Source organism: Mobula birostris, chromosome 10, assembly GCF_030028105.1.
Source record: "Mobula birostris isolate sMobBir1 chromosome 10, sMobBir1.hap1, whole genome shotgun sequence".
NCBI lineage: Eukaryota > Metazoa > Chordata > Chondrichthyes > Myliobatiformes > Myliobatidae > Mobula > Mobula birostris.
In genome coordinates this window covers 4,100,815-4,172,903 of record NC_092379.1, presented here as the reverse complement: position 1 = coordinate 4,172,903, position 72,089 = coordinate 4,100,815, and the positions used below count along the sequence as shown (strand labels likewise).

Below are 72,089 nucleotides of genomic sequence, written 5' to 3'. Positions count from 1 at the left end.
ATCACTATTTTTTTATTTCTGTTTTTGCGCTACATATTTAACTATTTAATATATACACTTACTGTAATTCACAATCTTTTTCTCTATTATTATAGTCATAGTCATAGTCATACTTTATTTAAATAGTAATATGTAAATTATGCCAGTAAATTATGAAATAAGTCCAGGACCAGCCTATCAGCTCAGGGTGTCTGACCCTCCAAGGGAGGAGTTGTAAAGTTTGATGGCCACAGGCAGGAATGACTTCCTATGATGCTCTGTGTTGCATCTCGGTGGAATGAGTCTCTGGCTGAATGTACTCCTGTGCCCACCCAGTACATTATGTAGTGGATGGGAGACATTGTCCAAGATGGCATGCAACTTGGACAGCATCCTCTTTTCAGACATCACCGTCAGAGAGTCCAGTTCCATCCCCACAACATCACTGGCCTTACGAATGAGTTTGTTGATTCTGTTGGTGTCTGTTACCCTCAGCCTGCTGCCCCAGCACACAACAGCAAACATGATAGCACTGGCCACCACAGACTCGTAGAATATCCTCAGCATCGTCCGGCAGATGTTAAAGGACCTCAGTTTCCTCAGGAAATAGAGACGGCTCAGACCCTTCTTATAGACAGCCTCAGTATTCTTTGACCAGTCCAAGTATTGCAATGTAGTGCTGCCACAAAGTTAACAAGTTTCACAACATATGCTGGTGATATGAAACCATAGAAACCATAGAAAAACTACAGCACAGAAATAGGCCTTTTGGCCCTTCTTGGTTGTGCCGAACCATTTTCTGCCTAGTCCCACTGACCTGCACACGGACCATATCCCTCCATACACCTCCCATCCATGTATCTGTCCAATTCTTAAATGTTGAAAAAGAACCCGCATTTACCACCTCGTCTGGCAGCTCATTCTATACTCCCACCACTCTCTGTGTGAAGAAGCCCCCCCAATGTTCCCTTTAAACTTTTCCCCCCTCACCCTTAACCCATGTCCTCTGGTTTTTTTCTCCCCTTGCCTCAGTGGAAAAAGCCTGCTTGCATTTCACTCTATCTATACCCATCATAATTTTATATACCTAAGATAGTTGGTATGTTTATAGTTTGTTTATTTATTTATTGAGATGCAGTGTGGAACAGCCCTTTCCGGCCTTTCGAGCTACACCACCCAGCAACCCCTAGCCTAATCATGATTGCAGTGACCAATTAACCTGCCGACTAGGTCTGTGGGAGGAAACCAGAGCACCCGGAGGAAACCCACGTGGTCACGTACAAACTCCTAACGGGCAGCGATGGGGATTGAATCCGGGTCGCTGGTATCGTAAAGCGTGTGCTAAGCACTACACTATTGTGCCAATATCTGTAGCCTCTTGTGTCTTTGTAGGTCCAATCAACTCAATGTTGCCTTCCCAAGAATCAGTCCATGGAACCTATGATGCACTTCCTCTGTGGAATGGCTCCTGTGTTCGGGTACTGTCACCCTGTGGGAACCTCTTCCAGTCCAAGACGCTGTCTGGCTCTCGGGCTTTCCAGTAAGCAGGCCATCGACGAACCGCCTTTCCTCACCATCAAGGTTTTCTTGGCACCTGTACCTTGCCATCACACGAGGGCAGCTTGAGCAAACTAGGGCTTTTCTGTTTGGAGCCACAGAGGAGGAGAGGTAACTTTATAGAGGCACAGGAGGCCTTTTCTCAAAGTACAAAGTACATTTATTATCGAAGTACGCACATATTATACAACCTTGCAATTTGTCTCCGAACAGGCAGCTACGAAATAAAGAAACCCAAAAGAACCCACAAAAAATAAACACTAGGCCAAACAGGGCCATTAACTAAAACTCTCAAGTGGAAAACGAAGCCTACACCACAGCTGAAAGGAACAACTAAATATAAAACGAATACCGCGAGTCTTCAGAGTCAGTTGACTTGACAGTCCAATTTCTCAGGCAAGGCCTAATACAGGCAGCGAAGCATTGTTGTGTCCAAGTCTCGACAGATACTACCACAGAATGGATGGAGCTAAATACTATCACAATGGAATAGTAATTAGCTGACACGTGCATATTCACGAGCACAATTGCCGAATCTGCCGCGCTCCGAATCCGTGGTTGTCAGAAAACGTCATGGAGCATTGATGTAAACAAGCCTGTCTCTCACCTCAGGCCCTGATACCCTCACCTTCTCAATCTGGCCTGGCACCTAAATCGTTGCCCATAGCCTAAATCGTCACCTAAATCATCATCCGATCATTGCGGTAATGGCTAGTGCAGTAATTGCTAATACCATGAAACGTTTGTGTAAGGTGAGTGGGGGGACGTTTAGAGGATATGTCAGAGATATCAGTTGCTATGGGCACATAGGTGATGGGTGGAGTGCTATTTAGGAGAGAGGGTTAGACTGATCATAGAATAGTTTCAAAGGTTAGCCCAGTTGAACCACAAGAAGATGCCCTTTGTAAAGAGCCAAGCAAAAGTCACAGTTCAAGGGCAATTAGGGATCGGGCTCAATGTTCAGGAACTCTGAGGTTTGATTTTTAATAGTCTGCATGTTTTTCGCTTGTCTTTTTTGCCACGCGCATGATTTGTCTTTTTATTTTGTGCATTGGGTGTTTGATGCTTTCTTTGAATTGGCGTCCATGATGTTTCTTTGTTTCATGGCTGTCCGTGAGGACGACAAATCTCAGGGTTGTGTACTGCATGCATGCTTTGATCAGAAATGTACTCTGAACTTTGTTGTCCTTGCTCAAACATTGGAAATAAGTTCAGGAATGGACTCAACTTTCCTTCGGGGGGCGGGGGAACCTTTATCCTGGATTTCAACTCCCCAAAGAGCTCGCTATCCCATGGACACCTTAGGGTGAGTAGCAAGGACACACCTGTGGGGGACCTGTGAAAAATTCCTGCGGGAGGAAGAGAAAAAAAGGAGAGATCAACCGGAGGCTCATGTGACATGAATGCCTGTTAAGTTCTCTGCATTTGGGCTGTGGAACCATTTAGTTGGGCTGGACACTTTCCCTGTTGTGGGCATGCATGTGAGGGTGGAAGGGGGATTGTGGGTAAGAACATAGCAGCCCTTGTGCGCTGAATGTGAACATAGGAAGTTGTTTAAGTGTCTTTGTTGTTTATGCATTAACGTACCAACCCCTGAGCTATTAGATGCTGTTCCAGTTCTGATAAGGTGTGAAAAAAAAATGATAAGTGGATTAACACCTATGTTTCTTGCATTTAGTAGAGCTACTTTTTCACAGGCGGGAGATAGATCAGCCAATTGAATGCTATTGCAACCACAACCTCATACTCAATGTGAGAGAAACCAAGGTGTCCCCACCACAGACTCTGCTGCAGGGTTTACACACTCCTGCACGCTGCACCACAGCTTTGGCAGCTGCTGTCATGAATATGCACATTCCAGCTAATTACTGCTTCGTTATGGTGGTACTTAACTCCTCTCTTTTGGTTCCAGACTTGTCGGGACTTGACCAAAAGCACAGCAACATCTATGATTCCTGCCTTCCCTCACCCTTGTCCAGGAAGGAGGACCACCGTTTCGACTAATGCTGGAAAGGAGCAGTTTTCATTGGGTATTTAGTTATTGACATTCAGTGTTGACATTTTACTTACAGTTTGAGAGTTTTAGTTAATGACGCTGTTGGCCTGGTGTTTATTGTTTTCCTTTCACAGAAACATAGCCGGCTGGTGGCATAGTGGCATCAGCGCCAGACTTCGGAGCAAAGGCTCCTGAGTTCAAATCCAGCTGGCCCTCTTGCACGCTTTCCATCAGTGCTGGGTTGAGCGTCGAGCTAGCAACTCGGCCTCGTCAAAAACAAGAAAGCCTGCTAAAAAAAAAGCACCATCATGACGGTGTCCTGATGACTCCACTCGGCTTTCTTCTCCTTCTTCTTCTTTCATAGAAAACCTACAGCACAATACAGGCCCTTCGGCCCACAATGCTGTGCCAAACATGTACTTACTTTAGAAATTACCTAGGGTTACCCATAGCCCTCTGTTTCTCTAAGCTCCATGTACCTATCCAGGAGCCTCTTAAAAGACCCTATTGTATCTGCCTCCACCACCGTCACCGGCAGTACATTCCACGCATTCACCACTCTCTGCATAAAATACTGACCCCTGACATTTCCTCTGTACCTACTTCCAAGCACCTTAAAACTGTGTCCTCTTGTGTTAGCCATTTCAGCCCTGGGGAAAAGCCTCTGACTATCCACACGATCAATGCCTCCCATCATCTTGTACGCCTTAAAATTCTGCAAAGTTTGCATTAAAGTCTGTTGATCTCTCTCTCTCTCTCCCCCCCCCCAACCCCCGACACAAGGAATTGATTGTGGACTTCGGGAAGGAGAAGTTGGGAAAACACACAACACCCTCAATGTTGGAAAAGGGTGAGCAGCTTCAAGTCTCTGGGTGTCAACATCTCTGAAGATCTGTCCTGGGCCCAACATACTGATGCAATCATCAAGAAGGCATTCAAGCAGCTCGACTTCAAGCAGTCGCTCCTGATGGTGGGGAGAATTTGTTGCCAATCCTTGAGTCGGGGAATCTCAGAATAAAAAGCGATGTGGCAGACTGTAACAGCGACTGTTGTCAATTTCCCCTTTCGCTGTGAAAATGGGTGATATCTCTCGGTCTCGAGAGAGAGAGACTGTGGCATGTCGAATCAACAAAAGTTTTTGTTGACTGCAGATCAGCAGATCAGGGTCTTTTTTTGGGTGCCTTGCTGTTGCTTGGCGGGTGGTGGGTGCTGACAATTTGTGCTGAAATGGGTGGGGGGGTCAGGGAGGTTGACGCATTGATGCTTTGCTGCTGCTTGTGCGTGGGAGGGGGAGAGCGGACTTTGGGGTTTTCATGTTTTTCTGTGATTTATTCAGTTGGGGTTCTTCTGTGTTTCAGGTTGTGTACTGTATACATTCTCTGATAATAAACAATCATTTGAACCGTTTGATAGCGTCTGAAAGGATCTGGCAAACGAGGATTATGATAGGCTGTTTTCCTTCAAAGAGGCACTTGGTAAACGTGAGGCCTTCTCAAGTGAACCCTTGAGAGTACAGAATCTGTATCTTCCTGTTGTAACAAAAGACAAGGCTGACGGGTTTAGGGAACTTGGTTATTGAAGAATTTTATTTATTTTTAAATGAGATACAGCACAGAACAGGCCCTTCAAGCTACACTGCCAAGCAACACCCGATTTAACCCCAGCCTAATCACAGGGCAATTTACAATGAACCATTAACCTACCAACCGGTACGTCTTTGGACTGTGGGAGGAAACCAGAGCACCCAGAGGAAACACGCACAGTCATGGCAAGAATGTACAAACTCCTTACAGGCAGTGGTGGGAATTGAACCGGGGTCACTAGAACAAATGAGATACTTGACATATAGAAAGAAAATATCTCTGAGGATCTATCCTGGACCCAACATATTGACACAACTACAGAGAAGGCAAGACAGCGGATATATTTCATTAGGAGTTTGAGGAAAATTGGTATGTCACCAAAGACACTCGCAAATGTCTACAGATGTACTGTGGAAAGCATTCCAACGGCTACATTACCAGTGCTGGGACCACCTTTTTTTATGCTTTGTATCAATGACTCAGATGATGGAATTTTGTTGCCAAGTTTGCAGATGATACGAAGATTGTGAAGGGGCAGGTAGTGTTGAGGAAACAGGTAGTCTGCAGAAGGACTTAGATTAGGAGAATGGGCAAGACAGTGGCAAATGAAATGCACTTTAGTAGTAGAAATAAATGTGCAGGCTATTTTCTAAATGTGTGGGCACGTGGCCAAGTGGTTAAGGCATTGGACTAGCAACCTGAAGGTTGTGAGTTCGAGCCCCAGCCAAGGCAATGTGTTGTGTCCTTGAGCAAGGCACTTAATCACACATTGCTCTGCGACGACACCGGTGCCAAGCTGTATGGGTCCTAATGCCCTTCCCTTGGACAACATTGGTGTCGTGGAGAGGGGAGACTTGCAGCATGGGCAACTGCTGGTCTTCCATACAACCTTGTCCAGGCCTGCGCCCTGGAGAGTGGACCCCATTTTCTAAATGGGGAGAAATCTGAAAGGGACTTGGGAGCCCTTGTGCAGCACAACCTAGAAGTTAACTTGCAGGTTGAGTTGGTGATGAGGAAGGCAAATGCAATGTTAGCATTCATTTCAAGAGGTCTAGAATACAAGAGCAGGGATGTGGTGCTGAGGCTTTATAAGGCACCAATGAAGCCTCATCTTGAGTTTTGTGAACAGTTTTGGGTTCGTCATCTATGAAAAGTTGTGCTGGCATTGGAGAAGGTTCAGAGGAGGTTCACAAGGATGATTCCAGGAATGAAAGGGTTGTCATATGAGGAGTATTTGACAGCTCTGGGTCTGTACTCACTTGAGTTTGGAAGGATGAGGGGTGGATCTCACTGAAACCTTTTGAATGGTGAAAAGCCTAGTCAGAGTAGATGTGGAAGAATGTGGGGGAGTCTAGGTCAAGAAGGCACAGCCTCAGGATAGAGGAGTGTCCATTTAAAACAGAGATGTGGAAGAACTTATTTAGCCAGAGGGCAGTGAGTTTGTGGAATTTATTACCACAGGTAGTTGTGGAGGCCAGGTCATTGGGTATATTTAAGGCAGGGCTTGATAGGTTCTTAATTGAACACGGCATCAAAGGTTACAGGGAGAAGGCCGGGGAGTAGGGCTGAGGAGGGGAAAAAAAGATCAGCCATGATTGAATGGTGAAGCAGACTCGATGGGCCAAATGGCCTAATTCTTCTCCTGTGTCTTATGGTCTTATGGTCTGATACGGCAGAGAGGGGGTGGCTACTGCATAGGATTGATATAATCTGCAGAGAGTTGTAAACTTAGTCAGCTCCATTACGGGCACTGGCCTCCCGAGTATCTGAGACATCTTCAAGGAGCGATGTCTCAGAAAAGTGGCGTCCATCATTAAGGGCCCCCACCACCCAGGACAGGCCCTCTTCCCATTGTTACCATCAGGGAGGAGGTACAGGAGCCTGAAGACACACACTCAATGATTCAGGAACAGCTTCTTCCCCTCTGCCATCCGATTCCTAAATGGACATTGAACCCATGAACACCACCTCACAATTTTTTCATTGCTATTTTTGCACGACTTAATTTATACTAATTTTATGACTTTATACTGTATTGCTGCCGCAAAACAACAAATATCATGACATGTGCTCAGTAGCCACTTTATTAATCACTGGCCTTTATTTTTCAGTGACCTCCTGTACCTAATAAAGTGGCCACTGAGTATATGTTCGTGGTCTTCTGCTGCTGTGGCCCAGCCAATTCAAGTTTCAGCATGTTGTGCATTCAGAGATGCACCTCCTGCACACCACTGTTGCAACACTTGGTTATTTGAGTTACTGTCACCTTCCAGTCAGCTTGAACCAGTCTGGCCATTCTCCTCTGACCTCTCTCATTAACGAGGTGTTTTAAACCACAGAACCCACTGGATGCGATTTAAGTTTTTGGCACCATTCTCTGTAAAGTCTAGGATCTTTTTGTGCATGAAAATCCCAGGAGATCGGCAGATTCTGAGATACTCAAACCACCCCATCTGGCACCAACAATCATTCCATGGTCAAAGTCACTTAGATCGCATTTCTTCCCCATTCTTATATTTGGGTCTGAACAGCAACTGAACCTCTTGACCATGCCTGCACGCCCTTGTGTATTGAGTTGCTGTCACATGATTGGCAGATTAGATATTTGCATTAAAGAACAGGCGTACCTAATAAAATGGCCACTGGGTGTCTGTACTTTGATACTAAGTGAACGATAGCGCCACCTACTGGTTGTGGTAGCATGAGCGTACGGCAATCACATGACAACAATGACCCATACAGTCACTTACTTAGCAATATAATGCTGAGTAGGCTCTTCCGGCCTTTCAAACCATGCCAACACGACAACCCCCAACAATCCCGAGTAACCTTAACCTAGTCACGGGATAATTTACAATTACCAAATGGCCTACCCAGTACAATATGTCTTTGGACCACAGGAGGAAATCAAAGGACCGGGAGAAACCCCACTCATTCCCCGTGCGGAAACTCCTTACAAAGGGTGCCAGAATTGAACCCCAAACTCCGGAACGCCCCCGAGAAGCTTAGCGGCGTAGAGCATAGAAGTGGGCCCCTCAGCCCTGCTCATCCGTGCTAACCCTGTTGCCCGGTACGCAAGCTCCGTCTGCCTGTGCTTGGCCCTCAGCTCTCCTCACCTCTCCTGTCCACGTACGTACTGAGACGGACTTTGAACATCATTCCCGTGCCTGTTTCAGGCGGCTCATTACGAATACAAACCCCCCCGCGCCCCTTTGTGTGAAGAAGCTACCCTGATTTCTTTTTTAAATTACCCGCCTCTGATCGTAAACCTTGATTTTAAGTATCCCCCTTCCCTGGGGAAAAAGGCCACGTGTTGTGTCCTGGTGAGGGGTCTCGGCCCGAAACATCGACTGCTCATTCTACTGCCTGCCCTGCTGAGTTCCGCCAGCACGTTTGTGTGTGTTGCTTTGGATTGCCAGCGGCTGCAGACTCTCTTGTGTTTATGTGCTTCCTCTTCTTGTTTGCCAGTTTACAGTCATTGGGATTAAAAACCATTTGCCACTGCTCTGTCACTCAGCCAGGATCGATCAGAGCCAGAATCGGAACCGGGTTAACTATTACTGACATGTGTTGTGACATTTAAAGTTTTGTGGCAGCAGCACAGTGCAGGACATTAAAAATTACTGTAAGTGTAAGGGGGGTTCGACTTTTATGTTACTGCGGAGGCTAATTAAAATGGCATCTTTGTTATGTTAATATGGGGAAATGCAGCTTTGTTGTGTTAAACGCTGAGAAAGTTTGCGCTAGCAGCTTATTGTGGTATAGAGGGTGATAAGAGAGTGCTATTAACCAATTGGGATAGTTGTTATGGTTTTGGTGTATTTGAAGATACTGTATGCATGGGGTTTGGGGCAGAAGGTGGGAGAGCGAGACAGAGGATGGACCAGGTGCTGTGATGTCCGCTAATGGCGTCAGACCCCGAGAGGGGCGTTCGGCGAGGAGAGGAGACGGAGACAGACTCGTGTGGAGCGTCTGGTCGACCACCGTCGTTGGTCCCAGGCGGCCGGTCGAGGTGGTCCAAGGAGGTCGCAGGGTGAAGAAGAAGGTCCTTGAGCTCCAACTGTTTGTGCACGAAGAGATTGAACTTTGATAAGTGTGGCACCTTTTATTTTCCTTTTATATTTTATTCTCTATTAATTATATAGTTCCAGCAATATCTATAAACTGTAAATCATTTAATCGTATCTGGTGTATTGTCTGTTATTTGGGCGGGGTGGGGTACATCACACAGCATCCACACAAACTAATTACCCAGTTTGGCGGGGCCGAGGGCTGTTTCCCTAGACGACAGCGAGCCGAGCGAGCCTGAGGGTGGCCGGGGGGGCTACATAGGTTACAAATGATGGTCTTATGGGCCAGTTCCCCATTTCCCTCGGTTCAATAACGTTTCGAAATGTTGGGTATTTCAGAGACTTTATGAGGTGTTGGAACCATTCCTAAGGCAGTTGGAATCTGTCCAAATCGGAAGCGAGACAGGGACCAAGGCCAGGCAGGTAGGCAGAGGAGGTGGACTGGCTTCTGGTAAAAAAAGTGAAATCAAATCCTCAGGTGACATAGGATTGGAAGATGTAGGATCCTTGTGGATAAAGTTAAGGAACTGAAGGGTAAAAAGGCCCTGATAGGTGTTATATACAGTCCTACAAATAGTTGCCATGTTATGCGATGTTAAAAGTCTGTTGCGTCGCTTTTTCCGAGCTCTGTGCCCAAAGAACTGGGTCTCTGAGCACGCAGCCAGCGGCCAGCTCGCTGCTTATGATCTTCCGTCTCCCGCAACGCACCAGCCCCAAGTCTGCCCGCCTCCAGAGCCACGAAAATCCGGTGCCCTGAAAGCATGCTAGTCTTCCAGGCCGCAACCTTGGCATTTTGAAAAGTGGCCGGTCATGAGACCCCGAGAGCGGGTCCCATTTTCACAAATAACTTTATAGTATCCAGGATGTGGGCTACAGATTACAATAGGAGATAGAAAATGCATGTCAAAAGTGCAATGTTGGGATAGTCATGGGGGATTTCAACATGCAGGTAGATTGAGAAATTCAGGTTGGTGCTGATTTTGATTCCCAAGGGAAAAGAATTTTTAGAATGCCTATGAGACAACTTTTTAGAGCAACTTGTGGTTGAGCCCAATAGGGGATCAGCCACTCTGGATTGAATGTTATGTAATGAACCGGATTTGATTAGGGAGCTTGAGGCAAAGGAACCCTTCGGAGGCAGTGATCATAACATAGAATTCACCCTGCAACAGGAGAGGGAGAAGCTAAAGTCAAATATGTCAGTATTACAGCGGAGTGAAGGGAATTACGGAGGCGTGAGAGAGGAGCTGGCCACAGTTGATTGGAAGGGGATAGGAGCCGGGATGACAACAAATCAGCAATGGCTGTAGTTTCTGGAAACAATTTGGAAGGTGCAGGATAGATACATCCAACAGAGAAGTATTCTAAAGGTACAGTTGTACAATCATGACTGACAAGTAAAGTCAAAGCCAACATAAAAGCAAAAGTGAGGACATACAACAGAACAAAAAGTAGTGGGAAGCTAGAGGATTGGGAAGCTTTTTAACCAGCAGAAGGCAACTAAAATAAGCCGTAAACAGGGAAAAGATGTAATATCGTCTTGCCAATAATATCAAAGATACCAAAGTCTTTTTTTTTTAGATATATAAAGAGCAAAGATGAAGTAGTAACGGTGAACAAGGAAGTATCAGATAAACTGAATAAGTATTTTGCAACAGTCTTCACTATGGAAGACACTACTGATATGCTGGAAGTTTGAGAGCATCAGGGGCCAGAAGTGAGTACGGTTGCTATTATTAGGGAGAAAGTTGTTGGGAAACTGAAAAGTCTGAGGGTGGATAAATCACCTTGATCTGATGAAGCCCACCCCAAGGTCCTGAAGGAGGTAGCTGAAGGGATTGTGGAAGCATTAGTAATGATCTTTCAAGAATCACTAGATTCTTTGAATAGTTCAGGGGGACTGGAAAATTGCAAATGTCACTCTACTCTTCAAGAGGGAAGGAAGGTAGAAAAAAGAAAGTTTTTTTTCTGACTTCAGTGGTTGGGGAGGTGCTGGAGTCAATTGTTAAGAAGGAGGTTTTGGGGTACTTGAAGGCACATGATAAAATGGGGCAAAATCAGCATGGTTTCCTCGGTACCCATTTCCAAGCACATTAAAACTATGCCCCCTCGTGTTAGCCATTTCAGCCCTGGGAAAAAGCCTCCGGCTATCCACACGATCAATGCCTGTCATCATCTTATACACCTCTATCAGGTCACCTCTCATCTTCCATCGCTCTAAAGAGAAAAGACCAAGTTCACTCAACCTATTCTCATAAGTTACGTCCTCCAATCCAGGCAACATTCTTGTAAATCTCCTCTGCACTCTCTCTATAGTATCCACATTCTTCCTGTAGTAAGGTGACCAGAACTGAACACAGTACTCCAAATGGGGTCTGACCAAGATCTTACACAGCTGTAACATTACCTCACGGCTCTTGAACTCAGTCCCACGGTTGATGAAGGCCAACACACCATACGTCATCTTAACAACACTGTCAACCTGTGCAGCAGCTTTGAGTGTCCTATGAACATGGACTCCAAGATCTCTCAGATCCTCCACACTGCTAAGAGTCTTATCATTAATATTATACTCTGTCTTCATATCTGACCTACTAGAATGAACCACTTCAGACTTACCTGGGTTGAAGTCCATCTGCCACTCCTCAGCACAGTTCTGCATGATATCAACGTCCTGTTGTAACCTCCGACAACCCTCCAGACTATCTACAACACCCCCAACCTTGTGTCATCAGCAAATTTACTAACCCACCCTTCTACTTCTTCATCCAGGTCTTTTATAAAAATCACAGAGAGGAGGGGTCCCAGAACAGATCCCTGCGGAACACCACAGGTCACCGACCTCCATGCAGAATACGAACCATCTCCAGCAACCACTCTTCGCCTTCTGCGGGCAAGCCAATTCTGGATCCTCAAAGCAAGGTCTCCTTTGGATTAAATCATGAAATATAGATGGTACTTGGGTTTATCATTGGCTTTTACAGCACAGAAACAGGCCCTTTGGCCCATCTAGTCCATGCTGTACTATTATTCTGCCCAATCCCTTTGACCTGCATCTGAACCGTAGCCCTCTAAATCACTTACTTGTCCAAATTTCTCTTAAATATTCAAGTCAAACCCAGATCTACCACTTCTGCTGGCAGCTGTTTTACACTCTCACCAACCTGTGAGTGAAGAACTTGGCTCTTAAACATTTCACTTTTCACCTTACTTTCTGAAGGAGCCTGGCATGGGGAACCTTATCAAATGCCCTACTGAAATCCATACAGACTACATCCACTGCTCTACCTTCATCAGTGAATGCAGCTTCCTCTGAGTTTGGTGTTCGAACTGCTTATTTGTACGCTGTATGTCACTGATGATGGAATTGATGCTTTTGTGGTCACATTTGTGGATAACACAAAGATAGGTGGAGGGGCAGGTAGTGTTGAGGAAATAGAGAAGCTGCAGAAGGACTTACACAGATTGGGAGAGTGAGAAAAGGGGTGGCAGATGGAATACAGTGTCAGGAATTGGATGGCCGTGCACTTTGGTAGAATAACTAAAAGGACAGACTGGGGAGAGAGCCAAAAATGAAAGATGCAAAGGGATTTGTGATAAACCCGCTTCTGACTCTGGATCAAGCAGCTTACACCTGAGCTCTGTACTGCAATTTGAAAACAAGTTCCACAGACATGCTTAAGCCCTGCTCAATCATTGTGATGAGATTGTTATCAGCTATTTTGTCAGCCTCCTCTCATTTGCGTAAGCGTATGTGGAAATCTTTAACTCCCTCTGCTATCTTTCGCTCACCTTCCCATTTGTGATTGTAAGGGGCTTTTTGCATGCACTATTGGGACTTTTGAAAACAACATACACAAGATGCTGGAGGAACTCAGCAGGTCGGGCAGCACCTACGGAAATGAATAAACAGTTGACGTTTTGGGCTGAGACCCTTCATCAGGACTGATGCTGGAAGAAAAAGGTGGAGGGGGCAGGGGAAGGAGGCTGGCTGGTAGGTGAAAGGTGAAGCCAGGTGGGTGGCAAGGAAGGAATCTGATAGGAGAGGAGAGAGGGAAGGGGGAAGCAACCCGGGGGGGGGTGTGATCGGCAGGTGAGACGAGGTAAGAAGCCACAGTGAGGAATACAAGAAGAGGTAGGAGGGAGGTTTTCTGTCGGAAGGAAAAATCAATGGTGTGAGCTTGGAGGCTACCCAGATGGACATCTAACTTGGCTGTGGGGTGGGAAATTCAGAAAGCAGTGATGCAAAGATGAAAGGGAAGGTTATAAGAGTATTAAGTAGATAGGGAGTTCAAGTTTAATTGTCATTCAACCACAGGAGTACTCATGAATACAGCCAGACGAAACAGCCTTACTCCAGGGCCAAGGTACAAAGCACAGTACCAACCGTCACACACAGCACAAGGCACATGTAAGATAACAAGCACATACAGTATAAGACAGCAGTAAAATACAGTAACACGCACAAAAAAATAGCCCAAGTCCCTGAGTCGATGAATATTGCAGCAGTTTGCAGTCAACTGTATTTTACTGATCCCTTATATTTGTTTAAATTTATTTATTGAGATATAGTGTGGAGTGGGCTGTTCGCGCCCTGCAATCCCCGATTTAACCCTAGCCTAATCACATGTCAATTTACAATGACTAATTAACCTACCAACCGGTACATGTGGGAGGCAACCCGATCACACGGACAAACCCACACGGTCACAGGGAGACGCCTTGTGCTGTGTGTGACTGTTGGTACTGTGTTTTGTAGCTTGGTCCCGGGTTTATGCGGTCTCATTTGGCAGCATTCATGAATGGTTGATTAACAATTAAACTTGAGCTCCCGAACTACTTTTTGCTTTCCTAACTTGTCCTTTTGGTTTTTGCTTTCTGAATTCCCTTCAAATTACCCACCCCTCTTGCCAAGGTAGATTTCTGTCTGGGTAGCATCCAGTCGGATGGCATGAACTTCTCCTCCCTCTCCCCTCTTCTTCTATCCCCCACTCTGGTCCCTTACCTCTTCTCATCTGCTTATCACCTCCCGCTGGGCCCCCTCCTCCTTCCCTTTCTCCTATGGTCCACTCTCCTCTCCTGTCAGATTCCTTCCTCACCAGCCTGTTACCTTTCCCATCTGCCTGGCTTCATCCATCCACTTCCAGCTAGTCCTCCTTCCAACTCAACTTAAACTTGATGGAGGAAAATAAGCTACAAAGATCACTTGAGATAGCAAATTTAAGTGGACTGTATCCGAATATGTGCCACATTTGTAACAAGGTGAATGAATTGAAAGCACAAAGAGGAGGGAACAGTGATGATCTCATTGTCTTTATGGAAACAAGGAAGGAACGTCACTAAAAGTGGGAGTGAGATATTCCAGCACGGACAAACAGCAAGGGTAAGGTAGGGGAGGGGGTGGGGAGGAGTTTCTATGAATACAAGGGTATAGTGCAGTGACAAGAAGTGATATCAGCTCGAATCATGATGTGGAATTAGAATCAATTTGAGTCAATCTTAGAACATACACATGAAAAAAGTTATTTATGGACATTGAATAACAGTTGTCATTTTGAACAGGACCTGAATGAGGTTGTGAAGTGCTATGTAATAGGGCACTAGATTAATTACTGAAATGACTCAATTTGCAGAGATTAAATCATGAAATATAGATGGTACTTGGGTTTATCATTGGACTTTACAGCACAGAAACAGGCCCTTTGGCCCATCTAGTCCATGCTGTACTATTATTCTGCCCAATCCCTTTGACCTGCATCTGAACCGTAGCCCTCTAAATCACTTACTTGTCCAAATTTCTCTTAAATATTCAAGTCAAACCCAGATCTACCACTTCTGCTGGCAGCTGTTTTACACTCTCACCAACCTGTGAGTGAAGAACTTGGCTCTTAAACATTTCACTTTTCACCTTACTTTCTGAAGGAGCCTGGCATGGGGAACCTTATCAAATGCCCTACTGAAATCCATACAGACTACATCCACTGCTCTACCTTCATCAGTGAATGCAGCTTCCTCTGAGTTTGGTGTTCGAACTGCTTATTTGTACGCTGTATGTCACTGATGATGGAATTGATGCTTTTGTGGTCACATTTGTGGATAACACAAAGATAGGTGGAGGGGCAGGTAGTGTTGAGGAAATAGAGAAGCTGCAGAAGGACTTACACAGATTGGGAGAGTGAGAAAAGGGGTGGCAGATGGAATACAGTGTCAGGAATTGGATGGCCGTGCACTTTGGTAGAATAACTAAAAGGACAGACTGGGGAGAGAGCCAAAAATGAAAGATGCAAAGGGATTTGTGATAAACCCGCTTCTGACTCTGGATCAAGCAGCTTACACCTGAGCTCTGTACTGCAATTTGAAAACAGGTTCCACAGACATGCTTAAGCTCTGCTCAATCATTGTGATGAGATTGTTATCAGCTATTTTGTCAGCCTCCTCTCATTTGCGTAAGCGTATGTGGAAACCTTTAACTCCCTCTGCTATCTTTCGCTCACCTTCCCATTTGTGATTGTAAGGGGCTTTTTGCATGCACTATTGGGACTTTTGAAAACAACACACACAAGATGCTGGAGGAACTCAGCAGGTCGGGCAGCACCTACGGAAATGAATAAACAGTTGACGTTTTGGGCTGAGACCCTTCATCAGGACTGACGCTGGAAGAAAAAGGTGGAGGGGGCAGGGGAAGGAGGCTGGCTGGTAGGTGAAAGGTGAAGCCAGGTGGGTGGCAAGGAAGGAATCTGATAGGAGAGGAGAGAGGGAAGGGGGAAGCAACCCGGGGGGGGGGGTGATCGGCAGGTGAGACGAGGTAAGAAGCCACAGTGAGGAATACAAGAAGAGGTAGGAGGGAGGTTTTCTGTCGGAAGGAGAAATCAATGGTGTGAGCTTGGAGGCTACCCAGATGGACATCTAACTTGGCTGTGGGGTGGGAAATTCAGAAAGCAGTGATGCAAAGATGAAAGGGAAGGTTATAAGAGTATTAAGTAGATAGGGAGTTCAAGTTTAATTGTCATTCAACCACAGGAGTACTCATGAATACAGCCAGACGAAACAGCCTTACTCCAGGGCCAAGGTACAAAGCACAGTACCAACCGTCACACACAGCACAAGGCACATGTAAGATAACAAGCACATACAGTATAAGACAGCAGTAAAATACAGTAACACGCACAAAAAAATAGCCCAAGTCCCTGAGTCGATGAATATTGCAGCAGTTTGCAGTCAACTGTATTTTACTGATCCCTTATATTTGTTTAAATTTATTTATTGAGATATAGTGTGGAGTGGGCTGTTCGCGCCCTGCAATCCCCGATTTAACCCTAGCCTAATCACATGTCAATTTACAATGACTAATTAACCTACCAACCGGTACATGTGGGAGGCAACCCGATCACACGGACAAACCCACACGGTCACAGGGAGACGCCTTGTGCTGTGTGTGACTGTTGGTACTGTGTTTTGTAGCTTGGTCCCGGGTTTATGCGGTCTCATTTGGCAGTATTCATGAATGGTTGATTAACAATTAAACTTGAGCTCCCGAACTACTTTTTGCTTTCCTAACTTGTCCTTTTGGTTTTTGCTTTCTGAATTCCCTTCAAATTACCCACCCCTCTTGCCAAGGTAGATTTCTGTCTGGGTAGCATCCAGTCGGATGGCATGAACTTCTCCTCCCTCTCCCCTCTTCTTCTATCCCCCACTCTGGTCCCTTACCTCTTCTCATCTGCTTATCACCTCCCGCTGGGCCCCCTCCTCCTTCCCTTTCTCCTATGGTCCACTCTCCTCTCCTGTCAGATTCCTTCCTCACCAGCCTGTTACCTTTCCCATCTGCCTGGCTTCATCCATCCACTTCCAGCTAGTCCTCCTTCCAACTCAACTTAAACTTGATGGAGGAAAATAAGCTACAAAGATCACTTGAGATAGCAAATTTAAGTGGACTGTATCCGAATATGTGCCACATTTGTAACAAGGTGAATGAATTGAAAGCACAAAGAGGAGGGAACAGTGATGATCTCATTGTCTTTATGGAAACAAGGAAGGAACGTCACTAAAAGTGGGAGTGAGATATTCCAGCACGGACAAACAGCAAGGGTAAGGTAGGGGAGGGGGTGGGAGGAGTTTCTATGAATACAAGGGTATAGTGCAGTGACAAGAAGTGATATCAGCTCGAATCATGATGTGGAATTAGAATCAATTTGAGTCAATCTTAGAACATACACACGAAAAAAGTTATTTATGGATATTGAATAACAGTTGTCATTTTGAACAGGACCTGAATGAGGTTGTGAAGTGCTATGTAATAGGGCACTAGATTAATTACTGAAATGACTCAATTTGCAGAGATTAAATCATGAAATATAGATGGTACTTGGGTTTATCATTGGACTTTACAGCACAGAAACAGGCCCTTTGGCCCATCTAGTCCATGCTGTACTATTACCCTGCCCAATCCCTTTGGCTGTATCTGAAACACAGCCCTCCAAATCTCTCCCATCTGCTTACTTGTCCAAATTTCTCTTAAACCCTGATCCACACTTCTGCTGGCCCCTGTTCCACACTCTCACCAACCTCTGAGTGAAGAAGTTCCCCTTTAAAGATTTTCACTGTTCACCCTTAACCCTTGACCTCTGGTTCCAGTTTCACCCAACCTCGGTGGAAAAAGCGTGTTTGCATTTACCCTATCTATACCCCTCATAATTTTGTATACCTCTATCAAATTTCCTCTCAATTTTCTACATTCCAAGGAATAAAGTCCTAACCTATTCAATCTTTTCTTACAACTCAGGTTCTAAAGTCCTGGAAACATCCTTGTAAATTTTCTCTTTCAATCTTATTTACATCTTTCCTGTAGGTAGGTGACCAAAACTGCACACAAAACTCCAAATTAGGCCTCACCAATGACTTATACAACTTTAACGTAACATCCCATCTCCTGTACTCAGTACTTTGATTTATGAAGGCCAAAGGCCAATGTGTCAAAAGCTTTCTTTGCAGCCTTATCTACCTGTGATGCCACTTTCAAGGAATTATGGATCTGTATTCCTAGGTTGGTTCTACCACACTCCTCAGTGCCCTACCGCTCACTGTGTAAAGCCCAAGCTGGTTGGCCCTCCCAAAGTCTTGTCCGTGTTAGATTCCAATCCCTGTACTCAATCCTTTGCCCATTTCATCACATCAGTTCATGGGGGTAGGACGAGGGGAAAAACAATAGCAGGATGTAGAATAGAGTGTTACGGTTACAGAGAGAGTGCAGTGCAGGTGGGCAATAAGGCACAAGGCCACATGAGTAGACCATGAGGTCAAGAATCCATCTTATCATACTGGGGGGGGGGCTGTTTAGGAATAAAGACTGTCTTTGAGCCTGGTGGTGCCTGCTGTCAGGCCTTTTGTATCTTTTTACCCGATGGGGAAGGAGTTAGAAGGGAGGATGTCTAGGGTGGGCGGGGTCTTTGATTGTGTTGGCTGCTTTACCGAGTCAGCTAGAAGCATTGGCAGAGTCCATGGAGGAGAAGCTGATGTACTTTTCAGCTCCAGTTCCTTGTCGTCTCCATGACAGAATGACCCCACTCAACTCTATGGACCAAGGGAGGTCCTGAGCTTCCCCAGCCTTTCGTCAGGACTTTTTCCAAGGTTCTCTGGGCCAACAAAGTTCTTAAAGTCTCCCATGTTATGTTTTCTCTTCCAAGTTATATGCTGTGCTTCCAAGTACGCTGCAGTCTCTGAGCTATACGATCTTGCAATGCTATGAACCTGGATCCCAAGATGTCTCAGCTCAGCAACCCTGATCTTGATCCTACCCTTAACAGCGCACTGTCTGCTTTCATTTGCCCCACTGAGGTGCAACATCTCACATTTATCTGAGTTAAACTCCATCTGGCATCTCTCAGCCCATATCTGCAACCGATCAATAACGTGCTGTATTCTTTGCCAGTCATCTACACTCGCCACAACTCCACCAATCTTGGTCTCATCAACAACCTTACTAACTCACTTATCTACAGTTTCATCCAGGTTATTTATATACATCACAAACATCAGAGGTCCCAGCGCAGATCCCTGTGAAGCACCAGTAATTACAGCCCTCCAGCCCGAATAAGTTCCTTCGACCACTACCCTCTGTCTGCATACTATGAATGGTAGAGAACTGGGGAGTGTAATGGAACAGAGTGTGCACAGTGCATTGAAGTCAGCATCGCAGGTAGACAGGGTGATGGAAAAGACATTTAGCACACTGGCCTTTATCAGTGATGGCTCGGAGTATAACTGTTGGGATATTGCACTGTAGTCATTGGTGAGGCTGCTCAGAGTACCGTACACTGTTAAGTTTTGATCAGGTTTACAAGGATGTTGCCAGGACTGGAAGGTGTGAGCTATTGGGTGAGGTTAGCCAGGGCTAGGTCTTTATGAAGAGAAATTTGGGCAAGTACATGGATGGGAGAGGTTAGAAAAAGAAAGACTATCGGGGTAAATGTTCACCTTTGAAAACAAAAAGTGCAGAATCAGCCCACAAGACATAGGAGCAGATTTGGGCCATTCAGCCCATCGGGTCTGCTCCACCATCCTTCCATGGCTGATTTGTTAACTCTCTCAATCCTATTCTCCTGCCCTAACCCCGTAACCATTGACATCTTTACTAATCAAGACCATCGACCTCTGCTTTAAATATACCCACAGCTGTCTGTGGCAATGAATTCCACAGATTCACCACCATCTCAATAATGAAATTCTTCCTCATCTCTGTTCTAAAGGGATGTCCCTCTATTCTGAGGCTGTGCCCTCTGGTTCTATACTCACCCATTACTGGAAACATCCTCTCCACATCCATTCTATCTAGGCCTTTCAGTATTTTGATGGATTTCAGTGAGATCCGCCCCCATTCTTCTAAACTCCAGTGATTACAGGCCCGGAGGCACCAAATGCTCTTCACATGTAAATACTTTGTGTCTTGTTTTACCGCAGTTGGACACCCAGCTTAATGGTGCATTACCGATTAAACCCTTTCATTCCCAGAACCACTCGCATGTTAACCCTTTCATTCCCAGAACCAGTCTCGCATGTTAACCCTTTCATTCCTAGAACCACTCTCACGAACTTCCTCTGGACCCTCCCCAATGCCAACAAATCGTTCATTAGGGAAGGGGCCCACAGCTGCTCACAATTCTCCAAGTGCTGTAAACAGCCTCAGCATCGCATCCTTGCTTTCATATCCTAGTCCTCTCGAAGAGAACGCTAACATTGTCTTCCTTATCCCCAACTCAACCTCCAAGTTAGGGAAACTTGCACAAGGAACCCTGAGTCCCTTTGTGCCTCTGATTTTTATATTTTCTCCCCATTTAGAACCAACGTGCATGACCATACACTTCCCAACACTATATTGTATATTCCCTCCACCTCTTCTTTGCCCATTCTCCTGATGTGTTTAAGTGCTTCTGCAGACTCTCTGATACCTTGACACCTATCCTTCCATCTATCTCCACATCAATCACAAACATGTCTACAAAACCGTCAGTTCTGTTATCCAAATCGTTGCCATGTAACATGAAAAGAAGCAACGAGTTCTGCGGAACATTAGCCACCAGAAAAGTCCCACTTTATTTCCACTCTTTGCACCTGCCAGTCGGCCAGCCTTCTATCCATAACCGTATCTTTCCTGTAATACCACGGGCACTTATCTTGTTAAGCAACTTGTCAAAGGCCTTCTGAAAATCCAAGTAAACAGCATCCACTGACTCTCCTTTGTCTATCCTCCCTGTTATTTCCTCAGAGAATTCTAACAGTTTTGTCAGGGAAAATTTTCTCTTAAGGAAACCACGCTGACTTTGGCCTATTTTATCATGTGCCTCTAAGTACCCCGAAACCACATACTCAGAATCAGAATCACGTTTACTATCACCGGCATGTGTCATGAAATTTGTTAACTTAGCAGCAGCAGTTCAATGCAATACATGATAATATAGAAAAAAAAGTGAATCAGTTACAGTGTGACAGGGTTCTGAATTACCCCTATAAACTGTGCTGAATTACCCCTATGAACTGTGCTTTTGAAGAGAGAGAGAGAGAGAGAGACAAAGACTGCTCACAGGTTGTTTAAACTTTCTCCAAGGACATTTGCCTGCTTGTACACTCTTACACAGACAGAAAGAGGAGGAGTTATTTGAGAGACAGTTCATACTCAGTACGGTGAGATGAATAGAAGGTCAGAGGATAGGCCTGCAACACATGATTTTGGACACTGAATGAGCTTTGTGGGGCCCACAGAAAAAAGTGGGTTTTTGGAGGATCGATCAGTGGCTCTCACAGTGTGGATAGGGTATGATCGGTGGGGAGTTATTTGTGTGTCCTACCTTCGCCTGGGTTGATAATTCCACCACAGAAGAACGGTCCCCTTTGTTTTGGTCACAGTCGGTGACTTAAAAAGGATTTCGGAGGACAACGGGAAGATCGACGGCGTCAGCTCTCCTGAAGACTCAGATCTCTCCCTCTCTCCATCATGACTGAACTCAATACCACGAAGCTTAACTGAACTTCACTCACCATCGTAAGACTATCTATTTACCCCTAGACTTGAAGGAGCTTAGTTTTCATATATATTCCACACTTACTTATATATAATCATTGCTAACCTGTTTGATTTATCTGCATTTATATTACTGTATTGCGTAGTTACTAATAAATATTATTAGTTAATAGCAATACTGGTCTCCAAAGTGTTTTCCATTTCTGCTGGTTCGTTAACCCGTCAGGGGGTATGTGACAAAATTAAGTATATATCTATATTAAATAGATTAAAATAGTGCAAAAACAGAAATAACATATATTAAAAAACAGTGGGGTAGTGTTCATGGGTTCAATGTCCATTTAGGAATTAGATGGCAAAGGGGAGGAAGCTGCTCCTGAACCATAATCCAGGAGGGTAGTAGCCAAAATGGAGCTGACTAATTTTACAACTTTCTGCAGCTTCTTTTGATCCTGTGCAGTAGCAACCCCCCCCCCCCCCCATTCCAGGCAGCCAGTCAGAATGCTCTCCATGATACATCTATAGAAGTTTTCGAGTGTTTTATGTGACAGACCAAATCTCTTCAAACTCCTAATGAAATATAGCCACTGTCTTGCCTTCTTCATAACTACATCGCTATGTTGGGACCAGGTTAGATCCTCAGAGATCTTGACACCCAGGAACTTGAAACTGCTCACTCTCTCCACTTCTGATCCCTTTATGAGGATTGGTTTGTGTTCCCTCATTTTACCCATCCTGGAGTCCACAGTCAGCTCTTTGGTCTTACTGACGTTGAGTGCCAGGTTGTTGCTGTGACACCACTCAACCAGCTGGCATATCTCCCTCCTGTACGTCCTCTCATCACCATCCAAGATTCTGCCAATAATGGTTGTATCATCAGCAAATTTATAGATGGTATTTGAGCTATGCCTAGTCACACAGTCATGGGTATAGAGAGAGGAGAGCAGATGAAAGAGCTGATTGTGGACTTCAGGAAGGGTAAGACGAAGGAGCACATACCAATCCTCATAGAGGGATCAGAAGTGGAGAGAGTGAGCAGTTTCAAGTTCCTGGGTGTCAAGATCTCTGAGGATCTAACCTGGTCCCGACATATTGATGCAGTTAAAGAAGGCAAGACAGCGTCTATACTTTATTAGGAGTTTGAAGAGATTTGGTATGTCAACAAATGCACTCAAAAACTTCTATAGATGTACCATGGACAGCATTCTGACAGGCTGCATCACTGTCTGGTCTGGAGGGGCTACTGCACAGGACCGAAAGAAGTTGCAGAGGGTTGTAAATTTAGTCAGCTCCATCCTGGGTACTAGCCTACAAAGTTCCCAGGATATCTTCAAGGAGCAGTGTCTCAGAAAGGCAGCGTCCATTATTAAGGACTTCCAGCACCCAGGGCATGTCCTTTTCTCACTGTTACCATCAGGTAGGAGGTACAGGAGCCTGAAGGCTCACACTCAGCGATTCAGGAACAGCTTCTTCCCCTCTGCCATCCGATTCCTAAATGGACATTGAACTTGTGCACACTACCTCACTTTTAAAATATATATTATTTCTGTTTTTGCACAATTTTTAATCTATTCAATATACGTATACTGTTATATTTACTTATTTATTATTATCTTTTTCTAGATTATGTATTGCATTGAACTGCAGCTGCTGAGATAACAAATTTCATGAACCTGCCAGTGATAATAAACCTGATTCAGATTCTGATCCCACATTTGCACTGAAGTTACTCCACACGGAGGAACCTTCCTTCTCTTCCCAGACTTATGATACTCTGAATATTTATTTCCTTGATGTTCCTCTACCGTTGTCTGCTTCATTGGTCCAGCTTGTATCAAAAAGAAAAGCCCAGCAAAGCCAGAAAGATTAGAACACATAACACGTAAGAGCAGAATTCTGCTAATCAACCCTTTAAATCTGCTCCGTTAACTCCCTCAACCCCATTCTCCTGCCTTCCCCCTGTAACCTTTGATGCCCTGACTAATCAAGAACATATCAACCTCTGTTTTAAAAGTACCCAGTGACTTGGCCTCCACAGCCATCTGTGGCAATGAATTCCACAGATTCACCACCCTCTGGCTAAAAAAAATTCTACCTTATCTTAGTTATCAAGGGACATCTTTCTACTCTGAGAGTGTGCCCTCTGGTCCTAGACTCCCCCAATATAAGATGCATTTTTTTCCACGTCCACCTCATCTATGCGTTTCAATATTGGATTGATTTCAATGAGAAACCCACGCCCTCCCCATCTTTCTAAACTCCAGCGAGTAGTGCTAACCAGGCCCAGAGCTATCAAACTCTTCTCATACATTAAGGAAGTTAAGGTATTCAAGGAAAATTGAAGAAGGTTTCCCCGAGCATTATTCAGAAACTTCCCTCCGTCTTTGGCACTGAGTTTGTTGATTTCCCAGCCCTTATCTGGGACGGAGGAGGAAGATGTATCACTTCAGAGGAGCCGTCCATGGTGCATGCTACAAATCTAAACAGCTCCAGCCAAAGTGGTCCTTAAAAGAAATAGTGATTTCTTCAGGCAGTTACTCACGTTCAAATCTCTCTTTTATTCGTGGCTGGTCTTCCCCTAAAATGTGCTACGTCCTCTTGGCTCTAATTTGATGGACTTTCCCAAAGAGTGTCACTGATATGTCAGTGGCTGAAAGTAGCAACATGACTGGGTCTTTCCCATCACCCAGGCCTGCTGACTCATAACGCAACAACAGGGGTTGTAACTGTGCTGGCGATCAGTAAAAGTAACGGCGGAACTTCCCTTCCTCCCTCTACCCCGGCGCCTCATTGTTTCTGTTTAACCTCGGGGAGTGATAACACAAGGCCAGCCAGAGTGACTTCCACGGTCAGGCAGCAAGTAGTTTCACTTCTCTGTTGGTAATCTCTCACCGAGAACAAATGCAGTACTTGCCCTTTGGCTCACAATGTTGCGCTGACCTTTTAACTAAGATCTGCCTAACCCTTCCCCCCCTACATCAGTTTTTATCATCCATGTTTTTTTTCCACACACCCACTACTCTCTGCGTAATTAACTGCCCTTGACATCGCGTCTTCACCTTTCTCCAATCACCCTCAAGGGTACTGGCTATTTCTGTCCCGGCACTCTATCTGTGCCTTTTATCATTTTATACACCTCCGTCAAGTCACTTCTCATTTTCCTTTGTTCAAAAGAGAAAACTTCCATCAGACCCGCAGACTATAAGATAGAGGAGCTGAATCAGGTCATTTGGCCCGTCAAGTCTGCTCCCCCATTTCATCATGGCTGATCCATTTTCCTCTCAGCCCCAATCTCCTGTCTTTTCCCCTGACGTCCTGACTAATCAAGAATCTATCAACCTCTGCCTTAAATATACCCAATGACTTGGCCTCCACAGCCACCTACAAGTCAGCCCACCAACCTCCCTTGAACCTCCTCCAAGTCTAACACTAGTGCGTGTGTCAGACTTCCTTCAATCCCACTCTGAGTCCGGGTCCTAGATCTTGGGAAGTTTGTCCCTTCCTCTTTCTTTCCCTTAACTATCTCCCATTAATAATTGAACCCTATCAATCAAATGGGTGGCGGGGTGGAGATGCGTCTCTACCAAAGGAGGTGTAAGGCACTCCTTCCCTCCGCTAACCTACAGGTCACCCTTGGGCAAGGTGTAGCACCTGCTTAGCCCCCGATCAGGGTCAGGTGAAGCCACGGGAGCAGGTGGTGGATGGTCATATGAGCAGCCGGTGCAGATCACAAGTCCTGGTTATGCGACCACTGACACCAGGCAGACAATCTCTGAAGAGTATCGATAATGGCTGGGGTCACCCGTCTTGTAAAGACACTGCCCAGAAGAAGACAATGACAAACCACTTCTGTAGAAAAGTTTGCCAAGAATAGTGTTGGTCAAAGACCATCATTGCCCACATCATACAACACGGCACATAATGATGATGTCATATGACATGGCACATAATGATGATGATGATCAATTAAAATTAGTGAGTGAATCTAGGACAAGAAGGCACAGCCTCAAAAGAGAGGGACGTCCATTTAGAACGGAGATGAGGAGGAATTTCTTAAGCCTGAGGATGGTGAATCTGTGGAATTCATTGCCACAGACGGCTGTGGAGGCCAAGTCATTGAGTCTATTTAAAGCAGACAGGTTTCTGATTAGTTAGGTATCAAAGGTTTTGGGGAGAAGGCAGGAGAATGGGGTTGAGAAGGATAATAAATCAGCCATGATGGAATGACAGAACAGACTCGATGGGCTGAATGGCCTAATTCTGCTCCTAATGTCTTATGGTCTAAGCCCTCAGCTGAGAGACCTGGTTTTAGGGATTTGTTTGAAGGCCATTTCTGAGAAGAATGATATTAAGTACGCAAGTGAGTGTCCCCTCAGACTACAGACTACACTCACTTGCCCAGAAAGATACGAGGGGAATCCAGTCCATGGTTCAGAGGTGAAAGTAAAGCCATTTGAAAGTAAAGCGAGCGAGAGAGAGAGAGAGAGCGAGAGAGAGAGAATAGATAGAGAGTGAGACAGAGAGTAGAGGGGGGAGAGAGAGAGAGAGAGTATAGAGAGAGAGAGAGAAATGGTGCTTTGTTGCCGCTTGTGTGTGGGAGGAGAGGGGCTTTGGGGTTGTAAAGTTTTTGTCATTCATTCTTTGAGGTTTTCTCTGTTTTGCGGATGTCTGCGGAGAGTAGGAGTTTCAGGCTGTACACTGTATACATTCTCTGGTGTTAAATGCAACCATTGAACTATGAGGGGCTGTATTATCTTTTCACTTTAAGATGCAGCTGGTAGCAGGCCTTCCTGGCCCACAAGCCCAATTACACCGGTCTGACCAATTAACTTATCAATCTGTATGTTGTTGGAATGTGGGAGGAAACTGTAGCAGCTGGAGGAAACCCACTCGGTCATGGGAAGAACATGTAAAGGCCTTACAGAGACTGGCAGGAATTGAACCCAGGTTGTTGGTGATGCAATAGTGTTACCCTAACAGCTTCGGTTCCTTACGGTTGTTAGAGCCGGGGGTGGTGATGGAGACAAGCTCCCACCACCTATTAAATGCACCCAGTGGTGTGTATCTCCAACAGCCTCTGACAACCAGCTCCAGCTCCTGGCCTTCACGGGTGGCTTAGCTACTGGGCCCAGCGAAACCATTTCTACTGACAGGAGAAGGGGCAAAGGCGAGTTACTGGCACCTTAAAACCAGTTGCTTCGGGCAGACGGGGCTTGTCAACTGTGGTTGGCAGCTCATCTAGGAGAAGGAAAACTTTGATCTCAAACCTCCGCTGCCTTGTAGCTATAATCACTTGGGGAAGTGTTAGGGAATTACCCCGAGAGAAAAATCCAGAACTGGAACGCCTATGGCAGTCCCACATTGAGTTCAACTCTGACAGGCAACTCCTGCGACATTGCTGGTGCCAAACTGGATCGGTCTCTGCCGTTCCTTTGGGTTCATCAGCTGTGTGGAGAGTGGAAGCCTGCTACATGGGCAACAGCTTGCTCTCCATATCGTACTGCCCAGGCTGGTGTGCCTAGACAGCCAGGACACAACATCCATGGTCAACCCTGACCGACAGAGGCCTCAACGGCTGTGGTAATGGTTAGTGCTAATAAGCTCTGATTACTAGTATGAACATATAGGTAAGACATTTGTTATTTTCACTGCCTGTGGACAGCAGCCAAGGCGTATGAGTTTTCAACTGTATTAAACAGAGGTAGGGGTCTGGCAGTTCCTGTTAGTAACTGAAAACATTCTATTCAGATGCATCTCCGCTTGGCATGACAACTGCTCTTCCCAGGATCGAGCTTAAGATCATAAGACATAGGAGAAGAATTAGGCTATTAATTCCATTGGGGCCCAGGACAGCCCTATTCTCATTTCTACCATCAGGGAGGAGGTACAGGAGCCTGAAGACACACATTCAGTGATTCAGGAACAGCTTCTTCCCCTCTGTCATCAGATTTCTAAATGGACAGTGAACCCATGAGCACTCCCTTCACTGCTTATTTATTATCAGTTCGGTTTTTTCACTATTTTTAATTTAACTATTTAATATACACATGCTGTATATACACTGTAATTTATTAATTTTTTTTCTATTTTATCACATATTGCAATGTACTGCTGCCTGTAAGTTAACAAATTTCATGACACATGCCAGTGATATTAAACCCGAATCTGATTATTCAGCCCATCGAGTCTGCTCTGCCATTCGATCAGAGACTGCGGAGAGCTGAGACCACCGCCCAGCCTACCACGGAAACCAGCCTTCCCCCTGTGGACGCTGACTACACTCCTCACTGCAGCCAGCAGAGCCGACAGCCCCACCCACCACCCCGGACATTCTTCCTTCTCCCCCCACCCACCACCCCGGACATTCTTCCTTCTCCCCCCACCCACCACCCCGGACATTCTTCCTTCTCCCCCCACCCACCACCCCGGACATTCTTCCTTCTCCCCCCCACCCACCCACCCCACAATCGGCAGAAGATATGAAAGTCTGAAGATAAGCACCACCAGGGTCGAGGACAGTTTCTGCACCATTGTTAAAATACTTCGAATGGACCTCTTGCCGGTGACTGGTGACCACCTGACCTCGCAATCTAGGTCGTCATGGCCCTTGTACCCTGTTGGCTACCCGCACTGCATTTTCTCTGTAAGACTAAGATTTCCCAGTGGCCATCCATTTCAATATGGCTTCCCATTGCCACACCGACATGGTCCCCCACACCCATGCACCCTCCCCCACTGCCCCATGCCTTTTTTTTATTTTCCCCTCTTCTGGTGGTCTTTCAGTCCTTCCCTTCTCCCCCTGCACTCTTGTGACCTGCCCATCACCTCTCCCTGGCTCCACAACTCCTTCCCTTACTCCAATGGTCCACAGTCCTCTCCTATCAGATTCCCTCTTCATCGTCCTTTTGCCTCTTCCACCTATCACCTCCCGGCTTCTCACTTCTTCCCCTCTTCCCCTCCGGCCCCCACCCATCTACCTTGCCCCATCACCCGGTCTCGCCTATCTGCCTGCTCTCCTTTCACTCCCCCCCCACTCTCTTATTCTGGCCTCTTCCCCCCTTCATTTCCAGTCCTGGTGAAGGGTCTGGGCTGGAAACGTCGACCCTTTATTCCTCTCCGCAGAAGCTGCCTGACCTGCTGAGATTCCCAGCATTTTGTGTGTGCTGTTCCATCTGCAGATGCGCTGTGTTAGATACGATCTCATCTGCTTAATGTCATTGAAACGAAAGATAAAATCTTTGATTAATCCATCCTGCACTACTTATCAGATTTCTACACCACAATCTATACCTAACCAGTATCTTTCCTGCTTTATTTATAGACCTATGTCAAAAATAATACTCAGCCGATAATGGCTGAAAATATATCTTGTACTTGGAGGACTGTTTAAATTAGGTAGGCACTGGTTTGTAGAGACTGGTAACACTCATCAAAGTTGCTGGTGAACGCAGCAGGCCAGGCAGCATCTCTAGGAAGAGGTACAGTCAACGTTTCAGGCCGAGTCCTGACGAAAGGTCTCGGCCCGAAACGTCGACTGTACCTCTTCCTAGAGATGCTGCCTAGCCTGCTGCGTTCACCAGCAACTTTAATGTGTGTTGCTTGAACTTCCAGCATCTGCAGAATTCCTGTTGTTTGGGTTTGTAGAGACCTATTGCTCCATCTCACTATTCCAGGATTCAGAGATCTTGGGACAACTCTCTCAGTATTGAGAGCATTATTGTTTTCGAGCGCCTCACTGGTGCAGAAAAGCTAGACTGCAGATTCTGCTCTCATGGGTATAAAACCACAAGAGGGCAGGAGTTTAATTTGAGAGGAAGGGTGTCTGGCAGGTAATTGTTTTATACTGTTCAGTATAGGAGAATTTGGTATGTTTCCTTTCGACTTTTATCAATGCACCATAGAAAGCATTCGGTCTGGATGCATTAAATTCAAAGTAAATTTATTATCAAAGTACATATGTGTCACCATTTACAACCCCGAGATCCGTTTTCTTGCGGGTGTACCCAGTAAATCCATAAGAGAATAATAACCATGATGAATCAATGGAAGACACATCGCGGCTCAGTACGACAACTGCTCTGCAAGACTTCGAGAAACTGCAAGGAGTTGTGGACGCAGCTCGGCCTCCCCTCCATGGACCCTGCCTACACCTCTCACTGCCTCAGTGAAACAGGCAGCAGAATCAAAGACCCTACACACCCCAGACATTCTCTCCTCTCCCCCTCCCTTCAGGCAGCAAGTACAAAAAGCTGAAAGCACCTTACCACCTGGACAGCTTCTATTCCACTTGAGTGGACCTCCTGCATGATAAGATGGATTCCTGACCTCACAATCTACCTGGTTATGATCTTGCACTTTATCGTTTACCTGCACTGCACTTTTTCCACCAGCTGTTACACTTTATTTTGCTTTGTTGTTGTTTTACTTTATTTTACTCGTGAACCATGTTAAGAACAATTCTCAGCCGATTATGGCCGAAGGTATATCTTGAACTTGGCGGGCTGCTTCAAAAAGATAGCCGCCGGTTTGCAGAGAACTATTGCTCTGTCTCACTATTCCAGGAGTCAGAGCTCCCAGGTTACACCGGTTCCACAGGTGGGTTAAACCCGCTGAGGGCGGCCAGCCAGTGGGCCTCGTACTTCAGTCAAGTAGGGGCAAACCTGTTCTAGCATGAAAAGGCAGCTCTGGTGGACCGGGGCGGATGAGGTGTTATTGTTTATTTAGTCATTATTGAGATAATAAATAAATGTATTATTATTATTTATTATTGTTGTTTTAATTTATTATTATTATATTTATTAAATTTATTATTTATTATTTAAATAAATTTATTATTGGGATACTGCATGGGACAAGCCCTCCAGCCCTTTGGGTCACGCCACCCAACAATCTCCCAATTTAATCCTAGACTAATCAGTTTACAACGAGCAATTGGCCTACCAACCAGGAGGTTTTTGGACTGTGGGAGGAAACCGGAGCACTTGGAGGAAACCCACGCGGTCACGGGGAGAACGTACAAACTCCTTACAGACAGCGGTGGGAATTGAACCCGGGTCACCGGTACTATAGAGTGTTGTGCTGATCACTACACTACCGTGAGATCCAAACAGCCAGGAAGGCGGTTCTGTAACGCTCTGTGGAGAGCGAAGGGCATGACGAGGCACAGAAGACGTCACGGTCACCCACTGCAACCAGGGAAGACCCCAGTTTGTGACGGTTGTTGGTACCACTGGGCTTGGGCTTCGGAGATCATGAGGGCAGTGGCTTTTCCGCTTTAAAAACAGGTCTCCAGCACAGGTTTCCTGTCAGCGTCAAACCCGACAGACAACCGCCAGTTCAATTAACTGAGTAAAGATCTGATCTGTATAAACAGTGTGCAAGGCAGTCTTGTCACAGCATCTCGGTTTATGTGACAAAAATAAAACCAGCACCAATATCAATACAAGTATTGGAAAGATCCTTAAAATTGGCAGCCCAACATACATACCTAATGTGAGCAAAGGGGATTGGTGTAGATGGGATTAAGATTGGCATGGATAATGGAGACCAAAGAACCCAATTCCATGTGTTTTTTTCTCTGCTTTTATGACTATGGACAATGTGGGAGCATCTTGTCCAGAAGAAATGCAATGGGTCGAGAGTCATAGTGTTACAGCGAACAGGAAAATGCCCTTTGGTCCACATGGTCCACGATGACCAAATTGTCTACCTGCACTGTACCGAAAGTTACTCTTCTTTTAAAATTTATTGAGATACAGCACAGAACAGGCCCTGTAGCATGCACAAAATGCTGGAGGAACTCAGCAGGCCAGACAGCACCTATGGAAAAAAAAATAGTACAGCCACCGTTCCGGGCCGAGACCCTTCCGCAGGACTGGAGAAGGAAAAGCTGAGGAGTAGATTTAAAAGGCGGGGGGGGGGAGGAGGGGAGACCCACCAGGTGATAGGTGAAACCAGGAGGGGGAGGGGTGAAGTAAAGAGCTGGGAAGTTGATTGGTGAAAGAGGCAAAAGGGTTTCGGCCCGAGATGTCGACTGGACTTTTTTCCATAGCCTGGCCTGCCGGCTTCCTCCAGCATTTTGTGTGTGTTGCTCGGATTACCAGCATCTGCAGATTTTGTTTTGGCCCTTTGAGCTGCACGGCCCAGCAATGCCTCGATTTAGTCCCAGCCTCATCACAGGACATTTACAAAGACCAACTAATCTACCAATCAGTATGCCTTCGGACTGTGGGAGGAAACCCATGCGGTCACGGGGAGAACGTACAAACTCCTTACAGGCAGTGGTGGGAATTGAACCCGGGCCGTCTGTACGTAAGGCATTGCGCTAACGACCCACGCGACAGTGCCACCCCTGTAACTTGCCCGCATGTTGACCAAATCCCTTTGAACCTTTCCTATCCTTGTTCAAAGTTCAAACTATGTCAAAAAATAAAACAAGGCAAGGCAATAACAATGCTGGATAAAGTGCAAAATCTGCTGAAAAAGTGCAGTGCAGGTAAACAATAAAGTGCAAGGTCACAACGAGGTAGATTGTGAGATCAGGAATCCACTTTATCGTGCAAGGGTCTGACAACGATGGGGTAGAAGGAGTATTTGAGCCAGGTGGATAGAGGTGGTACCTTGGATGTCTGGCAGCAGTACTCTACCCAGTAGGGTGAACGGGCATCACTGGTCCGCATCCATCTCCTAAATCCCTCACGCCTACCCCCAAGTGGCACACCCCGACACACAACTTCAGCTGCCGGCTAAATGATGTGAGCGGGTGGTGCTAACGTGGTGAAGAACATCCCCGGCCAGGGCGGATGATTTCCTCGAAGATCTACGATGGCCACGTGTCCGAGGCCAGGGCAGGCCACCCAGTCGCAGGACATCGGCTGTGGTCTGGCCTGGAGAGGGATGGGCACTGCCAGGCCTCACCAGCTCATGACATGCGTAAGCGCCCCTGGGCAGGTTGCGGGGATCCGAACCGTATTGAGTCAAAAAGTCATCTATTACTGTTTCGAGGACAAATAAACGGAGGGTGGAAGCAGGTGTCTTTCCTCTGTGTGATTCAAATCAAATCAAAATTAACCACACAGGAAATGATATTAAAAAAAAGCTTGCAGTGCAGAGCGTGAGGCACCTTGGTTATGTATCCAGTGCTGTGCAGGAGTCACAGACACAGAGATATAGCTAGGGTGCCAGGGAGGTTTGCACAGTACTGCAGTGAGAAGAGCTGGCCCAACCCTTGCCTCCAGTCCCGACACCTTTCCAATCCGCCTGGCGTGGCGTTTAAATCATCCAAACTTCAGGCCGCTCCTCGCTCTAAGAGCTGGGTCCTGTCCCATCGATAGTCGTCCCTCGATGACGGATGCTGCTTTTCCATGAGGGAGCAATCCATGTAAAATGTCCTCAGAGGTGGAGAGGGTTTTGTCTGCGATGGACCAGCCTGTGCCTATCGTTTCCTGTTCCTGGGCATTGGTGTTTTTACACCAGTATGTGCTCATCTGAACGTCTCTTAACGCGGTAATGTTCCAATTGCACCCCACTCACCAGCTTCCTCCGACAGCTCGACCCCTATGCTCATTTTAAAATGTTCACCACCACCTCCTCAAAGGCAATTCGGAATGTGAGATAAATACTGGCTCTTTCCCACTCAGTCAGGCGGTCGACCCTGCCTCACCACAGTCCACTGAACCCAATTGAAGACCTTATACATTGGAGGGTAGGAGAATGAAGACTGACGTAAGAACATGAGGAATAGGAGCAGGAATCGGCCATCTGGCCCGTCGAGCCTGCCCTGCCGTTCAATAAGATCATGGCTGATCTGTCCGTAAACTCAGCTCCACCTACCTGCCTTTTACCCGTGACCCTTAATTCCCTACCATGCAAAAACCTATCCAACCTTGTCTTAAATACATTTACTGAGGTAGCCTCCACTGCTTCATCAGGCAGATTCACCCGTCTCTGGGAAAAGCTGTCTCTCCTCATCTCCATCCTAAATCTACTCCCCCCAGTCTTGAGTCTATGTCCCCTAGTTCTAGTCTCATCTACCAGTGGAAACAACTTTCCTGCCTCTATCTTATCCATCCCTTCCATAATTTTACATGTTTCTATAAGATCTTCTCTCATTCTTCTGAATTCCAGTGAGTACAGTCCCAGGAGACTCAATCTCTCCTCATAGTCTAACCCCCTCATCTCTGGAATCAACCTGGTGAACCTCCTCTGCACTGCCTCCAAAGCCAGTATATCCTTCCTCAAGTAAGGAGACCAGAACTGCACACAGTACTCCAGTGCGGCCTCACCAGTACCCTGTACAGTTGCAGCATAACCTCCCTGCTCTTAAATTCAGTCTCTCTAGCAATGAAGGCCAACATCCCATTTGCTTTCTTGATAGCCTGCTGCAGCTTATAAAACCATGAGGGGGCGTGGACAGAGTGAATGGACAGTCCTTTCCCCAGGGTTAGGGAATCAAGATCCAGAAGCCACAGGTTTAGAGAAGAAGGAAAAGGTTTAATAAGAATCTGAAGGACATTTTTTTTTCCACACACACAGAAGGAGGTGAATATTCGGAACGAGCTACCAGAGGAAGAGGTTAAGGCGTGTACGGTAACACAGCTGAGGCAGGTACAACGATGGGGACAGCTCAGAAGTTTCTGAGCCAAGTTGCAGTCAGAATCAGATTCAGGTTTATTGTCACTGGTACAGTCTGTATGAAGTTTGTACCTTCTCTCTGTGACCACGTGGGTTTCCTCCCAAAGTCAAAGATGTACCGGTTGCTGGGTTAATTGGTCATTGTAAATAGTCTCTTGGTTAGGCTAGGGTTAAGTCGGGTGGCTGCTGTCTGACACAGCTTGAAGGGCCGGAGGGGCTGTATTTCAATAAATAAAATGAAATAAAGCAACTTGCAAAGGAATATCAGAGCAGTTCAATAACTCTGGGCCTGTACTGGTGGAGCTTAGAAGAATTGGGCGGGGGGGGGGGGAATCTTGTTGAAGCCTATTGGATATTGAAAAAGCCCGAGAGAGAGTGAATGTGGAGACAATGTGGAGTGGGGGAGTCTAGGACCAGAGAGCACACAGCCTCAGAGTGCAAGGATGTCTACAGAATGGAGATGAGGAGAAATTTCTTTCACCAGAGGTTGGTGAATCTGTGGATTCGTTGTCACAGACGGCCGTGGAGGTACACTTAAAGCGGAGGTTGGTAGGTTCTTGATTAGTCAGGACGCCAAAGGGAGAAGGCAGGGGAATGGGGTTGAGGGGGGAAAATAAATCAGCCATGATGGAATGGCGGAGCAGACTCAATGGGTCAAATGGCCTGATTCTGCTCTCATGTCTCAAGCAAGAGAAATCTGCAGATGCTGGAGATGAAAAGCAGTACACACAAATTGCTGGAGGAACTCAGCAGGTCAGGCAGTGTCTGTGGACAAGAGTACAGTCAACATTTTGGGGCAAGACCCTTCAGCAGGACCTCAGTAGGAAGGGTCTCGGACCGAAACGTCAACTGTACCCTTGTCCATAGATGCTGCCTGGCCTGCCGAGCTCCTCCAGCATTTTAAAAATGCAAACACGAGGAAATCTGCAGACGCTGGAAATTCAAGCAACACATACGAAAATGCTGGTGAACGCAGACTACCTGTCCTGACGAAGGGTCTTGGCTTGAAACGTCAACTGTACCTCTTGCTATAGATACTGACTGGCCTGCTGCATTCACCAGCAATTTTATGTGTGTGTTCCTCCAGCATTTTGTGTGTGTTTCTCCTATGGTTTTATGATTAAATAAAAAACTACCTATGGCATGGATGCTCCTCGAGGGAGAAATCTGTGATCCACCCCTGGTGTAGCTGATATAAACCCCAGACCCAGTAATATGGTTGGCTCTTAAAATAGATGGAGACACAGGGCACTGCAGATGCTGGAATCTGGAGTAAATGGTGGAGAAACTCAATGGGGGAAAGGAAGTGTTGACTTGGTGAAGACGATGGAAAACCAGGGAAGTATACACTTCATGGCGAGATACTTAACGGCTTTGATGGGCAGAGGGCTCTTTAGGTCTAAGTCCATAGCTAATTGGCATATATATACATGTATATTTTGTGTAATTGTACTTTACGATGTACTATATGCGCTTGCTATCTTGTATGTGCGAGGACTGGGCCTCAAGCCGCCGTGTCACCTAATGTGAGACAGGCGTTGGAACTGGTGCGCTCCAACAGGGGCAGTGTGGTGTGGCACCCAGGCTGGAGTCAGTGCTGCCCCCCAGTGTCCGCTCGGCAGAAGACAAGCTCTGCTGTGGTCGTCTGCGGAGTTGGGCAGTGTTGGATGGCTTGAGTTTGGTCTCTTTTATTGAGTGGCTGCATCTTTTTATCTTGCATGTGCTATGCGTGCTCTGTGCCGTGTGTGACTGTTGGTACTGCGTTTTGTACCTTGACCCCAGAGTAACACTGATTTGGCTGTATTGATGAGTATTTGTGTATGGTTGAATGACAATGGAACTTGAATTGAATTGAATTGAATTGTTTGCTTTCATTGATCAGACGGCGGGTAGAAGAGAAGTGAATTTGTTTTGCAGCTCTGCAGAAGTTTGGTTAGGCCGCACTAACGTCCACTTCTGGTTGTCCCATTACAGGAAGGAAGGAAATCCGCCATGGATGGTCCCAAGCCCAGCGGCGAAAGGAGGACGGCTGGCAACCACATCCCGTGCTACAGGAACACCAACGGTAGCTCTGAAGACCTCATCCTTGTGAAAGGAGGGACGTACCAAGAAGATGGGCCACAGTTGGGGAAAGGTTAAAGGGCTGTCCCAGCACAGAGGACTCCACCGAGCCACTGTTGGCGGCTTATACCCCCGTAGAGGTGAAGTGCACAGCAAATACATTACAGGAGGGAAGTGAGGGCTTTGTAAAAGGTGCAAAAGAGGGTTACCAAGGTGTTGCTTGGATTATAGAGTATTAGTGATAAGTAGAAATTGGACAAATGGCTTGGGGTTTTTATCTCTGGGACGTCAGAGGCTGAGGAAAGACCCAGTAGAGGTTTAGCAAATTATGAAAGGCGTGGATTTGGTAAGGTGTCAGAATCTTTTCTCCCTGGTTCGTCATCATAATCATCATTATGTGCCTTGTTGTATGACATCATCATTATGTGCCGTGTCATGTGACGTGAGCGATCATGGTTTTGACCATGATTGTTCTTGGCAAATGTTTCTGCAGAAGTGGTTTGCCATTGCCTTCTTCTGGGCAGTGTCTTTACAAGACTGGTGACCCCAGCCATTATCAAAAATCTTCAGAGATCATCTGCTTGGTGTCAGTGGTCACATAACCAGGACTTGTGATCTGCACCGACTGCTCATACGACCATCCACCACCTGCTCCCATGGTTTCACGTGACCCTGATCGGGGGCTAAACAGGTGTTACACCTCGCCCAAGGGTGACCTGCAGGCTAGCGGAGGGAAGGAGCACCTTACACCTCCTTTGGTAGAGACGTATCTCCACCCCAATACCCATCCCAGGGTAGAAATCTTCCAGGATGCTGTTTATATAGAACGGGAATTTTTGATTGGTTTCCCAGGGCAGAAGTGTCAAATACTAGAGGATGTGCAATCAAGATGAGAAGGGGAAGGTTTACAGGAGCCGTGCGGAGTAACACACACAAAATGCTGGAGGAACTCAGCAGGTCAGGCAGCATCTATGGAGAGGATCGACATTTCGGGCCAAGATCCTTCATCGGGACCGGAAAGGAAGGGGGAAGGAAGCCAGAATAAGAAGCTTAGTGGAGGGGAAGGAGTTTAAGAAGGCAGGTGATGGGGGAGAAGGGGATGAAGTAAGAAGCTGGCAGGTGATGGGTGGAAGAGGTAAAGAAGAGCTGAAGAAGGAGGACTCTGATAGGAGAGGAGAGTAGACCAATGGAGACAGGGCAGGGGCACCGGAGGGAGGAGATTGGCAGGTAAGAGGATATGTATGCAGATGTGTGAGGCAAATGTTTACACAGTGTGGTGTATGAAATGAGCTGCCAGGGGAGGTGGTGTAAGCAGATATGACACGGGCATTTAAGAGCTGTTAAAGAAATGAATGCGCAGGGATCAAGTGCAGGCAGAAGTAACTTAGTTTAATTGCGAATCGTGTTTGGCGCGGACACCGAGGGACCCGTTCCTGTGTTGTACTGTTCAATAAGAGTTGGATATTGTGACAGCGTGGAACTGACTGAGGTTTGGGCAGAGGGTCACAAAGGTTCAAAGTTCAAATTAAACTTTATTAACAGAGTACATATACGTCACCATATACAACCCTGAGATTCATTTTCCTGTGGGCATACTCAGCAAATCTATAGAACAGTAACCATAACAGGGTCAATGAAAGATCAACCAGAGTGCAGAAGACAACAAACTGCGTAAATGCAAATATAAATAGCAATAAGTAACGAGAACATGATACAAAGAGACCTTAAAGTAAGTCCATAGGTTGTGGGAACAGGTTAGTGATGGGGTGAGTGAAGTTGAGTGAAATTATCCCCTTTGGTTCAAGAGCCTGATGGTTGAGGGTTAATAACTGTTCCTGAAGCTGATGGTGTGGGTCCTGAGGCTCCTGTACCTTCTTCCTCATGGCAACAGCAAGAAAAGAGCATGTCCTGGGTGGTGGGGTTCCCTGATGATGGATGCTGCTTTCCTACGACAGTTTCATGTAGACATGCTCAATGATGGGGAGAGCTTTACCCGTGAAGGACTGGGCCAAATCCACTACTTTTTGTAGATTTTTCCAATCGAGGGCATTGATGTTTCCATACCAGGCTGTGACACAGCCAATCAATACACTCTCCACCACGCACCTACAGAAGTCCGTCAAAACTTCAGATGTCATGCGTCAAATGTCTTATGTCTGGGGCCTCAAAGGTAAGTCCCTATGCAGAAACGTTGACAATTTCCCTCCCCTCACAGATGCTGCTCGACCTGCTGAGCTCCTCCAGCAGATTATTTTTAAGAGCAACTTACAGTCTGCTCGAGGAGCACAGCGGACTGGAAAGCATCTGTAGAAGCAGTAGAACTGTTAATGTCACAAGACCCTTGGTTATCACTGACTACCCAAGGGACATCTGGGGTCAGTTAAAATAAATGATACTGACCTCACCAGTGACACACCAGGTTGATATAGGAATATAAATAAGTCAGGACAAATATCTTAAAAATCAGCAAGGAAAGAGCAAGTTTATTAAGAGAAATTATACATTTATGGCTCCGCTGTAGAGAGAGTTAAGTGCACCAAGTTCCTGGGAGTTCACATCATGAATGACCTCACGTGGTTCCTCAATATCACCTCTCCTGAATTGAGAGCACAGCAGCGCCTTCACCTCCTGAGGAGACTGAGGCAAGCAATGCTCCCCCCCCCCCACCATCTTAACAGAATTTTACAGGAGCACCATTGAGAGCGTCCTGACGAGCTGCATCTCCATCTGGTCTGGGAGCAGCCGAGCATCGGACCGGAAACCCTACAAAGGACTGTGAGAACGGCCGAGAGGATCGTAGGGGTCTCCCCACCATCCATCGGGGACATTTGTCAGGAACGCTGTGTACGCAGGGCCCTTAGTACTATCAAGGATCCCACCCATCCATCCAGCATCGTCTTTGACTTTCTACCATCAGGCAGGAGACTCCGATGCACAAAGACAAGAACGGTCAGGATGGGAAACAGTTTCTTCCCTCAGGCCATCAGGTTTCTGAACTTCCTGCCGTATTGCACTGGAAGTGTCACCGGATAATTTGCACTGCACCCTACAATATTTAATTTATGCACTTGACTTTGTTTATCTCTGCATTACTCATTTGTAGATTCAATTCTTACTTTCCCAAGTTACTGTGTGTTATGTGCACAACCGTGCTTCACACTCTGGTTCGGAGAAACGTTGTCTCGTTTGGCAGTATACGTGTATATTGTTAAATGACAATAAACCTGACTAAACCATCAGTAGTCAGAAAACTCTTTACAAAATGAAATCATACCCTTCACACAGAAAACATTCCCTCCCTCCCTTCTTCCTCTATTCCCCACTCTGACTTCACCGATCACCTCCTCCTGAGTCCCCTCCTCCTAAAGTCCACTCTCCTCTCCGATCAGCTTCCTTTCTCTCCAGCCCTTCCCCACCCACCTGGATTCACCCATCACCTTCCAGCTATCCCCCTTCCCCTCCTCCCCACTTCCCTATTCTGGTATCTTCCCCCTTCCTTCTCAGTCCTGATGAAGGGTCTCAGCCCGAAATATCGACCGTTTATTCTTTTCCACAGATGCTGCCTCACCTGCTGAGTTCCTCCAGCATTTTGCAGACGTTGCATAAGTTTAAAGATACATCTTTCTTTGTGTCATTCTTAGGCGCCTTAACCACTGAAGCGAGACAATATTGGAAACATAGCTGGGTTAGAGTCACAACTGGAAAACTCTACGCACATTTCACTGGAACATCACTGAAAAATCTCAAAGGTCAGATCCCTGGAATAAAACAATGTGTCTTAACTTCACTTGTGACGGTGAAATTCCCTGCGATATCAGCACTATCTGGTTCAAATGCCTTTTCTCTGATACATATTTAACTAACTTGAACACAGTGTTTTAATAACTGAGCAGGAACTGAATGCAACTTTCTGAGAAGACTGGTCGAGAAATATAAATAAGTGAGCGAAAATATCTCAAACATAAGCAAGGAAAGAAATGTTGGTGGCATGGTAGTGTAGTGGTTAGCACAACGGTTTGCAGTACAGGTGACCCAGGTTCAATACTCCACCCCTGCCGGTAAGGAGTTTGTACACACTGGTGGACATACCATTTAGTAGGTTAACTAGTCATTGTAAATTGTCTCATGATGTGGCTAGGGTTAAATCTGGAGATTGCTGGGCGGTGTAGCTCGAAGGGCTTGGAGGGGCTGTTCCATGCTGGATCTCAACTAATTGTTTTAAAAGGAGAAATTATAAGCAGTCGGATAAACTCTTAACTAAATAGAATCACCCAGGAAGATTTTATTGATTTTAATTTTGGTTATTTAGAGCTACAGCTCAGTAACCTGCTGAACTGTGTCTACGCCCACCTGGACAAGCCAGCGAGCACTGTGAGGGTCATGTTTTTTGACTTCTCCACTGCGTTCAACACCATCCGCCCTGCTCTGCCGGGGGAGAAGCTGACAGTGATGCAGGTGGATGCTTTCCTGGTGTCACGGATTCTTGATTACCTGACTGGCAGACCACAGTACGTGTGCTTGCAACACTGTGTGTCCGACAGAGTGATCAGCAGCACTGGGGCTCCACAGGGGACTGTCTTGTCTCCCTTTCTCTTCACCATTTACACCTCGGACTTCAACTACTGCACAGAGTCTTGTCATCTTCAGAAGTTTTCTGATGACTCTGCCGTAGTTGGATGCATCAGCAAGGGAGATGAGGCTGAGTACAGGGCTACGGTAGGAAACTTTGTCACATGGTGTAAGCAGAATTATCTGCAGCTTAATGTGAAAAAGACTAAGGAGCTGGTGGTAGACCTGAGGAGAGTTAAGGTACCAGTGACCCCTGTTTCCATCCAGGGGGTCAGTGTGGACATGGTGGAGGATTACAAATACCTGGGGATACGAATTGACAATAAACTGGACTGGTCAAAGAACACTGAGGCTGTCTACAAGAAGGGTCAGAGCTGTCTCTATTTCCTGAGGAGACTGAGGTCCTTTAATATCTGCCGGATGATGCTGAGGATGTTCTACGAGTCTGTGGTGGCCAGTGCTATCATGTTTGCTGTTGTGTGCTGGGGCAGCAGGCTGAGGGTGGCAGACACCAACAGAATCAACAAACTCATTTGTAAGGCCAGTGATGTTGTGGGGATGGAACTGGACTCTCTGACGGTGGTGTCTGAAAAGAGGATGCTGTCCAAGTTGCATGCCATCTTGGACAATGTCTCCCATCCACTACATAATGTACTGGTTGGGCACAGGAGTACATTCAGCCAGAGACTCATTCCACCGAGATGCAACACAGAGCGTCATAGGAAGTCATTCCTGCCTGTGGCCATCAAACTTTACAACTCCTCCCTTGGAGGGTCAGACATCCTGAGCCAATAGGCTGGTCCTGGATTTATTTCCTGGCATAATCTACATATTACTATTTAACTATTTATGGTTTTATTACTATTTAATTATTTATGGCGCAACTGTAACGAAAACCAATTTCCCCCGGGATCAATAAGGTATGACTATGACTATGACTAACCGGCCTTTCCGTCCCAACGAGCCCACACTGTCCAAATACATGTGAACAATAAGCCTACTAACCTGCCCCCACCCCCCTTCACCTTTTTCCTCTCTCACCTTATCTTCTTGACTGCCCATCGCCCCCCCCTTGGTGCTCCTCCTCCCCTCTATTCTCTCTGTCTTCTCCTATCAGATCCCCCCTTCTCCAGCCCTGTATCTCCTTCACCAATCAACTTCCCAGCTCTTCACTTCACCCCTCCCGGTTTCACCTATCACCTGGTGTTTCTCCTCCCCCTCCCCCCGCCTTTTAAATCTACTCCTCAGCTCTTTCTTTTCTCCAGTCCTGCCGAAGGGTTTCGGCCCAAAATGTTGACTGTACTCTTTTCCTAGACGCTGCCTGGCCTGCTGAGTTCCTCCAGCATTTTGTGTGTGTGCTCTGGATTTCCAGCATCTGCAGATTTTCTCTTGTTTTTCACTGCCCTCCCATCTGTGATCTTTGCTGCCCTCCGACTCTGCGGACCTATCACCTACCATCTCCAACTTCCTCCTCCCCTCCCACACCTTTTTGCTCTAACTTCTTATCTTTTTTTCCAGCCCTGAAGGAGGGCCTCAGCCCGAAACTCCGACTGTGTACTCCTTTCCGTAGATGCTTCCTGGCCTGCTGAGCTCACTGAATAGAAGGGCGTCCATTTGGAACAGAGGTGAGGTGGAATTTCTGTAGCCAGAGGGTGGAGAATCTGTGGAATCTGCTGCCACAGGCAGCTGTGGAGATCAAGTCATTGGGCAGAGTTTGATAGATTCCTGACTGGTCAGAGCATGGAGGGATACGGGGAGAAGGCAAGAAGATTGGGGCCGAGGGGGAAAATAGACCAGTTATGTTGAAATGGCGGAGCAGACTCGAGAGGCCAAATGGTCTAATTCTGCTCCCATGTCTTATATTCTTCTGTTTTGTGTGGAGTTTATAAAAACACTACTGAGACATTTAAACTTTCACTTTCATGTGCCTTGAACCACAATGTGCTTGTGCAGAGCAGTGATTGCTGACACACTTAATTTACCAACCAAATGAACCACACATAGATGTCATAACAGAGAATACACACTCAGTGGCCACTTTATTAGGTACACCCGATCATTCTAGTATCTAATCGGCCAATCGTGTGGCAGCAACTCAATGCATAAAAGCATGCGGGCATGGTCAAGAGGTTCAGTTGCTGCTCAGACCAAACATCAGAGGCTGGTACAGCGGCTAGCGCAACGCTGTTACAGCTCGGGGCGTTGGAGTTCAGAGTTCAATTTTATAAGGAGCCGCTGTACGTCCTGCCCATAAAAACACGTGCGTTTCCTCCAGGGTCCAAACACCCACCGGTAAGTAGGGTGATTGCCCGTGATTAGGCTGGGGCCGAACCGGTGGGTTGCTGGCGGTGCGACTCAAAGGGCTGGAAGAACCCGTTCCACATTGCATCACAAAAAAATAAATAAATAAAATACTCAAGTAAACACACGTTACAACAGAAGAACATCTCTGAACTCACAACGCGTCAAACCTTGAAGTGGACGGGCTGCAGCAGCAGAAGGCCACGGACGTACACTCAGTATCCATTCTATTAGGTACAGGAGGTAACACAGTAAAGTGATCACTGAGAGTAGACAGGGTTGTAAAGAGACCTCAGTGTATTAAGTGCAGGAGTTGGGATGTAGTGTTGAAATGGTATGAGATGTAGGTGAGGCTGAATTTGGAGAATTGTGTTTGGATCTGGTCACCCACCTTCAGGTAAATATCTGTACGTTTGAAAGAGTGCAGCAAAAATTAACCCATAGATATTGCTGAGACTTGAGGACTTGAGTTGGAGGGATAGGTTCAACATTTACTCCCTGGAGCACAGGAGAGTGAGGGGGAGATATTATAGAAAAACAAAGTCATGAGGGGTATAAATATAAGCTGGTTCGTTCGTTATGTGTTGTGTCAAATGACGTGGGCCATCGGGGTCTTTCCATGACCATGATTGTTCTTGGCCAATTTTTCTACAGAAGTGGTTTGCCATTGTCTTCTTCTGGGCAGTGTCTTTACAAGACGGGTGAGCCCGGCCATTATCAATACTCTTCAGAGATTGTCTGCCCGGCGTCAGTGGTCACATAACCAGGACTTGTGATCTGCACTGGCTGCTCGTACGACCATCCACCACCTGCCCCCATAGCTTCACATGACCCTGATCGGGGTGGGTGAGGGGGGGCTAAGCAGGTGCTACGTTTTACCCAAGGTTGACCTGCAGGCTACCGGAGGGAAGGCGCACCTTACGCCTCCTTCGGTCAAGACGTATCTCCACCCCGCCCCCGGTATAAATAGGGTGAACGCGTGCAGGCGTTTTCCCCTCAGCTTGGGTGATATGAGAATTCGGGGTCGTGGACTAGGGTGAAAGATAGGATATTTATGGGGATTCTGAAGGAGAACTACTTCACTCGGAGGGTGGTGAAAGTGTGGAACGAGGTGCCAGTGGAAGTGGTGGATATAGGTTCAATTGTTGCTTTTAAGAGAAGTTTGGATAGGTACCTGGGGGAAGAAGGGACATGATCTGGGTCAGAGTAAGTGAGACTAGACTGAATACCCTGCTTGGTACAGACTAGATGGGCCGAGGGGCCTGCTTCTGTGCTTTGTGAATCTATGTCACTTTGAGCTCTGAGGAGAACAGGTCCAGCTTCTCCACGGAGCAAGAAGTTAGCAAAACAATGAACCTACTGATGCGTTGGCTGAGTCCTTGTAACTGAGGCACTGTCTCTACAATAGCAGGTACTGCAAAAATAAAACAACAAGCACTCAATTGCTCTTAATGGATTCTTGCAAAACTCTCCCGAGGCCTTTCAAACTTGCTGAAGTGAAGACCAGATCGCAACAGGCCGTCTCTTTACGGCCTCGTCGCATCTCAGAATTGGCCGGCAAGTAGCGTGGTGAACAGCATAACCGCCATCACCGCGTCAGCGACCCGGGGTTCAATTCTGCCGCTGTCTGTAAGGAAGTTCGGCGTTCTCCCTGTCCCCGTGTAGTTTCCTTCCACGTTCCAGAGACGTATAGATTCGTAGGTTGATCAGTCACATGAGCGTAGTTGGGCAACGTTGGCTCATTGGGCCGACAGGGCTGTATCTCTAAATAAACGTATGTTCATTTGGGCTACGTTCTCCCCGTGACCGCGTGGGATTCCTCCGGCATTCAGATAACGTACGGATTAGTAGGTTAATTGGTCACAGGGTGTATTTGTACAGTGCGGACTCATTGGGTCAACGGGGTTGTATCTCCTCATAAAAATAAATCCGTTTGCTGCCAAGTTATAAGTGAGAAACGCACAGTCAATAGAAATATACTTCAGAAAAATGAGTAGGTGTGACAGTAGAGGGTGAGTTACACGTGGGAGGATAGTCACACCGAGTTAACTGGTTATCTGATAGCTACAGCTGGTTGACTGGTTATCTGAGGGGTTGGGTTGGGATTCCTCCGCGGGCTTGTTTATCGTTGCTACATCCCTGGCAACGTGTCACTCCTGATTGCCAGCGACCTAGTCTTACTCATTCCCATCAAGTCTGAGCTGGAGTATTTCCCAATGAACCCCATGCGCGGCATGCAAGAGAAGATCTCCCGAAAGGCATCCCAGAAGGTTCTTATCCTGAAGACATAGATAACTGGGTTGACCACAGAGTTGACGTGGGACATGATGACTGTGGTTAGCATCAGAGTCGTCGGGACGTGGCACTTTGGGCAATAGAGCTTGATGCAGTTCAGGATATGCAGGGGGATCCAGCTGAGGGTGAAACAGAAGAGGACGATGAAGAGCGAAGTGGCAGTCTGAAATTCCTTACGGATTATTTTCCGCCGCTTCTCCTCCAAGCTGATGTTGACGTTCCTCTCGGCAATCCTCCGGATCTGCTTCTTAACCTCGAGGAAGATCTTGGCATAGATGACGAACATGACGAAGAGCGGGAGGAGCATGCAGCCGATGAAGCTGAAGTACACCATGTAGGTCTCGTCGATGACGTTGTGGAAGAGGCACCTCTCGTCGCCCATGGGCATCTTCCGCCAGCCCATCAGGGGCACCAGCCCGATGACCAGCGCCAGCGCCCAGGAGGTGATGATGACGCGCGCCGTGTTCCTGGGCGTCACCAGCGCCTGGTAGCGGAAGGGGTTCAAGATGGCGACATAGCGCTCGACAGCAATGGCTAACAGGCCAAAGATGGAGGCTTGGGTCAGGACGAGGAGGGTGCACAGCATAAGGACGCAGAGGTAGTAACTACACCTGGGGAGGCCGAGGTCCGAGAGCAGAGCACACGGGATGGCCACAGCGCCGACCAAAATGTCCGCCACAGCCAACGACACCAGGAAAAAGTTAGTTGTTGTCCGTAATTTTCTTTTTCTGGTCACAACAAAACAGATAAAAATGTTCCCCAAAACAGCAAAGAATGCTGTTAGGGTTTCAACTATAAAGTAGCCAATCCGGATATGCGGGAGAACATTTGAGCAATTGATCTTGCTCAAGGACAGGTTCGATGGAGCAGCGACCAACACATCCATAACGAGATGAGAATGCGCAAACCCTTCCTCCTTATTTTTTCTTCCTCTTCCTCTCATCCCTTGAGGTCTTCATCACTTGTTCTTCACTCCCACTTTTCACCAAAGGCAAATCTTCAACAAGCAGGGCCAGTTCCACCTTAAAAAAGATAGAGTCGTAGAGTCACAGAAAAGAACAGCACAGAAACAGGCCCTTCAGCCCATCTAGTCTATGCAAAACCATTTAAACTCCCATTGACTTGCACCCACATCATAACCTTCCAAACTCCTCCCATCCATGGACCTACCCAAACTTCTCTTAAACATTGAAATCGAGCTTACATGCACCACTTGTGCTGACAGCTCGTTCCACACTCTCACGAACTTCTGAGTGAAGTTTCCCCTTCATGTTCTGCTTAAACTTCTCACCTTTCACCATTGGCTCATGACCTCTAATTGCAGTCCCACAAAATCCTTCATATATCCCTCATAATCAAAATCTATCAAATCTCCCCTCAATCTTCTAAATTCCAAGGAATAAAGATCTAACCTATTCAATCTTTCCTTATAACTCATGTTTGCCAGTCCCGGTGACATCGTTATCATGGCACCATGTCACCAGGCTCCCTAACTCCTTCCTGAGAAGGGACTAAAGTGGTCCATTTCTGCAGTGTACATTTCTGTGATTAAGCTCATAAGACAAAGAGACACAGGTGCAGATTTACTATTTATTTATTGAGATAAGGTGCGGAATAGGCCCTTCCGGCACTTCTAGTCAGATTTAACCCTAGCCTAATCTCGGGACAATTTACGATGACCAATTCACCTCCCAGCTGGTACGTCTTTGGACCGTGGGAGGAAACTGTCGCCACCCGGAGGAAACCCACGTGATCACAGGCGACTGCGGAGGCAAGTCTGTATTTAAGGCAGAGACTGATAGATTCTCGATTGACCAGAGCATTTAGGGGTACGGGGAGAAGGCAGGAGATTGGGGCTACGCGGGAAATGGATCAGCCATGATGAAATGGCAGAACAGACTTGACGGGCCAAATGGCCCAATTCCACTCCTATATCTTACGGTCTTGTTTTCTTGTGCAAATTATGTAGAGTTCATGTTAATTTCAGTGTATAAAAATATTGTTTGTCACTTTTTTTAATATACTGTGCTGCTTCTGAAAAAAGACTACCCTTTATACGACACCCTGGGTACGTACAACTGCAGCAATAAATGTAAACTTGAACTTTTAACCCACATCTCCCAGCTTGTATTTGTTGAGAGGAGGGAGAGCAGCCTTCTATCTCGTATTAAGTTATTGCATGAAAGCTCGCAAAGCCAAGGCCTGAATGATGATATTTACAAAGATTTATTCTCCTTGCACAGGGCGTTGGCTGAACGTGCCCTCATTATCTGTATGTCCTGGTTAACCAGACGGCACCCTCTCAAAGGTAAATAACAGGGCGGTGAGTCTGAGCCACAAGCCTTCCATTGGTTTATTCTGGCGTTCAAATCTTAGCCGATCTGCTCTGGGGATATGCTGAGTATTGATTTCAAAATCATTGATTGGCTTTTCTGTCATAACATGCCAACCTGGTTCCTTAACACAAAATGGACCTGGGTGTTGGGAGGCTCTACACTCAATTATAGCTTCCTCGGCATCCAGGACATTTTCAAGGAACAATGCCTCGGAAAGGCAGCGTCCATCATTAAGGATCCCCATCACCCAGGACATGCCCTCTTCTCATTGCTACCATCAGGGAGGAGGTACAGGAGCCTGAAGACACACACTCAACGATTCAGGAACAGCTTCTTCCCCTCTGTCATCCAATTTCTGAATGGACACTGACCAATGAACACTAACTTAGTGCTTTTTTTCTCTCTTTTCACACTACTTACTTAATTTAATTTTTTAAAAAAATATACAGTACTGTGCAAAAGTCTTATGCATATATATATAGCTGGGGTGCCTAAAACTTTTACACAGTACTGTATTTGTCAATGTGGAGCAGAGAGCAAGTTGGTAAATCCGGCGGGAGCAAAGGATGTTGGGAATGGTGGGGGTGGCGCGCTGCAGGAGGGGTGTGGGCCAGGTGGCAGAGAAGGAGTGCCGGGTAGGGGTGGGGGGGTCAGGGGTGCAGTGGCACCGATACAGACACACCCAGCCCTGAGACACTGGGAAAGGTCATTTGATTCCAAACAATTGGTTTATTGATCATTACAGAATGTCTCTCTGGTGCTTCCTGCTCCCCCCCCCCTCTCCCTTCCCCTTTTCCCAACCACGATCCCCCTCTCCCTGTCCCCTTCCCACTCCCAGTCCACAATAGAGACCCAGATCAGAATCAGGTTTATCATCACTCACACATCATGAAATTAGTTTTTTTTTGTGGCAGCAGTACAGTGCAATACATAAAATTACTACAGTACTGAGCAAAAGTCTTAGGCACCCTAGCTACTGTATATATATGTGCCAAAGACTTCTGCGATATTACTGTACAGATTTTATTTTTGAGTATTACAATGTACTGCTGCTGCATAACAACAAATTTGATGACATGTGCCGGTGATATTAAACCTAATTCAGATTCTGGTTCGGTCTTTGAGGAGATTTTGGAATGTCAGCAAAGATTCTTGCAAATTTCTGTGGAGAGCATTCTGACCGGTTGCATCACTGCTTAATTCCTGGGATGTCCGGACTGTCTTACGCAGAGAGGTGAGAGACTGGGCTTGTACACGCTGGAATTAAGGAGATTGAGGGGGGATCTGATTGAGGCATGTAAGATTATTAAGGGATTGGACAAGATAGAGGCAGGAAATATGTTCCAGATGCTGGGAGAGTCCAGTACCAGAGGGCATGGTTTAAGAATAAGGGGTAGGTCATTTAGGACAGAGTTGAGGAGGAACTTCTTCTCCTAGAGAGTTGTGGAGGTGTGGAACGCGCTGCCTCAAAAGTCAGTGGAGGCCAATTCTCTGGATGCTTTCAAGAAGGAGCTAGATAGGTATCTTATGGATAGGGGAATCAAGGGTTATGGGGACAAGGCAGGAACCGGGTATTGATAGTAGGTGATCAGCCATGATCTCAGAATGGTGGTGAAGGCTCGAGGGGCCAAATGGTCTACTTCTGCACCTATTGTCGATTGTCTATCATCACCTGGAATGGAGCCTTAAACATACAAGAGGTTGCAGGGGTAAATTCAGCCATTTCCATCGCAACCCCCTCCCCACCATCGAGGACGTCTTTAAGAGGCAACACCTCATGAAGTGATATCTGTAATTAAAGACCCTCCCCACCCGCGACACGACCTCCGCAGGGAGGAGCTATACTAGCCTGAAGACCCATTCCCGACAGTTCAGTAAGGGCGTCTTCTCCACTGCCCTTGGATTTCTGAATGGTTCACGAGCCCACGAACACGGCCTCATTATTCAGCTCCTTCCACTCTTTTTGGAACCTCTAATCATTTTTACGTTTTGCACTGTGAGTGAGTGAGGCCCCTGTCAGTCAGGGTCGACCGTGGATGTTGCGACCCAGCTGTCTGGATACACAAGCCAGGGGCAGTACGATACGGAGAGCTGGCTGTTGCCCGTGCGGCAGGCTCCCCCTCTCCACGTAACTGATGAACCCAAAGGATCGGCAGAGACCGATACAGTTTGGCACCAGCAGCATCGCAGGAGTTGCCGGTCAGCGTTGAACTCAACGTGGGACTGCCTTACGGACTCCAGCTCTGTTATTTTTTTACTCAGGCTTTACTCCCAAATCCTTCCCCATGAGAGGGTATAACCGCAAGGCAGCTGAGGTTTGAGATCAGAGTTTTCCTTCTTCTAGATGAGCTGCCAACCACGGCCAATAAGCCCCATCTGCCAGAAGACAACAATTTCCATGCCATATGCCCGTGATATTAAATTTGGTTCTGATTTCGACTTCTTACGTGTGTTGTCCTACGGAAGGGTCTTGGCCTGAGACATCGGCGGTACTCTTTTCCGTAGATGCTGCCGGGTCTGCTGAGTTCCTTCAGCGTTGCCTGTGTGTTGCTCACATGTGGTCATCATCTTGCCTGTGCTACATGTGCTTTGTGCTGTGTGTGACTGTTGGTATTGTGTTTTGTACCTTGGTCCCGGAGTAACACTGTCTCGTTTGGTTGTATTCATGGGTATGTCATGTATGGTTGAATGACAATTCAACTTGAACTTGCACAGCACTGACACGTACACCCATGGCATTTGGAGGATCACTCCAGACTGAGGAGACCCCTTTGTATTCTCCCATTCAGTCAGATTAAGTGAGATTAAATAAGTTTACTTAACAACTGCCCCTCCATCGAGCAACAAATAACTGGCCAAGTTTCATCCATCAATCATCCTTATTTCGTCACTGCCCACTGTGATGCTTTTTTTTTACAAATGACATATACTTGGGTGGAGGGGGTGGTGGAGGTATGTCTCTCCCAAAGGAGGTGTAAGGTGCTCCTTCCCTCCGTTGGCCTGCAGATCACCCTTGGGCAAAGTGTAACACCTGTTTAGCCCCCGATCAGGGTCAGGTGAAGCCATGGGAGCAGGTGGTGGATGGTCGTACGAGCAGCCAGTGCAGATCACAAGTCCTGGTTGTGTGACCACTGACGCCAGGCAGACAATCTCTGAAGAGTATTGATAATGGCTGGGGTCACCCGTCTTGTAAAGACACTGCCCAGAAGAAGGCAATGGCAAACCACTTCTGTTGAAAATCTTGCCAAGGACAGTCATGGTCGTGGAAAGACCATGATCTCCCACGTCATACTACATGGCACGTAACAAACAAACCGACGATCATTTACAACCAGCCTTTCAGCAACATCTTGTGTGTCTTGCTTTGGATTTCCAGCATCTGCAGAATCTCTTGTCTTTAGAGTTTAAAGTGGCCGGCCAGAGGGAGTTGTTAGCCTGGAACGTACTGCCTTCACCGTCAAGACGGGATCAAACCGGTCTGCATCATTGTGCCAGCCCTATTTACCATCCTTATTGCTGACGTCCTTCTCCTTATTGGCCAAGACCTGTCACAGGGAATCCCAATGGTGTACAGAATGGACAGCAACCTCCAAGGTCAACACCACCACTATCATGAAGCTTCAGTGTGTGGATGCCAGTGCCACTGCAGCACACTCTGAAGAAGACCTCCAATCTATGCTGGATGCCTTTCCCAAGACACTTAGGGCCCTTGGTTTTGTTATGAATATAAAGAAGACATGGGTCCTATATCAGCCACTGCCCAAACAGCCATTTTTTAAGCTCTCCATAAAAGTTAACATTATCACCCTTGGAAAAGTAGACTTCTTTCCCCATCTTGGCAGCATCAACTCGGAGATAAACCACACCCCCCCCCCCCCCCCCGAGTGGTGCAAGTGGACCCTATACAAGATTAAGGAACTTCTGGGACACGTACTGAGGAAAGAGAAGCTCGAACCTCTTGCAGAGATGGGAGAAACTGATGGGAGAAAAAGTCGCGGTCAACAGCGTATTCAAGGGAAAGGCAGGCAAAAGTTTTGAAGAGTGTATTACAACTAGTCAGGTTAAAGACAGATGGAAAACCATGATCGCCCACATCATATGACTTGGCACATAATGATGATATGGGAGGTGGGATTAGTATAGGTGGGTACTTGATGGTCAGACCATAAGATGACAAGGAGCAGAATTAGGCCATTCAGCCCATCAAGTCTGCTCCACCATTCATTCATGACTGATATTTTCTTCTAAACCCTATTCTCCTACCCTCTCTCTGTAACCCTTAACTCGCCCCCCCATCAATCTCTTTCTTTCTTTTTCAATCTTTTTATTAATTTCAGAGAATGAAAACATAACAAAGCAAAAATACAAGTAGTAGGAGATACATTGTTACATTTAAAATGAGTAATTGTAAAATCAAATAGTAAAAATTAACGAAGCTCCCAATCGTGTAGAATAATAGTGAATAATACAAAGCAAAAAAACTGAAGAAAAATCATGAAAAAGGAAAAAAAGGAAAAAAAAAACCCCATCCCAAGAAAAAACTAAACTAAAAGACTTGGGCAATACTAACAACTTGAAAATGGGAAAGACGAAAACCTTAGTATCGATGACTCCATTCCTCTCAACATCAATCTCAAAATACACCCAATGAATTGGCCTCCACTGCCCACCATGGCAACAAATTCCACAGATTCACAATCTTCTGGCTGAAGGAGATGTTCCTATTCTCAGTTTTAGGGGGGCATCCATTTATTTTCTATCTGTGCCCTCAGACTCTGCGACCAATGGAAACATCTTCTCCTCTTTCACTTTATCCAGGCCTAGTAGGTCTCAATGAGATCTCCCTCATCCTTCTGCAAGGACACGATGAGCCAGAGGACCTGTTTCTGTGCTCTCGGACTCAAGGAAAAATTTGACTGCAACTCTTAAAAGAAGTGTGGATAAGTACATGGATGGGAAGGGTGAGGAGGGCTAGCTACGGACTTCAACTTCCCTCATATAAACTGGGACCTTCTCAGTGCAAAAGGCTTAGATGGGGATAAAATTTGTTAGCAGAGTTTCCTAAATCAGTATGGATATAGTCCAACAGTAGGAGGGGCTGTACTAGACCTGGGGCTGGATAATAAGCTTGAGCAGGTGACCTCCCTTTCAGTGGGTGAGCATTTAGGGAACAGTGACCACAATACTTCAAATTTTAAGATAGATATGGACCTTGCGGGAGTGTATTAAATTGGAAAAGGGTGAATTATGAGAGCGTTAGGCAGGAACTAGGGAGAGTTAAATTGGGAACAACTGTTTTTGGGCAAGTCCATATCTGACACGTGGAGGGTGTTTAAAGACCAACTGTACAGAGTATAGGGCATGCATGTTCCTGTCAGAAGGAAGGACAAGGACAGTGAGGTAAGAGAACTTAGGATGTCGAGAGAGTTGATGAATTTGCTCAAGATGAAAAAGGGAAAGTATGTAAAGTGTAGGAAGCTGGAATCAAAGACAGCCCTTCAGCATTATGAAGAAGCCAGAAAAGGACTCAGGAAGGGAATTAGGAAAGCGAGACGGGGCCAAGGAAAGTCCTTGTCAAGTAGGATTAAAGAGAATTCCAAGGCATTCAAGGGCAAAAGAATAACTGGGGAGAGGATAGGGAACCGGGAACATTTGCTTTGATGTGGAGGATATGGGTGAGGTCCTTAATGAGTATGTTACATCAGTATATACCAAGGAGAAGGACATGGAGGACAGGGAGATCAATGGCAAATGTATTGATATGCCAGGGCATTTCAAGGTAAAAGAGGAGCTGGTGTTGGGTCTCTTAAAGATCATTAAGGTGGATGTCCTGAGGGCCTGAGGAGATATACCCGGGTAATTGAGATCTCAATGGATCTCAACATCTCAATAGATGGGCAATTGAGCCTTTTGTCCAAGAGCCTGGTGGCTGAAGGGAAGCCTTGATCTGGTGGTGTGAGTCCTGAGGCTCTTGTAGCTTCTATCTGATCGCAATGGTGAGAAAAGAGCCTGGCCTGGGTGATGGGGATCTCTGACGTGGGGGGTGGGGGGAGCTACTGCATGGGATTGAAGGAAGCTGCAGAAAGTTGTAAAATTAGTCAGCTTCACTTTGGGTACCAGCCTCCATAGTATCCAAGACATCTTCAAAGAACGGTGTCTGAAAAAGGCTGTGTCCATTTTTAAGGACCCCCATCATCCCGGGAATGCCCTCTTCTTATTGCTACCATCAGGAAGGAGGTACAGGATCCTGAAGGCACACACTCAATGATTCAGGAACAGTTCTGTCCCCTCTCCCATCTGATTCTTAAATGGACTTTGAACCTATGAACACTACCTCACTTTTATTACTTCTATTCTTTCACTATATTTAATGTAACAATTTAATACGCATATACAGTATATACTTACTGAAAGAAGATTATAGCTGGGAGCTTAATGTCTAAGGATACACATTGTATTGCAAAGACAGAGCAGAGGGTGCGATGTTGTTCTGCTGGTAAAAAATGAAATCAAATCATTTAAGAGGAGTGACAGAGGGTCACAAAGTGTTGAATCATTGTGACAGAGCTAAGGAACTGCAAGGGTAAAAAGACCCTGATGGGAATTGTATACAGACCCCAAACAGTAGTAGCCTACAAATTACAACGGGAGATAGAAAATGCATGCCAAAAGGGCAATGTTACAATAGTCATGGGGGACTTCAATATGCAGGCAGATTGGGAAAATCAGGTTGGTGTTCGATTCCAGAGGGAGGATTTCTAGAGTGCCAATGAGTTGGCTTTTTACAGCACCTTGTGGTTGAGCCCAATGGAGGATCAACTATTCTGGATTGGGTGTTGTGCAATGAATCAGAATTGATTAGAGAGCTTAAGGTAAAAAAAAAACCTTTAGGAGAAATGATCATAATACGATCAAATTCACACTGAATTTTGAGAAGCAGAAACTAAAGTCAGATGTATCAGTATTACAGTGGAGTAAAGGAAATTACAGAGGCATGAGAGTGGAGTTGGCCAGAATTGATTGGAAAAGAACACTGGCAGGGATGATGGCAGAGCAGCAATGGCTGGAATTTCTGGAAGCAATTTGGAAGGCATAGAATATATACATCCCAAAGAGGAAGAGGAAGAAATATTCAAAAAGAAAGATGACACAGCCGTGGCTAACAAGAGAAGTCGAAGCCAATATAAAAGCCAAAGGGAGGGCTTATTATAGAGCAAAATTAGTGGGAAGTTAGAGGATTGGAATGCTTTTAAGAACCAACAGAAGGCAACTAAAAAGTCAATCAGAAGGTAAAAAAGGAATACAAAAATAAGCCAGTCAATAATATTAAAGAGGATACCAAAAGTTTCTTCAGATACATGAAGTGTAAATGAGAGGTGAGACTGGATATCAGACAGCTGGAAAACGATACTGGAGAGGTAGTAATAGGGTTCAATAAAATGGCAGATGAACTGAATAAGTAATTTACATCAATCTTTATGATGGAAGACATGAGGAATATGGTGGCAGGGGTCAGGGGTCATAAAGTGTCTGAAGTTACCATGACTAGTCAGAAGATTCTTGGGAAACCTGGACCAGATGATGTACACCCCAGAGTTCTGAAAGAGTTGGCTGAAGAGATCGTGAAGGCACTCGTAATGATTTTTTCAAGAATCACTAGCTTCCTGAATGGTTCCAGAAGACTGGAAAATTGCAAATATCACTCCACTCTTCAACAAGGGAGAGAGGCAGAAGAAAGGAATTATAGGTCAGTTAGTCTGACCGCAGTGGATGGGAAGATGTTGAAATCAATTATTAAGGATGAGGTCTCAGGGTACTTGGAGGCACATGATAAAATAGGTCAAAGTCAGCATGGTTTCCTCAAGGGAAAATCTTCCCTGACAAATCCGTTGGAATTCTTTGAAGAAATAACAAGCAGGATAGACAAAAGAGAATCAGATGATGTTGTGTACTTGGATTTTCAGAAGGCCTTTGACAAGGTGCCACACATGAGGCTGCTTAACAAGCTATGAGCCCATGGTATTACAGGAAAGATCCTAGCATGGATAAAGCAGTGACTGATTGGCAAGAGGCAATGAGTGGGAATAAAGGGAGCCTTTTCTGGCTGGCTGCCGATGCCTAATGCTATTAAACAGACATCTGTATTAGGACCGATTCCTTTTATGTTATATGTCAATGATTTGGATGATGAAATTGATGGTTTTGTTGTAAAGTTTGCAGACAAAGACAGGTGGAGGAGGGGGTAGTTTTGAGGAAGTAGAGAGGATACAGAAGGACTTAGACAGATTAGGAGAATGGGCAAAGAAGTGGCGGATGGAATACAGTCTCAGGAAGTGTATGATCATGCACTTCGGCAGAAGAAATGAAAGGGTTGACTATTTTCTAAATGGGGAGAAAATACAAAAAACTGAGATGCAAAAGGACTTGGGAGTCCTTGTGTAGGATTCCCTAAAGGTTAATTTGCAGGTTGATTCTGTGGTGAGGAAGGCAAATGCAATGTTAACACTCATTTCAAGAGTATTAGAATATAAGAACAAGGATGTAATGTTGAAACTTCAAAAAGCACAGGTGAGGCCTCACTTGGAGTGTTGTGAAGCAGTTGTGGGCCCCTTATCTTTGAAAGGATGAGCTGAAACTGGAGAGGGTTCAAAGGAGATTCACAAAAATGATTCCAGGATTGAATGGCTTGTCATATGAAGAGCGTTTGATGGCTCTATGCCTTTATTTGCTGGAATTCGGAAGAATAAGCTGTGGCCTCATTGAACCCTATCGATTGGTGAAAGGCCTTGGTAGAGTGGATGTGGAGAGGATGGTGCGGGAGTCTAAGACCAGAGAACACAGCATCAGAACAGAGGGGCGTCCTTTTAGAACCGAGAAGAGGAGGAATTTCTTTCGCCAGAATGTTATGAATCTGTGGAATTCTTTATCACAGGCAGTTGTGGAGGCCAAGCCTTCATGTATATTTAAGGCAGGGGTTGATAGATTCTTGATTGGCCAGGGCATGAAGGGATATGGGCAGAAGGCAGGAGAGTGGGGCTGTGAGAACAATTGGATGAAATGGCGGAGCAGACCCAATGGGTCAAATGTTTATATCTGATGGTCTTACTGTAATTGATTGATTGATTGATTGATTCCTGTATTATAACGTATTGCAATGTACTGCTGCTGCAAAGCTAACAAGTTTCATGACATAAGCCGGTGGTATTAAACCTCATTCTGATTCTAGTCGATTCTGCTTTCCTACGACAGCAGGTTTCATGTAGATGTGCTCAATGGTTCAGCACATTCCCCTGAAAGCCTGAAAGCACCTACGACCAGGCTAAAGGGCAGCTTCTACCCCGCTGTCATCAGACTCTTGAACCACCCTCCTGTATGATAAGGTGGAATTTTGGCCACACAATCTACCTCATTACAATCTCGCACCTGCACTACACTCTCTTAGAAGACTTTACACTTGAAAACATAGATCACAGAATGTAGAACAGCACCGCACTGTACAAGCCGTTTTAACATACTCCAAGATCAATATAACCCTTCCCTCCTACATAGCCCAGTTTTCTTTCATTCATTCTATGAGTCTCTTAAAAGTCTGTAAAGTACCTGCTTCTACCACAAGCCCCAACAACATTCCATGTACGTACCAATGTCTGTGTAAAAAACTCTCCGACATCCTCCCAATACTTTCCTCCAATCGCCTTAAAGTTGGATCTGGACTTCCAGTATCTGTAGGGTGTCTTGTGTTTCCTCTAAAGTTATGCCCCCTGATATTAGCTATTTCTGCCCAAGGAAAAAAAGTCCCTGGCTCTCCACTCGATATACGCCTCTTACCACTGTAAACACCTCTATCGTCTCCTGTCAACCTCCTTGGCTCCGGAGACAGATGCCCTAGCTCACTGATTATATCAGAATCACTTTATTGCCAGGAGGTGAAACATCCCAGAATTGATTGTGGTTCGGTGCCAAGCATAAAACCTGGGACAATATCATGACAGACAACACAATAGCGAGCAACGATTTGCAAGATAATAGTGCAAACAACCATGAGCAATCAACAACTGGAAAAATGGTCAGATGTGCAAACATCGATCATCATCAGGTTCCGTGCCCAGTTTGAGCTTTGACTGCCATGGCCCACACACTCCTGTTTCGGGTCAAGTGGATCAATTCATTGGTATTCATTTCCAGTTCTCTGGCTGCTGTCTCCATCATCATTTCTTCCCTTCAATCTTTCCCATAATTACCGTGCATTCTAACTCCTCTTTCCTAATCACATGTCCAATGAAGTTACGTTGCCTTTTCATGATCTCATAAATTATTTCTCTTTTTGTGTTTGCTCTGTTCATGACATCCCCGTTAGATATTCATTTCATCCATGATATTCTTTGCATCCTCCTCAAAAGCCATATCTCTGATGCTTCAATTCGTTTCCTCATGTTACTAGATATTGTCCAGCATTCTGAGGCATATAACATAACTGGATAAACGTAACATTTCAGTACTCTGAGGCGGGTTGTCATGCCTAGTTTAGTATTGGTCAGTATACTCTTCATTCTCGTAAAGGTGTCTTTTGCCATCCCTATTCTTCTTTTGATGTCCATGTCGCACCTGCCACCTGATGTCACCCAGCTTCCTAAGTAGCAAAAGTTCTGTACTTGTTTTATGTCTTCCCCGTTTATTTTCAGCCTGCAGATAGGATTCTCCTTCTTTTTGGATATCACCAAACATTCTGTCTTTTTGCAATTGATAGATAGACCCATTTTTGCACTTCCTTCAACAATTATATCAATTAAGTTTTGTAGTTCTTCCTCCGTACTTGCAAATAACACAGTGTTATCTGCATATCTGAAATTATTGATGTTTTCACCGCCAGCTTTGATTCCCAAGATGTCTCTTATTTTTTGTAATATTGTTTCACTGTACACATTAAATAAATCAGGGGAGAAAACACACCCTTGTCTAACGCCTCTCTTGATTTTCACCAAACTGTCTCACTTCTCCATCTATTCTTACAGTGGCAGTTTGTTCCCAGTACAGATTTCTGATTAGGCGGAGGTCTTTCGAATCTAGATCTAGAGTTTTCTGTAATATTTCAAATAACTTATTGTGCTTCACTTTATCAAATGCTTTTGTGTAGTCGATAAAACAAGCAAACAAATCTTTTTGCACTTGAATAGCTCGTTCTGATAGTATCCTTAACATCAATATCCTGTTTCTTGTACCTTTGCCTTTCACAAAACCACATTTTTCTTTGCCTATTTCAGCTTGTATCTTACTTTTAGCTCTTGTCATCAAAATTCTGAAAAGTATCTTGGTGATATGACTCATTAAACTTATGATCCTATGTAATTCACATAGATAATCATCGATAATCAAACTTAAATAAATGTGAACATATGAACAGACTCAATAATTATCAACAGAATAAGAAGAGACATCATAAGACATGCTCTCTATTCCAGGCAGCACCTTCTACACAATCCACAACACCACCAACCTTTGTGTTATCTGCAAACTGACTAACCCACCCTTTGAATTCTTCATCCAAGTCATTCGTAAAAAAGCGCAAAGAGCAGGGGCCCCAGGTCAGACCTCCAGACTGAAAATGCTCCATCTACTACTTCCCTCTGTCTTCTGTGGGCAAGCCAATTCTGTATCCATGCAGCCAAGTTCATTGGATCCCATGCCTTCTGCCTTTCTGAATGAGTCTACCATGGTGACCCTTGTCAAACACCTTCCTGAAATCCAGTAATCATCCATCTTCATCAATGTGCTTTCTCACTTCCTCAAAGAATTTACCCAGGCTCGTGAGGCACAACCTTACCCCTCACGAACCCACGCTGACTATCCCTAATCAGATTACACTTCTCCAAAAGCTCAAAATCCTGTCGCTGAGATCCTCTCCAATAACTTGCCCACCACTGACGCAAGCCTCTCTAGTCTATAATTCCCAGGGTTATTCCTTTTCCTTTTCCATGAACAAAGGAACAACATTTTCCACCCTCCAATCTTCTGATCCTACCCTTGTGGCCAGTGAGGGTGCAAAGATCCTGGACGATGGCTCAGCAATCTCTTCCCTCACTTTCCATTGTAGTCTGGGTATGTTTGTTTACTGAGATACAGTGGAGAACAGGCCCTCTGAGCCACACTGCCCAACAACCCCGATTTAATCCTAGCCTAATCACAGGACAATTTACAATGACCAATTAACCTACTAACAGGTACGTCTTTGGACTGTGGGAGCAAACTGGAGCACCCGGAAGAAACCTACATAGTGACGGAGAGAAAGTAGAAACTCCTTACAAACAGTGGCAGGAATTGAACCCGGGTCATTGCTATTGTAAAGCACTGCGCTGACCACTACTACAGTACCGTTTCGCCTATATCCTGCCTAGCCCCAGGGCTTTATCGTTCCTAATGTTTTTCAAAATGTCAAATACATCCCCTTTCTTAATGTCGACACGTTCTAGTGTATCAGCTTGTTTAATGCTCTTCTCAAACTTGTTAGAGTCCCTCTCACTGGTGAAAAGTATTCACTTCGGAATCAGAATCAGGTTTAATTTCACCGGCATATGTCATGAAATTTGTTGTCTTTGTGGCAGCAGTGCAATGCAGTACATAATAATAGAGGGAAAAAAGTGAATTACAGTGAGTATATATTAAAAAAAATAGTTAAATTGAATAAGTAGTACAAAAATAAAAATTGAAAAATAGTACTGAGGTAGTGTTACACACAAAATGCTGGAGGAACTCAGCAGTCCAGGCAGCATCTATGGAAAAGAGTACAGTCGATATTTCAGACTGAAACATTTTAGCAGGACAGAAACCCTTGCTGAAGCATCGATTGTACCCTTTTCCTAGATGCTGCCTGGCCTGCTGAGTTCCTCCAGCATTTTGTGTGTGTTGTTCGGATTTCCAACATCTGCAGATTTTCTCTTGTTTGTGAGGAAGTGTTCATGGATTCAATGTCCATTCAGAAATCTGATGGCAGAGGGGAGGAAGCTGTTCCTGAATCGTTGAGTGTGTGTCTTCAGGCTCCCGTACCTCCTTCCTGATGGTAGCAATGAGAAGAGGGCATGTCCTGGGTGATGGGGGTCCTCAATGATGGATGTCACGTTCTCAGGCATCGCTCCTTGAAGATGTCCTGGATACTACGGAGGCTGGTGCCCGTGATGGATCTGACTGAGCTTACAACTCTCTGCAGTTTACTTTGATCTTGTGCAGTAGCACCTTAACGCGCCCCCCCCCAATACCCGACGGTGATGCAGCCAATTAGAATGATCTCTATGGTACATCTGTAGAAATTTCCGAGTGTTTTTGGTGACAAACCAAATCTTCTGAATCTCCTAACGAGATATAGCTGCTATCGTGCCTTCTTTATAGCTGCATCAATATGTTCTGTCCAGATTAGATCCTCAGAGATATTGACACTCAGGAACTTGAAATTATTCACTCTCTCCACCTCTGATCCCTCTATGAGGACTGGTGTGTGTTCCCTCATCATGCCCTTTATGAAGTCAATTGTTTGGACCTCCCTTACCTCCTCCGTCTCTAAGCGTGTTTCCTCTGCCATCTTTTATCAATCTTACCCTCACTTTCATCATCCTGGTGTTCTTCACGTGTGAGAGAACACCTTGGGGTTTTCCTTAATCCTAATTTATTCTGCATTGTTATCGAGTAACTTAACTCTACCTCAATATCTTGGGACTTCATCACAATCACCATTCTGTGCCGTGTCGTATGATGTGGGCGATCACGGTCTTTGACCATGATTGTTCTTGGCCAATTTTTCTACAGAAGTGGTTTGCCATTGCCTTCTTCTGGGCAGTGTCTTTACAAGATGGGCGACCCCAGCCATTACCGATACTCTTCAGGGATTGTCTGCCTGGCGTCAGTGGTCACATAACCAGGACTTGTGATCTGCACCGGCTGCTCATACGACCGTCCACCACCTGCTCCCGTGGGTTCACATGACCCTGATCGGGGGCTAAGCAGGTGCTACACCTTGCCCAAGGGTGACCTGCAGGCTAGCGGAGGGAAGGAGCACCTTACACCTCCTTTGGTATCTCTACCCTGCCACCCTGCTTCTGCATCATTTTCTACCTGAATTTTCACCCTACACGTAGGATTAAAAAATTGGGTGGCACGGTAGCGTAGTGGCTAGCATGGTGCTGTGACAGCTCAAGGCATTTCGGAGTTCGAAGTCCGATTCTGGCACCGTTCTGTAACGATGGCTTTTCCGCAGGTGCTCCAGTCTCCTCCCACAGTCCAAAGACTTACCAGACTGGTTAATTAGTTCTAAAGACAGGAAGGTCTGCAGTTGCTGGAAAACCACGGCAACACCCACAAAATGCTGGAGGAACTCAACAGGTCAGGCAGCATCCATGGAGGTGAATTAAACAGTCGACGCTTCGGGCTGAGACCCCCTCTTCAGGTTAATGGGTCAAAGTGCATTGTCCCGTGACGAGGGTAGAGCTAATCAGGTTCATCGAGTGGTGATGGGGTGGCATTGCTCGAAGGACCGGAAGGACTAAATCAGCCCTGTATCAGTCAATAAAAATAAAATATAAATCCAGTCTGCTAGACGAGTTCCATCTCAACACTACCAATAACTCATTTATACATGCCCAGTAGCTTAATATGATTATAATTGTCCCCATTAAGTCATTTAGACTTGGCTTATCATAGTTCTATGTAACACACCCCAGTCTTCCTCCTAGTAAAAACATACTTGCATCTCCTTCCCACCTGTGACATGAAGTCATGGGGCTGAAAAGTTGACTGTGTGTTTCTCTCTCCACAGATACTGATCGACTCGCTGAGTGATTTTTTTTTTCCCCACCGTTTTTTATTCTCTCTCTGGTTTTGATCCTAATTCCCAGGATCTGTCATCTCTTCGATTTTCATGAACTGGTCCAACTTTCCCCTCATCAGTCGATGATTAACTTCCCATAAAACAGGTCGGAAGCCTGTTAATGTGTAACAGATATTAAGATTGCTGCAAACATTGAGCCAGATCTGTGTCAGAGCCAGCTATAAGCACCTTCAGCTTTGATCTTCGGTCTATGACGACAGTCAAGCACCTCGGTTAGATGACTTCATTGTAATCAATGTCTGCTATCTTTTATACAGTATAAACAAGATATATTAAAAAAAAGGTGACTGTTGGAAAGTAAACAGAGGCTGCCGGTCTCTGGTATCCTTCTGGCTCATTCTGTGTGTGAGCTATCTAAACCTCAGATTAGATCTGAATGCCTGACTCCCGGCCCCCTATATAAATCAACAGAACACCTTGACCGGGTTCCAGCCTATAACTCACGGCCAGGTATCTGAAAGTGGGTTGCCGGGAGCTGTAGCTCATTGGCCAAGAAGGGCCTGTTCTGTGCTGTATAGAATACAGAAATCTACAGCACATTACAGGCCCTTCGGCCCACAACATTGTGCTGACCATATAACCTACTCTAAAAACTGCTTAGAATTACCCTCTATTTTTCTAAGCTCCATGTACTTAATCTTAAGAGTCTCTTAAGAGACCCTCTTGTATTCCCCTCTACCACCAGCACTGGCAGTGCATTCTACACACCCACCACTCTCTGTGTGAGGACCCCTTACGTCCTCCTTGTACTTACTCCCAAGCACCTTAAAACTATGCCCCCTCATGTTAGCCATTTCAGCCCTGGGAAAAAGCCTCTGGCTACCCACACGATCAATGCCTCTCATCATCTTATACACCTCTATCAGGTCACTTCTTATCCTCCGTCGCTCCAAGGAGAAAAGGCCAAGTTCACTCAACCTATTCTCATAAGGCATGCTCCCCAATCCAGGCAACATCCTTGTAAATCTCCTCTGCACTCTCTCTATAGTATCCACATCCTTCCTGCAGTGAGGTGACCAGAACTGAACACAGTACTCCAAGTGGGGTCTAACTAAGGTCTTGGATAGTTGTAACATTACCTCATGGCTCTTGAACTCGAATTATCCCTAAATGTATAAATAAAGTCCCCAAATCCCTCCTTTAGATTCCAGTCTGTAACTCACTCCTGCATGTGTGTCATCCCAGACAGTCAAGTCAAGACAAGTTTATTACCATTTAACTATGTACACATATACCACCAAACGAGACAAAACCTCAGCAGATCAGCAGTCTTTGAGATACTCAAACCACCCCATCTGGCACCAATAATCATTCCACCGTCAAAGTCATTTGGATCACATTTCTTCCCCATTCTGATGTTTGGTATGATCAACAACTTAACCTCTTCTTCTTCTTGTAAATCTTAATGATGCTTGGCAGACTAACAGAAGGCCATGGGAGATAGGAGCAGAATTAGGCCATGTGACCCTCCATTCCATCGTGACTGATCCGTTTCCCCTCTCAACCCCATTCTCCTGCCTTCTCCCTGTAACCTTTCACGCCCTGGCTAATCAAGAGCCAATCAACCTCTGCCTTAAATATACCCAGTGACACGGCCTCCACAGCTATCTGTTGCAACGAATTCCACACATTCACCATGCTCTTGCTTAAGAAATTCCTCCTCAGCTCCATTCTGAAAGTAACCACCTCTATATTGAAGCTGTGCCCTCTGGTCCTACATTCCCCCACCATAGGAAACATCCTCGCCACATCCACTCCATCAAGGCCTTCCAACAGTCAAGAGGTTTCAATGAGATCCATCCTCGTTCCACTTCCTGTCTTAACAATATCAGTGATATTCAAACAAACTTTCCATGTTAAATTGTGTCTGTCCCAAAGATCTCAAATTAGCAATTAGATGCTTCCTTTGCGCCTCATAGGAATCACATTAGATTAGATTAGATTAGATTATGAGGACACTCGGTCCTCATTTATTGGCATTTAGAAATGCATGCATCGTTTATGCTCCTAATATGGACTGTCCGGAATTTTATAAATCATTATTCAATCAGTTCCCGAATTTGAATGAGTTTTCTTTCATTGATCTGGAGCGGAGATCTTAATACCTGTTTATCTCCAGCTTTGGACCGTTCGGCTCCTCTACGGACCTTACCTAATAAATCTGCAACTTTGATTAATTCATTCCTCTCTGATTCTGGGTCGACGGACATTTGGCGTTTTTTGCATCCTCAGGAAAAAGATTTTTCTTTTTTTTCACATGTTCACCATTCCTATTCAAGAATTAATTATTTCTTTATTGACTCTCGTCTTATTTCTTCAGTGATTAAATGTGATTATGACTCTATAACCATTTCGGATCATGCTCCACTTAAGCTTTCTATTAAAATTCAGGCCAATACACAAAATAATAGACAATGGTATTTTAATTCGCTGTTGCTTCAGGACTCGGACTTTGTTAACTTTGTGAATGAACAGATTGATCTTTTTTTTACAATCAATTATACAGAGGATATTTCTGTGAACATTCTTTGGGATACTTTTAAAGCTTATATTCGTGGTCAGATTATCTCGTATTCTGCTGCTTTGAGGAAGAAGCTGAAGCAGGAGGAGTTGGTAAATGTGGACAAGATTAAGGAAATTGATAAGAAATATGTTATAGCTCCCTCTGAGGAGTTATATAAACAAAGAACTGAATTTCAAATGGAACACAGTTTATTACTTTCGTCCTCGATTGTAAACCAATTAAAGAAAACAAGAAGTGAATTTTATGTACACAGTGACAAAATTGGCAAACTGCTGGCTAACCAACTGAAGTCTAATTATGCTAAATCTCAAATTAATCAGATTTATAATCAAAATGACTGACTGATACTTGATCATGCGGGGATTAATCAAACCTTCTGTGATTTTTATTCTTCCTTATATCAATCAGAGTCTCCTCGAGACTCTAAATATATGAATGATTTTTTAGATAACCTAGACTTCCCTGAGATTTCACAGGATATGTCTTCTATGCTAGATACTCCCATTACCACTGATGAGATTAAGAATGTTATTTCCTCTATGAATTTGGGGAAAGCTCCTGGCCCTGATGGGTTTACCGTAGAATTTTATAAATGTTTTGCACTTTCATTAATCCCTTGGTTCTGTAGGGTTTTCGAGGCTTCATTAAAACTTGGTAAACTTCCCGAATCTTTCAATAGAGCGTCAATCTCTCTAATATTAAAGAAGGATAAAGATCCTGCTCAATGTGCATCTTATAGACCAATATCTTTATTAAATGTTGATTCTAAAGTTTCTTCTAAGTTATTAGCAAACAGATTAGAAAAAGTACTTCCTTTTATTATTTCGGAAGACCAAACGGGTTTTATTAAAGGTCGTTACTCTTTTTATAACATTCGCACACTGTTAAATATTGTTTATACCCCCTCACAAAATGTTCCTGAGTGTGTTATCTCTTTAGATGCTGAGAAAGCTTTTGATAGAGTGGAATGGCCTTATTTATTTAAGGTGCTTGAAATGTTTAATTTTAACCCGAAATTTATATCCTGGATCAAACTGTTATATCATTCTCCTGTGGCCTTGGTCCGTACTAACTCTCTAAGTTCACCTTTTTTCCCTCTTTTTCGAGGTACTCGACAAGGTTGTCCTCTTAGTCCTTTATTATTTGATATTGCATTAGAACCTCTTGCAATTGCCATTCGAGAATCTCCAAATATTACTGGGATAACTCGGGGCTTAAAGTCCTATAAAATATCACTCTATGCTGATGACTTACTTTTATATATTTCTAATCCTCAAAAATCCATCCCTGCTGTTTTAGAGCTATCAGCACAACTTAGTCTTTTTTCAGGTTATAAATTAAATCTTAGTAAGAGTGAACTTTTCCCGATTAATAAACAACTTCCCTTATATCATAACTTTCCATTTAAATTGATTAATAATTATTTTTCATATCTTGGGATTAAAATTACTTGTAAATACAAAGATTTATTTAAGATTAACTTTTTACCCTTAATTGACCATATTATTCAACTTTCATCTAAATGGTTTCCTTTATATTTAACTTTGATTGGTCGCATTAATGCAGTTAAGATGTTTTTTTTGCCAAAATTTCTATATATATTTCAGGCATTACCTATCTTTGTTCCAAAATCTTTTTTTGATAAAGTCGACTCAAAAATTTCTTCATTTATTTGGCAAAATAAAAACCCGAGACTGAGTAAAATACATTTACAGAAAGCTAAGAGAGATGGAGGTTTAGCATTACCTAACTTTAGATTCTATTATTGGGCAATTAATATTCGACATATGAAATTGTGGTTACTTGACCAGGATATACTATCCATTCCTAAATGGGTAGCATTGGAATTACAATCTGTTCAGTGCTATACACTTGGCTCTATTTTAGGTTCCTCTCTTCCTTTTGATTTGAAACGCCTCAAACAGGTACCTAACCCGATAGTTAAATATACCTTACGTATTTGGTTTCAATTCAGAAAATTTTTTGATCTTAACCAATTTGGGCTAGCGATTCCTATTGTAGGTAACATATTTTTTCCTCCCTCTTTTACGGATCGTGCTTTTCAAATTTGGAAGACTAAGGGTATTTCACGGTTTTTGGATTTATTTTTAGATGGTTCCCTTATGTCTTTTGAACAATTATCTAATAAATATAATTTATCAAGAATACATTTTTTTAGATATCTACAAGTTAGAAATTTCCTAAGTACGATATTCTCTTCTTTTCCAATGCTTCCTCCTACGTACATTTTAGATACTATAATTAACCTTAATCCATGTCAGAAAGGTGCATCGGCTATGATTTATAATATTATTATGAAACTTAGGAAAGCTCCATTTGATAAGATTAGGGTAGATTGGGAACAGGAATTGGGGTCTATCATTTCTGTGGATGACTGGGGGCAGATTTTACAATTAGTCAATACTTCCTCTATCTGTGCTAAACATTCCCTAATTCAATTTAAAGTTGTTCATAGAGCACATATGTCCAAAGATAAATTAGCTCGCTTTTATTCTCATATTAATCCTTTTTGTGATAGATGTCCGGGGCAGATAGCCTCTTTAACTCATATGTTTTGGTCCTGTCCTACTCTGGAAACTTTTTGGAGAGACATTTTTAATATTATCTCCAAGGTATTGAATATAGATATCTCTCCTCACCCTATTACTGCTATCTTTGGACTACCTAAAATTTCCAGTAATCTTTCTCCTTCAGCCCATAGAATGATTGCATTTCTTACTTTAATGGCGAAAAGATGTACCTTACAACATTGGAAAGAGCTTAATGCTCCAACTACCTTTTTTTGGTTTTCTCAGACGATATTATGCTTGAATTTGGAGAAAATTAGAAGCAATCTTTATGATTCTACATAACTACAAAAACTACATAATTATAACATATAGTTACAACAGTGCAAAGCAATACTGTAATTTGATAAAGAGCAGACCATGGGCACTGTAAAAAAAAGTCTCAAGTCCCGATAGCCCCATCATCTCACGCAGACGGTAGAAGGGAGAAACTCTCCCTGCCGTGAACCTCCAAGCACCGCAAACTTGCCGATGCATTGGAAGCACCCGATCGCAGCCGACTCTGAGTCCGTCCGAAAACTTGGAGCCTCTGACCAGCCCCTCCGACACTGAGCACCGAGCACCATCTCTGCCGAGTGCTTCAACCCCGCCCTGGCCGCCGAGCAACAAGCAAAGCCGAGGACTCGGGGCCTTCCCCTCCGGAGATTCTGGATCACGGACATTCAAACAATATCTGCTGCACTGTCTGTTGACAGGGGGACTCCCTACAAATGCCCGTATCATGCATATTAATTCTGAACAGGGAATTACCCTCATCCTAGTATGTGCAATAACCATCTCCCAGTTCAGTTCCCACCATCCTCTGAATTTTATATAAATGACATCCTTTCTTTCCCTTATCCCAACTTTGTTGCCACAGTGATTGAATAGGCTTTTTGATTATGGCTTTCATCTCCCCCTTATGCAAATGCACTACTGCATTTACATCATCAAAGTTGCTGGTGAACGCAGCAGGCCAGGCAGCATCTCTAGGAAGAGGTACAGTTGATGTTTCGGGCCAAGACCCTTCGTCAGGACTAACTGAAGGAAGAGCTAGTAAGAGATTTGAAAGTGGGAGGGGGAGGGGGAGATCCAAAATGCGGAACTCTTCTTCCGCCGTCTCCGTTTTCGAGCCTACTTCTTCGGCAAGGACTCTTCCACCTCCACCGATGACCCCTTCTCCCGTCTTCAACCCTCCTCCTCTTCATGGACACCCCACTCTGGTCTTCTGCCTGCTCTGGATCTCTTTATCGCTAACTGCCAACGGGACATCAACCGTCTCGACTTCACCGCACCTTGTTCCCATTCCAACCTTACTCCTTCCGAACGCTCCGCTCTCCACTCCCTCCGCATTTTATAAAAACCTATCATTTTGGATCTCTCCCTCCCCCTCCCACTTCCAAATCTCTTACTAGCTCTTCTTCCAGTTAGCCCTGACGAAGGGTCTCGGCCTGAAACGTCCACTGTACCTCTTCCTAGAGATGCTGCCTGGCCTGCTGCGTTCACCAGCAACTTTGATGTGTGTTGCTTGAAATTCCAGCATCTGCAGAATTCCTCGTGTTTACTGCATTTACATCCTTGAATTTGAGAGATTGCTTGGCTAGAAGGTCTGCCACCTCGTTTCCCTCGCTTGATTATGGCTTTGAACATGGGCAAGCACCCATAAGACATAGATACACAAGCCTAGACCTGCAATTGTTATCTGGTCTACTGTCTGGCCTGAAGGATCACTGGGGACCCAAGCCATCCCAATCACAATCTATTCCAGCTGCTACCATCCAGGAAGTGGTACCGCAGCATAAAAGCCAGGACCAACAGGCTCCGGGACAGCTTCTTCCACCAGGCCATCAGACTGATGAACTCACGCTGACTTGGGTGTATTTCTATATTACATTGACTGTTCTATTTATTATAAATTACTTTGATTGCACATTGCACTTTTAGATGGAGAGGTAACGTAAAGATTTTTACTCCTCATGTATGTGAAGGATGTAAGAAATAAAGTCAATTCAGCTTAATAGATGTCTAAACCGGGAACGAATCAGAGCACAGAAGAACATAATGGAGGGAGGAGAAGATGGCGGTGCGACGCAGAGCGCGTGGCCGTTCTAAATGAATATCGATTATGTGTAACTAGGAGCCGTGCACAATCCGGATTTGATGGAGACAGCCGTGAGAAGCGCAGAGGAACATCTGGCGTAACTTCTGAGATGCCCGGTTCGCTGCCGCTGCTACTGTGCAATCGAGAATCTCCGTAGGGGAAGGCCCCAAATCCTTGGCTTTGCCTGTTGCCTGTTGCCGGGGCCGGGGTCGAAGCACTCGGCAGAGATGGTGCTCGGTGCTCGGTGTCGGAGGTCTGGTCGGAGGCTCGGAGTTTTCGGACGGACTCAGAGTCGGACTGTGGTCAGATGCTTCCAGGATGCTGCATCGGCAAGTTGGCGGCGCTGGAGGTTCACCGTCTGTGTGAGATGATGGGGCTTTCCAGAGACTTTGAGAATTTTACTGTGCCATGGTCTGTTCTTTATCAAATTACGGTTTTGCTTTGCACTGTTGTAACTATATGTTACAATTATGTGGTTTTTGTTAGTTTTTAAGTCAGTTTTTCATGCGTTTTCGTGATATCATTCTGGAAAAACATTGTATCTTTTTTTAATGCACGCATTACTAAATGACAATAAAAGGGGACTGCGTGTCCTCATAATCATAATCATAATCAGAGCATGCTTCTTCCACTATTCCAAGGCTTAAATGATAGCAACCATCTGAGAAAATGTTCATGTCTGCATGCTTTTATGCATTGAGTTGCTGCCACTTTCAAAGGATTTAAAGTACATTTATTATCAAAGTATGTGTTCAGAATGCAACCCTGAGATTCATCTTCTTCACAGTCACAGAACAAAGAAACCCCGTGGAACCCGTTCAGAGAAAAACATCAAACCCTGCCCCACACGCCAAAAAAAATCACATCAACAACCACAGAAAACGAGCGAAAACACAGAATATAAAACACAAAATCAAAAGAGTCCATATTCAGCTTAGCTCAGTGTTCATTATCTGTAGACTGTCCCAATTCAAAGCCCCGAAAACCACATCATAATGTGGACTACAGTCCAATCCACAAACTGCATCCATTAAACCTTGCTCTGGCCAGCACCATCATCTGACCGCGTCGAGGGAGGGAGAGAGAATTCATTCAAACGCAAGGGACTTTCCTTTGGGACCAGAGAGCACGAAGCTCTGACACTCGCTCACCCTCCGCACAAACCTCAATAATTTCAATCTTCCTCGCTGTTTCAATTGGTGAGAAATGGAGTCCGTCATGGGTGTGCACCCCAATTCCAAGCTGCTTGGCCCCGAGGAGGCCACTCACCTCCCGGGCCTCTCTCAGAGACAGCAAAGTGTAGATCGCTCAATCGGCCCAAAATCACACCATCGAACTGTAGATCACAGGGTCCCACAGCACCAGAACCACACTTGAAAGCAAGAGAAGTGAAAGAAGCAGTTTCATGCACCATCTTGAGGACGTTGCTCAGTGTAACATTGCCCTCTGTAATTTCGCCCATTGTAACGTTGCCCGCTGTAACATTTCCCGCTGTAACATTGCTCGCTGTAATGTTGTCCGCTGTAACGTTGCTCGCTGTAACATTTCCCGCTGTAACGTTGCTCACTGTAACGTTTCCCGCTGTAACATTGCTCGCTGTAATGTTGCTCACTGTAACGTTGCTCGTTGTAACGTTGTCCGCTGTAACATTGCTCGCTGTAATGTTGTCCGCTGTAACGTTTCCCGCTGTAACATTGCTCGCTGTAACGTTGCTCACTGTAATGTTGCTCACTGTAATGTTGCTCACTGTAACGTTTCCTGCTGTAACATTGCTCGCTGTAATGTTGTCCGCTGTAACATTGCTCGTTGTAATGTTGTCCGCTGTAACATTGCTCGCTGTAACATTGCTCGCTGTAACATTTCCCGCTGTAACGTTTCCCGCTGTAACATTTCCCGCTGTAATGTTGCTCACTGTAACATTGCTCGCTGTAACGTTTCCTGCTGTAACATTGCTCGCTGTAATGTTGCTCACTGTAACATTGCTCGCTGGCACCACCTTCTTCTGGATGGCTGATTAGATATTGGCATTAACGAGCAGGTGTACAGGGTACCTAATAAAATGGCCACTAAGTGTATTAACCTCCAACTTCTTCAGCAAGACTGTAGCCCGTATCCAACTTTATACTTTATACTT

The 72,089-nt window shown here is 45.3% G+C and overlaps 1 protein-coding gene and 1 long non-coding RNA gene across 2 annotated transcripts; one reads left to right on the top strand and one right to left on the bottom strand.

Moving 5' to 3' along the window:
- Positions 1-42,493: 42,493 nt before the first annotated feature.
- On the top strand, positions 42,494-65,028 carry LOC140203768 (uncharacterized). The gene is made up of 3 exons (XR_011887395.1): positions 42,494-42,584; positions 47,799-47,863; positions 62,692-65,028. It is a non-coding gene; the product is annotated as an uncharacterized lncRNA (long non-coding RNA).
- On the bottom strand, positions 43,053-46,533 carry adorb1a (adenosine receptor B1a). The gene has a single exon (XM_072269829.1). It carries the CDS (start codon positions 46,496-46,498, stop codon positions 45,392-45,394), a length of 1,107 nt encoding a protein of 368 aa, XP_072125930.1. The 5' UTR covers positions 46,499-46,533; the 3' UTR covers positions 43,053-45,391.
- Positions 65,029-72,089: the final 7,061 nt, after the last annotated feature.

Excerpts from the sequence above, each read along its gene's own strand:
- adorb1a (XM_072269829.1), bottom strand. The coding sequence starts at position 46,498 with ATGAGAGGAAGAGGAAGAAAAAATAAGGAGGAAGGGTTTGCGCATTCT.